The following is a 60,948-nucleotide window of genomic DNA, read 5'->3' as shown; positions in this document are numbered from 1 at the left end:
GGCTTTTGCCCAAGATGCTCTGCCTGGTCCCATACTACACGGCATGGAGATGACCCGTTGAACTGCTGGGGGATAGAGCTGCACCAGTGCAGCTGTAGATGCCTGATCTAGCTCATATCTCCCTGTGCATGCCTGGCAGATGCTCTGGGCTCAGCTTCTCTGGAGGGAGAAAAGCTGGAATTTGGGCCCCCATGGTTCAAACCAGCTGAAAAGGGTCAGACGTCTCAAGAGCCATTAGTGCTGGTGTGAGATTCTTCCCTTGCTGGGGATAAGGGAAGGGGGGAATGGTGGAGGGTGAGGGACAGCATATGAAAAGAGTCCATTTTGCTCATTTGCTTGTGTCTTTGCCCAGTTTTGGGATAGACTCACCCAGCTCCCATCTCTGCTGAGAGCAGTATGTTTTGTTTGAATACTGCACTGACAGAGTTTCTCTGGCAGAGACTGAAGTACAGTATGTGCTATCAGGAGGCAATCTTTTCTAACAACTCGAATGCCACAGGCATTTTGGGTGGGAAGCCCCAAACTGGTGTAAGGACATTCCCTGGGCTGGAATCTTTTAAAAAAAACATCTTCAAACAGAAGTTACAAACAAGGATTGGAGGAAAAATGCGTTTTTCACTGGTATGTGGAAGAGCTACCTTGGAATAATTACAGAGAGCAATGATATTCCTGCTTCCCTCAGGCTTCTCTTTGAGAACACGGGAATCTTCTTTAACGGGTTGCAGCATTTCTGGAAACAAATTGGTTTCGGTCTCAGAAAACAAAGGCAGCTTCCTGGTGACTTGCAGCACATGATGGAAACTGTTTCCCATCCTTAATTGTCATGGGCTCTGAAATGTCCACAGTGAGGCAGGTCCAATGGCAACTCGGTTTCTTCATCTTCTGTGTGTGCACATTTGTCTCTCAGACAGCAAAGCGGCCCTGCTGACAGGAATGAATTCAGCATCCTTGTCTCTCACAGGATAGTGAACAACGTCCTCTGTATGTTGGCATTCAGCTCTCACCAACAACTGCCAGAAGAAAAGTCCTGCTTATTCACCCTGGTGTAACTGAATTAAAAGTGCCCCTATATATCGTGAGCACAGGTGAGCTCTAGGCTGCTTTGGCCGAGGTCAGCCCTGTAAGGCTTTTCTCAATAAAGAGCCATGGGTTGAAATCAAGTCGGGGGGTAGTGCCACACTGAGTGTTGCCTGGAGTTCTCATGATCCACATAACACCCTTAACCCAAATGAAGGTTTCTTTCCAATACTGATTTACACTTACTGGCCTCACCCTTGAAATTTGGCTGCTCAGACATCACCCTTCTTTTCTGAAGCTTTTACTCAGATAACTCCTTTCCCTCTGCAATGCTCTTTGGTGGGCTAAGGATGAAAAGCAGGAAGGAGATGAAGATCTCACCCTTCAGGACTGGCTCAAATCCAGCCTGGATGTAACCAAACCTCATTGGCATTGTGCAGCTGGCTGTCACAGCCTGCAGCATACTGCACTGAGCACTCAGTATCAATGCAGGAGGATGAAGTGGAGCAAAAGCACCGCCAGCACAAACACCTGGACTGCAGGGGCAGTTTAACACCCTCTTGCAACCCAGCAGAGCTCAGCTGGGTGAAAGTGAGGGGCTTTCCTGCCTGCAAGGCTCAGCCTTATCTCTTATAAAGGCCAGCTTCATAGCAGACCATGCATCCCTTCAGAAAGTCATGCCTCTGGACTGTGCCTCATGCTGCGTGTTGAAAATTGCTCATTGACTCCTGCAGCGTTGCTCTGGGCTGTCAGTTCTGCACAGGTCTCACTTTGAGAAATCAAAGCACTAGGTAAAAATATGAAAGCACGGGCACCTCATTATCTGGTGAAACTGAGGCCAGGTGGAGAAGTGCTGAGTTTAAGAAGTCATACTCGCTCCAGTCCCATTCCCAGGCATTTTTTCAGACCAGCCTCTGTGCCACCTCTGTTGTCTCCAAAACACAGAACTGGTGATTGTCCTGGGAGCAAAAAGAAAACAGCAGATGCATGAAGTCCCTGTGGCACCCATAAGGGCCCCCTCACACCTACAGTGCACCTCCTGCAGGGCTGGACCTCCATGTTGCCCCTTGTCTGGCCCCAGTAGTATACTCTGTGGCTTGGGAGGTCGGATCCCCGTTGAGACCTGCTGGCACCTCCTGGGCTGCCATCCTACCCTTGGGATTGCTGGAGATACACCATCCTGTGGGAGTGTCCAGGGATCCCGCACAGCTGCTTTCACCAGCCCTGAGGAAGGGAGGACTCATGGCAGAGGGGGATCTCCAACTTTGCCACTGGACCTGCCTTCATCCCTAGCCTGGACACACTTTTTCCTGCCTTGACCATATTTAACATAGGCAATAATAGGGGGACTGTGGCCCTGGGCTGCAGCTAGGGCTAGAGGGCCAGGGGAATGGCCCTGTGTGTGCAGGCTTGGCTCAGCCATGCTGTGGGGTATGCAGAGAGTCCCTATGGGACTCCAAGGTGCATGAGGTGCGAAGAGACACTGCCCAGGGTGCATGGGGGAGCCGGGGGCAGGAGAGGAGACAGGCAGGAGTGCAGGAGTGGGGTGGGGGGTTCTGCCCAGTTGCATGGGTAGAGGAGGCAGGTGGGGGTACAGGATATGTGCTGGCCAGTGCAGGAGTCAGGTGGGGTTCAGGATATGTGAGGACTGATGGAAGGGTCCACCCCAGGGTGAAGGTGAGGTTCACTATACGTGCCAGCCAATGCAGGGGTTTCAGGGTGTAAGGGTGCGAGGTGCCAGATATGCACTGCCTGGCGCAGGTTGCCTGTTGTAAGGGGTGCAGTGTGCCATATGCAGGCTGTGCGAGTGCAAGGCACGTGGGGGTGCAGGGTACAGGTGCAGGAGGTGCAGGAGGGGCAGGACGCAGGGTGTACAGAGTGCAAGGTGCAGGGTATGCAGGGTTCAGAGTTTTCAGAGGGTGCCAGATGCTGGGGGTACAGGTATTGTACAGCGCAGGGAGTGCTGGGTGCAGGAAGGTGCAAGGGAATTCAGAGAGGTGCTGGGTGCAGGGGATACAGGACACAGAGGGCCCAGGGGTCACTGGATACAGAATGTGCAAGGTGCAGCTGGTGCAGGGTGCAGAGGGGGCCAGATGTAGGGTGCTGGGTGCAGAGGGTGCAGGGGTGCCAAGGATGCATGGTGCTGGGGGCCTAGGGGGTACCTGACGCAGGGTGTGCAGGCTGCTGGAGGTGCAGGGCGTAGCGGGGTGCTGGGTGCAGAGTGACTGGGATACAGAGTGCCAGATGCAGGGTGTACCGGGGTGCTGGCTGCAGGGTATCCAGGGGGTACAGAGTGTGCAGGATGCCGGGGGTGCAGAGAGCACCGGGCGTATCAGGTGCTGTGTGTATACTGTGCAGGGTGCCGGGGATGCAGGGCGTGCCAGGGGACGTGGGTGGAGATTGCCGGGAGTGCAAGGCGTAGCGGGGGTGCTGGGGGTGCAGGCTGCCGGGGTGCAGAGGGCTGGGGGTGCGGAGCGTGCAGGGTGCCAGGTGTGCAGGGTGCAAGGCGCGGCAGGTCGCCGGCGTGCCGAGGGTGCAGAGCGCCGGGGAGGCGCCTCCCCACCCGGCGCCGGCCGCGCGCCGCGTCCTCCCGGGCGGCAGGGGGCAGCGGCGGGCGGCGCGCGGGCCCCACCCGGCGGCGCGGGGCGGGCGGCGCGCGGTGCGGCAGGAGGGCGCGCGGCGGCGGCGGACAATACCGGGGCGGCGGCGCGGCGCGGCTCGGCTCGGCACCATGCTGGCGCTCTTCAACAAGCTGCTGGACTGGTTCCGGGCGCTCTTCTGGAAGGAGGAGATGGAGCTGACCCTGGTGGGGCTGCAGTACTCGGGCAAGACCACCTTCGTCAACGTGATCGCGGTGAGCGCCGGGCTAACGGCACCTCCCCCCGCCCCCTCCCACTCCGCGGTGCACCGGGGCCGTGAGCGGCCGGGCAGCGCCCCTGCACGGCCCGCAGCGCCGCGCCTGCCCCCGGGGCCCAGCAGTGCAGCGGCGTGCTCGTGGGGGGTGCGGGGGGTCTTGGTTTTGCACCCCCTTGGTCGCACCCTCCAGCACGGAGAGGCAGGGGCCCGGCAGGCTGCGGCGGCAGGGTGCCGCAGAGCTCCCCCGGCCTTGTTTGCAGCCCTGCCGACGCTGCCTCCGTGAATAAGGAGCCTAAAAACACTGTGCCCCCACCCCCTCCCCAGCAGCTAGGCCAGAGTCCTCGCCGAGTTTCCTGCGTGCGGTGCGGTTTGTTCTGGCAGTAGCCTTTTCCCTTCTGTGCAACGTGAAGAAATGGCTCCGGAGCATTCATTTTAGGGAAGAGAAGAAAGCGCTTGCTAACACATGTGGAGCTAGCTGGGCGGAGAGCGGGGCGGGCAGGAAGCAGAGGCTCTAGGCCCCAGCCCTTTCGGTAGCGCCCTCGGTCGCCTTTGCCATCTGATGAAACCCGTGGCCCAGGCCTGGCCGGCGCGCAGAGCTGGGCGCTGGTGTCCGCAGCCCCCCGGACGCAGGGTGGCCCGGCCTGGGCAGCGCGGCTGGGTGTCTCCGCAGCAGGCCCAGCAGCGGGCAGTGGAAGGCCTGAGCCACAAAGCCAGCCCTTTCCTTCCTCTCTGCTTCCCTGTCCTTCGCTCGGGGCAGCGGGCGGCAGGACCTGGTGCTGGGTGTGCCTGGCTGGCTGTGGCTGGGGGCTCCGGGATGCCCCGGGGAGCTCCGGGATGCACAGCTTGCATCCCTTCTTCTTGCAAGAAGCTGGGAGGGGAGGTTATCCCAGAGGCAGTTGCTTTATTTATTTATTGCATTTCTGGCAGCTGTGCGCAGCAGTACTTGCTGCAGCCTGGCCACATCTGGTGGAGAAAATACCCGGACAGGATTCAAGGATCCTGCGTTTCCTTTTGCAACAGAGCTGCAGGTGTTTTGGAGTGCGGCAGATCTCTCATCTGTTTTAGCTGCCTGGTTTTGCCTGTTTTTGTGTCATGGAGCTGTAACAACGTTCGTGGTGGTAGGACTTAGATGGAAACTTCTGTAATCTTCTTTGGAAGAGGTGCTTTGTCATTGCCACTGATCTGTGCTGGGCAGAGCAGCAAGCCTGCGGTCCAAGGAGGCTCGCGTCCTCTTCTTCTGCTGAGCAGCTCTTCCCACAGGGCAGCTTGCCTTTTTGCCGTTAGTGGACTGTGCTGGGTGTGGTCTTGCGATAGATAATCTTTTACAGGGAAGGGGTTTGCGGAGCATTGTGCTGCTGCAGAGCACAGGATGCGGGCCTGGAGCAGCCCAGTGTGCAGGGCTCAGGTACCATGAGGAGCAGGGTGGAGGTTTTCTGCTCAGTGTTTCTTGCGGGACCTGTTGGTCCACGCTGGTTGTTATATAATGTTATTTTTGCTGCGATGTCTGTGCCTTCCCTGATGAACGCTCGCTAAAAGTGACTTTTGTAACAGTGTTCAGTCCTAGGAACTGTACCCACTTCCTGCATGCCGGTATGGAAGCGGAAGGAGGGAAGAGCATGTTGCTCCTACAGCTGCGAGCTGTGCTCTGAAACTAGGTGGTGGTACCTTGTTTTTGTAGCCTAAGATGACCTGGACCCTGCTGGCTGCTTGCACCAGGATAGCACTGTGATTGCCACTTGTGAGTGCATCCTCACGAGGAAATTTCAAGCTATCTTTCCTGGCTGCTCAGGCCCAGCCTTTCCCAGCTGGCTGTTTTCCTGTGTAAAATAGTACCTTGCTGTGCTACCTCAACTGCAGGGCAAAAAATTCCCCTGGCATCAAGGAGCTCTTCATTGGTCCTTGCCAATAGTGAAGCAGTAACTGTGGGGACTCTAAGCCCTTGGGCTCGTTTCACCTGCAGGGATGCTGCTGGGATGCTCTGCGAAGTCTTGCTCACTCCTTGCTTTTTTGGGCTGGAGCTTGATTATTCTCGCCTTTTCCAGATGTGATGCTGCATGGTGGGAGCTGCTTGCTAGGAAGCGAGGTCCCAGATAGGAAGGTCCCCATCACAATGGAGATTTGGGTTGTTGCTCTCTTGGATTTCATTGAGAGAGGCCAATGCAGGTGAGGATCTCTGGCTCTTCCAGTTCTCCAGACTGCCTCAGCACCTCCCTCGTGGTCCCTGTCATGCATGTTTTCCTTGCATGTTGCTTTGCTCTGTGGCTCAGCTCCAAAGCAAAGCATGTTATTTCTGCTCGCTCTAGGCCCCGAAAGCTGCTGTGCTGTCAAAGGTGATTTTGCAGTTAATTTGGAGACCTTGGCATCGTGCAGCTGCCTTCACGAGGAGGGTTTCCTGTGATGCTGAGCTGTACAGAAATGGAAAATGAAGGAGCCCAGTCCTTTTTGCATCCTGTCCTTCCTGAAGAGCCTTGTGGCAGAGGAAGGCCTAAACTGTACCTGCTGGTTTTTAACTTTAGACTTTCCTGATCCTGAGCTATTTTGCTGCCAGCCCTCGCTGGCTTGGGAGCACTCTTGGCAATTGGATCTTTTGCTATTTCTTCTAGCAAACTAACCCACATCAAACATGGCTAACACAAAGCTTTGTGGGTCTGGGACACTGACAGTTCAAAGTCATCACATTCGATAAGTAACGGGGGGGCTACTTCATCCCTGCCGTTTGCATGTTTAATTCTCTCTTTCTGCAGGCGCGTGCCTGAGATGGGACAGGGCTGTCCCAAACGTGGTCTAGAAGATGCTCTGGGCTTGCTGTTCTCTGTTAATGGCAGCAACAGCTGCATTTTAAAAAAAACAATAGGAGATGATTTATCCCCTCTTTAAATAACCAGATAAGCTTTATTAAAAAGTTGCGGAGCTTTATCCAGAACCTGCTGGGCTGTTTCAGTTGTGGGAATGGAAATCGGGGCAGGAAGGGATGGTCCTTATCCCCACATCTCTCCTCTTGCAACAGCTCTTTCACCAGCCCAGGTTACCTTTCTCCATGGGCTGCATCTTTTCCTGATGCTGACTCTGAACACCTAGTTGTGTGTGTAGAAGACCCGGCTCAGCAAGAGTGTGGTCTTTGGTGGGAGTCTCATATCAGCAAATGAACAGTTTGTATGTGGGAATTTTGCCATGTGCAAGACTCCTGTGTGCAAGACTCTTCCTACTTAGTTTATATGGCTGAGGTAGGGAAAAGTGACATCCAGTGATTACAGTAGCTCTCAAAGGAAATTCTCCACGCATGGGTTTAAGCAGGCTTCATGTTCTGCTGGTGTTTTATGAGTTGGTGCCACCATCATGGGGTGTGTAGCATCCTTGCAGTGCAGTCAGCCAATTTCAGTGTATTAAACAAGATGCTCAGTGTCTGCTGTAGATTTAACTCTATCTATAACATTATTTGGAAAGTTCAAATTCCATGGCAGATACATGCTAAAAATAAGCACTGACCTTTGAGAAAATGTCCTGTAAATGAGGTCTTCTCAGGGAAAATTTAAAAAAAAAAAGAGCACCAAAAATCCCAACCAAATAATACTGCATTAGAAATGTTTGAAGTGTCTATATTTAAGGTGATATAGCAAAAATGTTAGGAGAGGAAATAGATAGCTGGGATTCAGGTTTCTTAAAAAATATATATATATCCAAACTCTTGAAAAGCATCAGATTTCAGAGTTATTTGAGAGATTTCCTGAGACATCTGCAGGGCCCCAAAGGTCCGGGTGACATTCTCCAGGATGAGAAACTTTGCTGTGGTTTGGAGGAAAGCACACAAATAGGCTTAAAGCAGAAAGCTGGTGACATTTTATTTACGTTATTTGATAATAGTGGCAGCTTGTAACTTAAGGGAAAGACAGGGCTATTACAAATATTCCTGAGGTTGCCTGAATGCTATCTGCTGGCCAGAGGGATGGAGTTGTTCTGGAAGTCTTTGCGTTGTCCTCGACTCAAACTTCTTGACTGCGAGGGTGACTGAGCCCTGGAACAGGTTGCCCAGAGAGGTTGTGGAGTCTCCTTCCCTGGAGATATTCAAAACCCGTCTGGACGCGATCCTAGGAAATATGCTGTAGAGGACCCTGCTTGAGGAGGGGGGTTGGACTAGATGATCTCCAGAGGTCCCTTCCGACCTCAACCATTCTGTGATTCTGTGACTTCTGGGATTTTTGGCTACTGTTCTTTATCCTGATGCAAAAAATTAATCCAGTTCACTGAGAAGTCTGATGGTTTTCTAGAGAACAGCCCAGACCTGTGCCGATGTCCATCGTCATCGCCAGGTGAAGCATTTGCTGAAGGCCGCTACCGTTAGTGGCTGGCAGAGGGGCTTGTCCTGGTTCACAGGGGCGATTTTTCTTTTGAAACCTCTTTTTTTTTTTCCCTTTCCCTGGCAGCAGAGAGCTGAAGCATGAAGCATTGTGGGATAAAAGGCTGTAAAATATGTTCTGGTCTTGGTTTTAATCAGAAACCAAGGGACTTTTTAGCTGCGTTTTCCATGGAATAGTCTGGGGATGAAAAGGGGTGCAAATGAGACTGGAGAGTATTGGAAATCACTCAGTGCACATTTAGAAACCCTTCAGTGCATGACATTTTTGGAAAAAGAATGTGTTTTGCTCGTTTTGATTCGATGTTGCAGATCTCCCACTTACACTAATGAGTCTTCCAAGGGTACAGAGCAGCAGAAACCTCCTAAAATATGCACTCATCTCTCAGGCCGTGCTCTTGCTGCTGGAAACCTTGTGCAGAGCCAGTGGCGTGGTCCTTGGATGCCTTTGGTGCATAGATGTCAAATCTGTTTGGTGTGGTAGACCAGATGCAGTGTCTTGACACTTGCATCTTGTTCAGAAAGTTACTAAAATAGATGCTGTAAAGGAAAACCGTGTTAGCGTTATAAGCAGCATCAGATAAGATGATGAATACCTTGGCTGTGCACATGCAGATAGTGCCAGCCCATCTGGGGCAGCTGGCCACCTATATGATGGTCTATGCAACAGATGGGTGAGCACATCCAGACTATGGCTCAGACCACAGAGTTCGTTGCCTGCTCTGAACCATCCCTTCTGTTGGCCAACTGACCATTCATGGCAGGATGTGTACTTGGGGGCCTGAACTTGGGAGGGACATTGACATATCCTGGTCCTACAGCGTCTCTGAAAATCCCTGAAGAAGTAAAGAGAGATGGTAGTGCCTCCGCTGAGGGAAAAGCAAGGAGATCTCTCTTTGCTCCATTTTTGCTGGTTGGCCTGGTACCTGTGTCTCAGAAACTCTGCAAACTCTACTAACTTTGGACCTGCCAGAGACATGGCCCCTTGCCTGGCAAGGCCAAGATACAGGTGGGAGAGGGAGGTGAATTATTGCAGTGACTGTTGTTCTGACTCCTGATGTGGAGCCTGGGGGATCTGACAACTCCTTTTGTGCCTTAGCTTCATGACCCAGAGGGTGGTAGATTTTGAGGGTTTCTTGTGTTTCTAGGAGAGAAGATGGAGCTGGCAGGGGAATGGTATTGCTTTGCTGTTGCAAGCTCTTCCAGTGTGACCCATGAGAACACGGGCAGTGTAATATCCTGGGATGCCTAAGCGTGAGCCTCATTACCATAGCAGAAACTTAAGCAGATTTGAAGTGATTTACCAGGGTCATCAAGACAGGCAGTGACAGAATACAAATAGGAGCCAGACTTCTTGCTCTTAGCTTCCTGTCGCGTACCATCTCCTTTTCATTTGGCAAGAAATCAGAAACAATCCTGTTTCTTGCTTGCCCTGAAGAGCAGCATGCTGTAGAGCTGTGAGCTGACCCCATGGCTTTGGTGCCCCAGGACCTGGCCTGAGGGACAGCTGCCCCTCACCTGGGATCCACAGTGCTGGGCGCATCTCTCTCCAGGGTTTACAACATGCGCCAGACCCTGAGTGAGTGTTGCCCATGGCTGCACCTACACTAGCTGCCTCGGCTCACTGTGGTGTGTAACTGGGCCTTTTGACCAAGTGCGACTCTGTTTAGCCTGTGCGGATAAAGCCACTTGAATTGCTTTACGCTTCTTCCCTTGATATTGAGGCTGGCAGGGTAATTCCTGCTGCACCTCACTCTGGTTTCAAAGTGTTACGCCAAGAGGTGTGAATGTCCCAACCCAGAGCTGAAGCCTACTGGTAACCCTGTGTGATGAGACTGGCCTGCACCATACTGAGCCCATGTGGTATTTTTTGGGGTTATGGTATGTATGGCCTCAGTTTCCCAAGGCAGAACCTCTGTAGATGCTGTGCAGAGAGCCAGACATGGAAACATCTGTCTCACTGTGTGTGTGAAGCAGCATTAATCCCATTCACCGTGCGAAAACAGGATTGCTGAGTTAGAGCACTGGGATGTCCAGAAAACCCAGGCAAATGAACGTTGTCCTTGAATTCCTCCCTTGGCAAAACCTTAGGCCCGGATGTACCAAAGTCTTGCTAATTAAAGAGCATTGTAACTTTTTTTAATTAAAGAGCAAAAACTTAAAAGGAAACACCAGCAAGAATGTAAACGTTAATAGCTTCAGAGTGATACAGAGTTAAAAGGCAGCATGAATGTAGACTAGTTTAGGTTGGAAAGGATCTCTGATCCAATCCCTCACAGTGCAGGGCCAACCTTAAAGATGAATCCAGCTTCAGTGAGCTGAGGACTCTGGGTATGGCTAGTTAACAGGGTGCCTTATCTCTCTGGGTGGTCCTTATGGTGACTCTTGGTCTTTACTCTGGTTTCCCTTGCCTCAGAGGTCACATATGGATATATCACCATGTCTCCTCTGTGTCTTTAAACTGTCACTCTTTTGTCCCATGGCGAAGCCATATACTACTTGAGAAGATGTTGGGGATAGTTGACTTCATTGCCTCCTGTACTTTGCAGAAAGTGTTGGAAGTGGGGTTTGGGGTGATGAGCAGTTGTCTGATGGCCTGTTGGCCTTTGGAGATGTGCAGTCAAGTGAGGTATGGACTTAAAATTTGGCCTCTGTGCTTAATTGATTTAATGTGTAGGTGCATGCTCTGTTAGAGGGACGAATGAGAAATATATCGCAAGTAAATTCCTATATAGGCAAGCTCAAATTTCAGCCATGTACATGGCATTGCTCCTGCAAGTGGGCATCAGGCGACCTGAGGAGCAGGAAGGTGGATGGCCAAGGAGCAACTTGCTATATTTTCTCTGACTCCAGTAGTGAAAGTCTGCTAGCTACAGCATTATGAGAGATTTTTCCTTTTCCCCATCTTTTTCCTTTGCTTCCACTGCCTCTCCTTGCTGAACTCTCCATATCTTCTCCGCTACGTATACACAAACATTTCCTTTCACAGCTGCCCAGTTCAGAAAGCCTTGAGCCTGTACATGTGATTCTCATTCATGTCTGCGCAGGACTCCTGCAAGACTGACACAGGCCCTGAGATGGAGACAGGGAAGTACAGAGAAAGAAGAAACTTGCTGTTGAAGCAGGCTCGGCTGTATTTCTGTGCGGCCTGTTTACCTCCTGCTTACTCAGCCCACTGCTTGGTTCTCCATTTTTCTTGTTCTTGGGTTTTTGTCATGAAAAAAATCAAATGCAGTCCTCACTTCCTCTAAAAATAGTGAATGTGTCAACATCAGTCTAGCTCCAGGCTTCGTTATGCCTGCTTTTTAATTATTGCCATTATGCAGATTTTCCCTCCTAATTAACTCTCTTTCTCAGGAGCAGCAGCTTCCAGCAGGTGGAAGAGTTGGTTTCTCAGTACTGCTTAAATATTTACTTTAGTCTCATCTTTACAGCCTTGGAGAAAGTAAAGGTTTTGTTTAAATTCAGTTTTACCTTTTTGAATCTTTTAGAGTGCATGATATACTCCAGAATATAACGGAAGTAGATGGTATGAAATAAATGGGCAGGCTTCCTGCAGCCCCAGACACAGTTGTTGCACTACTCTGTTGTAAATTTAAGCACTGCAGTGACTGTCTGCAGTTTTTCAGCTCTGTTTTTTCCACAGAGATCAGATGTAGACTTGTACTTGCTGGTCCATGTGCTGTCTGCTCCTGGTGTGATCCTTTGGGATAAACCAGATCCACATATAGGACTGGGCAATAAAATGCCAAGTGGAATATAGGGATAAACTAATTGGAGTCACTCTGTATTTTCCAAGTGGTCATGAACTGTGCCTGCTGCAGACATTTGTTTCCTCTTTCAGACACAGAAAAGCAAAGTGAAGCTAATACTTGCTGAAACACCTCTCCTAGACCTGCCCTCAAACAGGCTGCCATGAAGACAGGTTTGTGTCTTCCATCAACAGTGATGTTGCTTCAAAGTCATCATTATTACCTCTGTTTGGCTAATCTAGGAAATTCCTTGCGGCTTTACCTTGACTAAACCCAACTAAGGAGGGAAAGCACAAAGCCTTGTTTTCATGAGTGTGTTACTCAGAAGTAGCAGTCTTAATGCAGAAGTGATTGCCTAGCAGTAAGTGCAGGGCTAGATTGAATCTTTTGCAAAAAGAAGCGGCCCTGAAACTCCTGCAAGGAAGGCAACTGCAGTGTGTGCTTGCTGAACTATGGACCTGTGGCAAAACAGACAAGTAGTGCTTTCCTCTGCAGGGACTGCAAGTGCCTGTGAGATGTGGATAATCTCAGCTCTGCTGCTGGTTGCTCCAGCCTTGGCTGGAGAGTTATGACCGATTCTGGGAACTGTGCTTGGGGAGAAAATGGGAATCTAAGGGCGAAAGTCCAACTGAGAGCAGGGCAATGGCTGGAGGCCTCCAAGAAAGCAGACCAGTGAGGGTAGAGTGAAAAAACTGGAGGTTACAGTTTGGTGGAAGATCAAGGGAGACTGAATAATCTCCAAGATAAGAGGCCAAGCAGGTCCAGTGTGAGTTTGCATGAGGGCTGGTGCTGCCTTCAGCTAGCTGTAGAGGACCATGGAGAGGAGGATGGATGGATGCTGGCGGTGTTGGAGCAGAGATGTGGAGGTATTACAGGTCGCAGGGGAGGAGAGGTAGGGATAGATTAACAGCTACATCTTCTAAAGCCTTCAAGGTCCCATCATATGAGCCTGATCTAAGGCTACAGATCAGTAGTACTGGGTAGCTGGCTTGCTTGGTTCCGTTGTAATATCTAGAGAGATGCAGTGAATAGCAGAGAGGCTAGTTCTGTTTCCCTCAAGTAGGAGACAGAAAACAGGGAGTCCTGCTAAGTCGTGACCTTTGCCTTGTCCCAAAGGATCTGGAGACCTCAGAAGGCATTGCCTGCTGTCCCTGTGTTGCAGAGTTGGCTTGGGATGTGCTGTGTGGAGTGGCTCTGCTGTGGTCCCATCATGCATTGTTCCCTAAGCTTGTAGGAGAGGAGCTAGTGTTTCAGCTCTGCTTCACTTTTAACCCTTCTCTCAGTGCTGTACATGCATCTAGAGGCTTTTGCTTTCTTCCAGAGTTTCTATAACAGACTGTATGCTGAGGAATGCTGATATCTTGATGCTGGCAGGAATTGTATGTGTCCAGCACCCCTAAAGCCTGGGCCAGGAGTGAGTTGTCACTTTCTGAGCACAGCAGAGCTGTCTGTGATTCGTTTGGCTGCCAGCTCTGTCCACCTGGCTGGATGGTGCATCGTTACAGACTTATTCTGAATGAGGGCAAATGGGGCAAATGCTCATAAATTTGTAGCCAGTTAGTGGATTCTATCTGGAAGGAGACGGGAGCAAACATTGCTACAGCTCTTGTTCAGAGATGTTCTTTCCACATTGCTGTCCTGGAGCTGTTTGGTTGAATGACCGCTTTCAAATCAGGTTTTGGAATAAACATGGGCATAGAGTGGCAAGATTTTATCCCCTGCCCTGACCACACTGTGCAGCGAACTCCTTATTCCCTTTAGCCTGCTGCACTGAGGCTTAAGCAGATGCTGTGCATCTCCAGGGAAAGGGGTTTGGAAAGAGCTGGCTCACTTGATGCATCTCTTCTGCTGTAAGCAGTGCAGAAACCCTCAAGTTTTTGCCTTAGACAGGATAATGGATCAGAGGAGTCCAGTGCAGCTTCAGCACTGTGGTCCTTGGTGTTTTGGACTGTGATTACTGTGTTTTTAAATGAAGAAACAAAACCAGACCAAGGATTTCCTCTTTCATAGGAGAAGCCTCATTTTCCTGAAAGAAACAGAGCTGCAATGATACCATGTTCTTTATCTTCTGTAGCACAAAAAGCCATTAGATGCACTGCAGGGAACAGGATGAATTTGTCCTGAAGTGCACAGTGTTTTACTGGTGTCTGTGGACTTACCGGCAATATTGGTCACCTCGGCCTCTCACCTTGACTTCTGGATCAGAAGTAGCATTGCCTGGTTACAGTCCGCTAGTTTGTCCTCGAGACCCCCAGAGTACCTTAGCGATAAGGGCCTAGATGTTGAGCTTCACCCTCTAGGAAGCTGGTGAGTGTGTCACAGTGAAGTTTTGTTGTGTTGCAGCAGCTTGCATCGTGAGGCAGTGCGGTGAGATGGTTGCTACCCATGGGATTTCCAAAGTGCTTTAAGCCTGGGATATTGAATTTCCGTAGTCAAGCTGAGAGGTGATGCAAAGCCAGAGCCTGACCTCTTGGTCAGTAGGAGCAGTTAGCATCCGTTAATTATAGGTGTTGTCATGTGAGACCTCAGCATTGCTGAGACATATGCCTAAACTGGCTTGTTATGGCACCTAGGGAAGGTTTTCTTTTTGGCTGTGTGCTTTAGGATACTTAGCCAGACTTTTTTTGCACAGGCTAAACTTCTGCAAATTTCTCATTCATGACCTAATATTATCAAATATTGGGCCAGTACCAGGGATAAGAGGGGACTGGTTGCATACATAGCAGATAAATCTGGTGCATCTGACTTTGCAAGTACAAACCTGGCTTATTGTTAACCAAACTCTTCCCATTTCTTAGGTAAGCTTCAGTGGAGGTGAATGCTGTCTCTTGGCAGAAAATGAGCTGATCAGGACTTTCTGTAGTTCACACTACTTCTGAGTAAAATTTTGATGAACAGAAGATGCTGGGGTACTTGTCCCCAGTCCTGGAAATCTGTGAATACCCATTTCTGTGTTGACATGCTTGCAGCAGAGGTGTTAGGCTCTGGGGGGTATATGTTGAAACCAAAGTGCATTGAAGATTTTGAGCAGAAGCCCAGTTCATATTCTTCTCAGATTTGTGTAGCTTTTCTTCCCGGCTGCCTGAGTTCAGCCAGGGTCCCTCTGGGGGTGGATCCATCCTGCACAGATCCTCGGTAGAAGGGAAATAAAAGCCTCCGTTCCCCAGGTCGGTGTGTCTGCTCCTTCCCTGGGAGATCAGAGGGCTGTGCTGTATTTGGGGAGGGCCCTGTCCCTTCAGGTGCCTCCTGCAGGGTACTCATGCAGCTTGGAGACATGGGGTTCCACAGCCGTAAACCCTGTGATGCTCAGAGCCCTGAAGAGCTGTAAAACCTTCTGTTGAAAGGAAGCGTTTCAAAGGCCTGGAATGAACATTGCTTTTCCCCATCCAAATGGGCCAGTCCAGGCTCAAGTGCAGCTGTTTATTCTGCGGAGCACTCTCCTCTCCCCTGGGAGTATTTGGAGTAAAATGTCTGTCCGTGCAGTAGAGCAGGGCTGTCACAATGATCACTCTCCTTTCCTGTTATGAGGAATGGCTCATCTTGTCAGGGATGTGAAATGTGCTTGAGTAGCTGGAATGAGCACATCCAGCAGGGCTAGCCTGATCTCATTTGCCCATCAGAAATGACAGATGACATAATGGGCTTAAGTATAAAGGGAAATGAGTTCAGAAAGAGCCCAGTTTGCATGTGTTCCTAAATGAAGGAAATGCTTGATGATTTGCAGCTCGGATACTAAATAGGCTTGTGGGGGGAACAGGACAGTTCAGAGATGAGGCTGCTTTAATGTGGCCAGGGTGATGATGGCTGAATGGTAGCCAGTGCACCTCTAGTTCATTGTGTTCTGAACATGTCACCATTCCATTATCTCTTATAGAATACACATATTTTTAGAAATCACTTTTCCCACTGTTTCGGATATATATATATATTTTTTTTTTACTATTTCAGAAAAGAGCTCCTGGAAGAGTTGTTTATGCCTCTCTGTAAACATTCAGAGGGCTTTGCATGAAGAGAGTGTGTTCTTGGCTCTCAAAAGCTTCTGTGCTAAGCTGATCAGGGAGACTGGATGTGGAGATTATGGATGAGAAATTAAAACTTCTATGTTTCTCCTTGTGTTTAAAGCTTGAGTAGGTTTTCTTCAGAAAACTTAGTAATTTCTAATACAGTGGGGGGGACATAAAGAAGATTCAATAACGTAGGAGCATGAGGCTGGGTGGTTTTAGGGAAAGTGTTTTATCAGCCATCTTGGCAGTAATGGGAGCTATCCAACACGGAGTGAGTGGGAGACTTGTTGGAAGCTGAGCAGAGACTTGCAGCAGTTGGAGAGGGTAGTGCCAGCATCTTCCTCTGTCCTGAAGACCGTTTTTTGGTGGAGACCCCACTTGAGACAACCTGGCTAGACTGAGCTTTCCAATACTGCCATCTCCGTTCCGCAGGCAGCATTGGCCAGAATGGGGAGGATCGATTGGGAGAGGTTCCTGCTGATACAATCTTGTAGGGAGCAGGAGGGTTGATTGTGAAAGGGGGCTGGGCAAGCAGCCCTCCTGTCAGCGGTGAGTTACTCAATGCAATGCAAGTGGAAACCCCAGGAGCAAGATCCAGAACTGTTGCCTGATTTGGTGGCAAGGGAGAGCTCAATGACAGTGGTCTTTCATCCCAGGGCTGGCATGGGCTTGGAGCACCAGGCTTATGGGGATGGGTGCATTTGTGAGGATTAAATGATAACCGTAAGCCCTGATTCTGTATGTCCCATTACCACTCAGAAACGGGGAGGAAAAGAGAAGCTGGGGAGTTAGCAGACCAGTTGGTTTAATTTCAGTACCTGGAAAAATACTGGAATAGCTTGTTTGTGAGCACCTAGGGGTAAGTGGTTGAGAAACAGGCGGCATGGATTAGTCAAGAGCAGGTCACATGAAAGCAACCTTTCTGAAGATGGGGTAACAGCTGTCTGGACACGGGAAAAGAACAGGTCCTGGGGACCTTGGCTATTAGCAAGGTGGTTCGGACAGTTGTGCATGGTGCTGTCCAAAAGCATCTGGCAAATGTGGTGTGCAGGGTGAATTTGCTTATTTGTATGTGTCTTGTCCTGTATCGCTACTGAGCCTAGTGGCCCTGGGAGGCATTGGAGCGATTGTGGCTGCCCACTGTGTTTGTATCAAACCTGTGGGGTTTGTTTTGCCACTGAACTAAGCTCATGTGCCCTGCGTCCTCATGGTAGATGGAGTGACAGTGGCTGGTACTGCTGTGGCCCACCTAGGACCATGGTAGGCTGGATGCATGAATCCAGGCATCCTGCAGAGGCAGTTTGTGGTGCTTTGGGTCCACCAGAAATGATTTAACAGGGAGAGGGAGGTACCACTGGTTTCCATCATCGCTTGGTATTTTCTCTGATGTGGATGGTTGAGGGGATGTTCGTTGAACTGGCAGATAGTGATGTGTGTCTGTGTGTGTTATGGAGGGTGGAACCAAAACTGAGCTAGATGCTCCACTCACACACCACAGACGCGATGCAAGGGGGGGTCACAACCTGGCTCACTTGCCATTCTACAGAGAAAAATCTGGATATGTAGGCTGTCAGAGAGCAAAGAGCTGAGCATGGGGATGGAGATCTTGCCAGGCAGTGGCAGTGCAGAAGTGCTTCCTGGTTATCCTCACCCTGTGTCTCTTTGCAGATGTGCCCAGGTGTGTTTCCCCTTCCTGGCAGCAGCACAGTCATCAGCTAACGATGCTCAGAAATAGGGCGATAGGGGTGGCTCTGAACATAGCAGGAATGCCGCCCTGCCAGGGCGGGATATGGCTGAGGATGATTAATGGTATATGGCCGCTGCAAACACCGCTCCTTGGGGCTGCTGAGCTCCTCCTGTTGGATGTGGGAGATGCTCCCTTCACATGGGGAATGTTACATTCATGCGCAAACAGCCCCTGCACCTACAGAAGCTTCCGTCTTGGCAACCTCTGCTCCCACTAAACCAGTTGGAAAGCTGTGGGACTGTGCAGAGATGTCACCTGTCTTCCAGATGGGGCACAGAAGCAGGGTAGTTTGAGCGGGATGCTGTAAGGACCCTGGCAAAACCCATATTAAACTAGAGCCTGCAAAGGCATGGTCCCTGTGTCCTAGCCACAAAACTGATCTTTTTTTCTAAGACTTTTTTGTGCCTTCAGAGGAATTTCTCCCTGTCTTGTTCATGACCTCTGCACCAGCAGTGTGTGCTGTCGGTGCATCTGAGTGTGATTCCACCATCAGCACAAATGTTGTGTCCACTGTGTAATGAGAGTTGAGGGGAGAGATGTATCTAATGAAACCTTTCCCTGGGAGGCTTGTCTCTGCTCTCTTTGGGAGTGGAGCTGCTGAGACATGGTCCCTTGAGCTGCTGTTGAGAGGGCTGGGCAGTATGAACTGGGGTAGTTAAAAATGAGCTGGAGGTGTTTTCGTCTAGGGCAGTTGGAGAGGGGACAGATGGAATAATGTTTCCACCATTAAAAGTTAGTACAACTTTCAGAGAGAGGCCAATGCAGAAGGAAGCTCATGAACACATCTGAATTGTTAGTAGCATGTTGCAGTGCATTAAAGAAAACCGGCAGCTGAGACTGGTGAACGTGGACTTTGTGAAAAATCATCCTATACCAGTTCCAAAGTGTCACGTTTCTGACTTGGTCTTTTGGGACAGTGTGAGTGGGTTTTGAGCTGTCCACTTGGTCATGGGCACATTGGAGGCAGGAATGGGGCTGCTGCTAAGGGTGTGATTTGAAGCAAGGAGCAAGGCGATCCATTCCACTGATCTTTTCATGACTGTGGACGAGCGGTGCCCAGCTCTCCAGCTTCTGTGCGTCTCCACCCTGAGGCATGGCCAGCAGCTCTGTGGCAAGTGGAGCTTGTGAGTGGTTGTCTGGTTATGTCTAAAACTCTCAAAGGAGCATTAAAAAACAGTTCTTTTGCACAGCTAGCAGTTCTCACAATGTAGTTTGGGATCCCCTGATGGAGATATCTAATTCTTCCAAGAGCTGGGCCTGAACTCTGCTAGTGATTGCTGTCTGATTCTTCCAGATCGATGCTACTCAAAACCTGGATTGTAAAGCCAAATTCAGTGTTGGACAACAGTATGTGAGAGACATCCTCTAATCTCAGCCAGTGCTAAAAGAATTCCTGTCCACTTTCCCCTTCTCTCTGGCCTAGTCTTTCCCAGTTGCTCATCCTAGGAATGGTTTTTGACTTTTGACTTTGAGACCCCATTCAGCAGCCAGGCCTTGCTTTTTGAACACAAAAGGGAACTGAAAAAGGGAAGCAGCGTGTATTGCAGAACCTTTGGAAAAGGTTAGGAAAACCCTGCAGACTTGCTGACGGGATGTGTCTAGAAAAGCTGATGGCTAAAGGCACTAAATTCTTTCTTATCAGAAAAGGGCATAAATTGCTTTCCCTTTCTGCAGGCTCTGTTGCCAGTATTGCTTAACTGGAAGAAAACCTGGAAAAGCCCTAGCAAAAATAATGTTTTTAAGCCCGTAAATCCCAGTAAGAGTAGCTGGGATGAGTTCTGCTTTGTATGGTAGTTCCTGCACATTTCTGACATTCGATGACGAAAAGCTACACTCGCCTTTTCCCTCATGTGGGAACATGGAGGGGAAGTCACTCTGTTCACACAGCAGAGCAGCCATTTGCTGTTTCTCTTTAAAAGAAATATCTCAGGCTGTAGGGTTTCATCGTGCTTGTCTTTGTTTTAGATAAATTTCGTGAATAGATCCGGCTACTGAAAGTTGCTTCAGGGGATTTGTGAACTGGGATTGATTTGATTAGAATTTAAGTATTTCACCAGGATATAAAAACTTCCTCCTGGAGCCCCTGATTTCCACCTCTTTGACAGTAGCTTAGAAAGTTTGACCAAAAAAGCCTTTCCCCATTTGAGTGTGGGTTTTTTTCTGCTGCTTGGGTATTGCCATTTGCTGTTGTTGGAATTTAAAGGAAAACTGAGCTTGTGATCCTCCCCTTGTTTAGGAAATGTAGAGTTGACAGCGTCATTTTTGGCCAAGGAAGTCTCGTCTCGCAGAAGCACAGAATGGTTGAGGTTGGAAGGGACCTCTGGAGATCATCTAGTCCAACCCTCCTGCTCGAGCAGGGTCACCTAGAGCATGTTGTCCAGGACCCTCTGCTGTTCCACGGAAGCCTTTTCTACTTTGATTTCCCTAGCATCCTGCAGCAGTGAGTTCCACAAGGTTTTTATGCATTCGAAAGGCAAAGAAAACAAACTTGTTTTTAGTAACTGTTTGGAGGATCCTTATCCTTGTAGTAGGTGAAAAGGTGACTAACACCTGCAGTTCTTACCCATTTGGGTGCTTTGCTCTTGGGCTGTATAGTGCTCATGTGTTTAATGTCTCTCAGTCATGCTGCACTCCTGGTCCTTGTTGCCCTCCTCCAAACCTTTTCTGGCTCCCCAGTTTCAGACCCCTGCTGTTCCACTGAACAGGGCACAGATATGCAGGGCAGAAAGCCACCCTTGAATAAAATGCGTAAGCGCTGAGTTTCTAGTGCTGGGAGTATAAATGTTACCCTCATGACACGTCTGAAGTCTAGACTGATCACCTTGGGTAGCTGTATTTCTGAGGAGTGAACTAGCCGCTCCAGAGACAGATGTGTCACCTGAATTTAGCTGGTTCTCTCCTCCTTGGATGAAATGGGTGTTTAGGCATCCAGAGATACTGAAGAGGTTTGTTGCTGGCAGTCTCCTATTCTGAGACAAAAGCTGTTGGGACTGGCACCCTTGGAGGTATCTCACCACCTCTCCCTGGGGCTCTGTTCTAACTGCAGTGTGTCTCCAAGTTTAACAAAAAAACCTCTCAGCTTGGGTCCAGAGCCTGCAGCTGTGCTATCATATGGGCTTGAAAGGTCTCATGTCCAGCTATTGCTTTGCTGTAATTCCTGTGGACAAGGGGGAGTGTGAAGGGGTGGGAAGGCTCACTGCCTCCTGCCCTGGGGGGTGCCTTCATTAAGAGTAGCACCACGCTGCTCCTGGCTGCCCGAGCATCCCCCCGCTCTGCCCATACCCTGCCAGTTAACCCAGCTGCTGGTGCCTGGAGATCTTAAGAAACATCTCACAGCTTTTGTGCTTGACTAGAAAAACTCTAAAAGAGCAAATGGACTTTAACAGGAGAGCAACATCCTCTCCTTTTGGCTGTAGGACTGGACACGTGACCTGAAGAGCCAGGATCTCTCCTAAGGCAGCGGAGGGAGGACTCCTGCTCACTGGCTTTGACAAGACTAACCTAGTTTCACAGCAGCATTGACAATTGCAGCAATTTCATGCTTCTCCTGCCTGACACACTTCTGAGAGCATCGGAGCCAGCTATGAAAGTTGTCCTGCCCTCCCTGAGGGAAGGTTTCGGGAGGAGAAGAAATCTCAGCAGCAGGGAGAAAGCTCTGTGGCACCAGACGCTCTGTGGGGAGGGAGAGATGGAGCCTCGTGGCTCACTGGGCTACCAGTTCTCACTGCTGGTGGCCCAGTGTATGGGTGTGATCCACGCAGGTTGTCATCAGGCAGGATTTGAGGGCAGAAAGACGCTGGCTGATGAAGTGGGACAATGATGGTGGACTTGTCCCTATCCTACCCCAGTCAAGGACACTTAAAACTGTTTCGTATGGGTGGGAAACCTCTAAAAACCCTAGTTCTCAGGACCCAGTTGGGAAAGAGTCTGCGTTTTAGTGCAGGCAACTAATTTAATTCTCCTGCCTGCATCTCTCATATGGACAAGGCACGTGAGGTGTAAAAGACATGAACAGACATGCTACCAACTATGAATGAAAGCAAAAATCACTCTGTTGTAGGCTGGGCCATAAATTATCCAAAGCAGGAAACGTGCTGAGGCACCCAAGGCTTTTAGCTAAAGAGGAACTCCATCCATGCTGGTATCACTGGAAGATATTTCTGCTTGGCCAAGACTAAAGAAGCTATGCCTGGGTGGCTTCACCCCAAGCCATAGCCAGCAAAATCAGTGCTAATCATTGCTGGCCTGTTAACAGGTGATGTCTGGGAGAGAGTGGTTGCTGACTGAGTGGTTTTCAAAGCTGATAGTGGGGCAGCCTGCTTGGAGTTGCAGGGTCAGCTCTGCTCCAGCATGGCACAGCCTGGAAACCTCCCGTTCTGCTTGCGGAAGAGGAGCAGGGATTTCAGCAAAGAAGCTCTTACGTTTTTTAGCTGTGTTGCTTGGAGGCAGAGCAAAAGGCTGAACCAGGGGGCTCAGGGTATTTATGCAGGGAGGAGCCACAGTGGGATTTGGTAGGAGAGGTTCAGGCACAGCAGTGCTGTGATTTTGCTGGCTAACTGGGGCACTTACATTTTCTCTGCATTGAGCAAAGATTTTAGCCTCCTTCTGCAAAGGGCTTGGAAATCTAGCAGTGAAAAGGACCAGATTAGAAGAGCATGATTACATTTCCACCTCCACTGCCCTGTGGAATTGAGCTGCTAGTTGCAGCATGTGGGCTTATCCTGTGATAAGAACTGCACTTCAGCTTTCCTTTGAGGTACTTAGTAGGAGTTCAGAGCAAGCAATTCATTGCAGGGGAGAGCTGGCCTTACAGCTTCAACAAGTGCATCCAGCCAAGGACATTCCCCTTGGCCACTGAAGGGCATTTCCCTGGGCCAGCCACGTATGTCCCAGTCCCTGGCAGAGCAGCAGTATTTTTCTCCTGCAGGTATTTTGTCTCCTTTGCACTATTTTTGCTTCTAGTGTGGACAAGAAGGAGGGTCACTCAGTGCCTGTTGCAGGACAGAGCTGGCAGAGCGTTTGGGTTTATTTCGGACCAGGATATCAGCGCTTGATGATATCCTTACTGTGCTGCTCTGGGCAGGCTGGGGCCCTTGGGTTCATGGTGCACGGCTCCCAAGCCTCTGATTCCCTAACGCATCTGACTGTTTGATTTGTTCCTTGCAGTCAGGACAGTTCAATGAAGACATGATCCCAACGGTGGGCTTCAATATGAGGAAGATCACCAAGGGGAACGTTACCATAAAGGTAAGGTGCAGAAGGCATCTGCAGTGGGGACTCCTGGGATGAAAGAGGGGTTCAAGGGAAACTCACAGGTGCTTTTGTTGGATGATAAAGGGTACCAGCTGCTTGTCTCTGTAGGTCTGCAGCTGGGAAGGGCTGCCCATCTAGGTTGCTGCACATGTCCACCAGATGAGATGGCATGTAGGGATGTAAGCGACCTAGGCCTCTAGTAAGAGAGGCAGTCAAGCTGCAAAGCTGTAGATTTTATTATGCTTCTCGCTTGTTAGCAGGGAGGACTATCGGGAGTCATGGGCACAGGCACCTTGCTGAGGATGGATGGGAGGGTCTGGCAGGAGGAGGGGTTTAGATGGAGGAGCAGTTCACAGCTCGCAGTTTTGGTCTCTTGTCTTGGGAGCAAAGGGAGAAGATGTTTCATGCCTTCCTGGGGCACCAGATTGACCTAGGAAATAACTATTGGCTAGACATTTTCCTCCTGTTCCTTGATTTCAAAAGCTGGTTGGGGCATCTCTGCTTGCCACAGAAGCACTTCAAAGAGCGTGCTGTGGGTTTTGAAATGATAAATGCATCAGCGAAAGGCCAGTTCCTCCAGGCTCTGAGGGTAGTCAGTGCAGGAAAGAGCCTTGCCAGGCTTTAGGGGCTTTCTCAGGCTGGGCTCTTATGCTTGCAGAAGGTGGTGATGACTGAGCGGAGCAGTCTGTATAGCTACATTTGAGCTAGCGTGATGCACTCGTGGACTCTCTTGCTGGATTCTGGCTTGGTTCTTCCCGAAGTGTGTAGTTCACTAAGCCATCCCCTCCTGGGAGTCCTTCATGAGGACAGCAAAGGCCTGTGCAGTGTAATTAGCATGTCACTAACACAGCATGCACAGTCCATGCCAGCTGGCCTCTGAGATCCCCCTCTGCTTTCTATTCTTCTCTCCCTGGCAAATGGATGGGCTGAGATTCCCCCCTAGCTAGTGGGAGGCCTCATCTCATCCAGATGAGTTGCAGGAAGTGCTGGCATGGAGTTGAGGTGTCTGTTCCTCTGTTCCCTAGCTGCTTTTGTAGGGATTTCTTGTTAACTCTACTGAGTTTAAAGCCTCATCGTTAGGTTTAACGTCAAGGAGGAAAGGATGTTTCATATTTGTGTCTGCAGGATGCTCTGGTAGGGCAGTCAGCCACTTTGGGAAGGATTACAGGCTGGATGCAAATGGGGAGGTGGGTGGGCAGTGAGGAGGTTCCCTGTTATGAAGGGCAGAACAGTGTTTAAAACCTTATTCTCCTTGTTACAGCTCTGGGACATTGGTGGCCAGCCTCGTTTTCGCAGCATGTGGGAGCGATACTGCCGTGGAGTGAGTGCCATTGTGTAAGTATCCCCAAGGTGCAGAGAGCCCTGTCTCCATCACTGATGGGAAGCAGTGCTCAGCTGAGCCAGTGGCGGGGGGAGCATCCCTTCACCCCTCTTACCCCACCCAAAGGTGTCGGGTATCATTGAGTTGACTCCTTCGGGTCACTCAGTCAGCGTAGCAGGAGCCCAGAGGAAGGACAGCTTTCACAGCACTGCCTTTGCTGCCAGCACCAGAAGCTGGGCATTTCTGTCAGGAGAAGAGAAGCTTCATCCTGGGACTCTGGCATTTCATGAGGCATTGCAGGTCCTGTGCCACCATGGACATTGAGCATGGGATAGCAAAGTGACTTTGATTCTCTCCAGAATAACGAGTTCTCTGCTAGCCATCGCGAGCTCTTGCCTTTAACCTGATTTCACTTGGCCTTGATGTATTGCTTGGATTTTGCCTTTCCTTGCTCGTGCAGCTCCTGTGTACTATCCATTCATCTGAAGGGCTCATAAAGGCCATTTGTGTGGCTCACCCCCTTCCAGCAGGGTGATTTTCAGGGTGTTGCAGTGTTTAGGTACTGCTGGATAAATCTTGTGCTTAGAAAAGGAGTCTTTTTGTAATACCTATTGTTGACTGCTGGAAGTCTCTCTGACTGTGTCCCAGTATGTACCTTGCTTGTGAATATTTCAGTCAACTCAATCCTGGGGAGTCCATGCTGGAGACGAGTCTGTCAAGACATTCATGGGAAGCAAGCTGCATACTCCTAAGGACAAATATTTACCCTGGGAGCCCCGATCTGAGTTGTCTAAATACAGTTAGAAAATCAGATGTATGTGGCCTTCACCATTTGAACATGCCCCAGAATTTGGAGGGGTCAGGAGGGCTTGTATTTTGATATTGCTTCTCTGAACTGTAGGGCTGACAAGTGAAGGGGAATGAGAAGACACCCATGTCTACCTCTCTGATGGTGCAGCTCAGATGTTTACTCTTGCAAATCCCAAACTACTCTCAGATTGCAACTAATGAGTGGGAGAACCTCAGTCCATTTCTGAGTAGTCAGAGGTTGCAGGTCAGGGACATTTGTGCAGCTCTCTGTCTGTGCTCAGGCTGTTTTTTTCTTGGCTGTTTCTCCCTGATGACCTTGTTAGATGCCCTAAGTACCTGGGGAGCTGATGATGCCCTGCAGACTGCCCCATCAATGTGGTCTCTAGGCCTGCAGCACTTTGGGTGAGGATCCAACGCTTGAAGCTACTTGCATGCAGCCGCTCTCTTTTGTGACTGGTTCTAGTGTGTAGGAGCAGCGCAGATATCTGTGCGAAGCCCATGGATGTCCGGGACCTGGTACTCCCTCTGCAGATCCAGCTGGGCAGTTCCATAATTAATGCAGCCACGTAGCAGGAGCACATCTGTATCCTGGCCAGTGCTACCTGAGGTCTGTGGCATGAACCTCAGAAGCACAGGGATTCTAGACTCTTTGGTGGGATGTGTTGTGCATCCCCCAGGTGCCTAGGCTCAGGGATGTTCTTTTCCTTGCAGGTACATGGTGGATGCTGCTGACCAGGAGAAGATAGAGGCCTCAAAGAATGAACTTCACAACCTGCTTGACAAGCCCCAGCTCCAGGGCATCCCGGTGAGCGATTGCCCGTATAGATTCCTTCCCAGCAACTTTTAAGTCTCTGGGCAGGAGGTCGCCAGGGTTTGGAGCAAAAGGGTTACTGGGTAAAAAAGCTGCAAAGCAGGTTCTTGATATCAGGTCCCTTTGCCTACTTATACTCCTACATCCTTGCAGAAAATCATTGTGAAGTGGTGCTTTCTGGTTTGGGGCTGGAGTGGCAGTGGACAGGGCTGGGGAAGCCTGCCCTGTGCTGCTCTCCACTCATCCACCACAGGGCGGAGTTTAAATAGCATCTTCACAACTGGGAGAGGAGGTTTAGAAGAGACCAAAAAAATGCCATGTGTGAAATCTATCCTCTTGCATGAATTTGCACCTTATTTATGGTGGGACATTAAGGTCTGGTCTCCTAGGAGAGCAGCAGCTCTTTTGTGACATTTGAATGAGGTGAACTGTAAGCAGCATGACCAACAGCAAGCACTGGACACACTACGAATGCAGAGGAGGGCAGTTACAGAGCATCCAGAATTGGCATCCTTTGAAAGGAGCTAATTCAGGACCTTGCAACCGATCGAAATGTTCACTACCAACTAAATTAAGCACCTGATGTTACGCATTGCATTTGCAGTGCTTTTTTCGAGAACACGGGCTTTAAAAGACTACTGCAAATTTAAATTGAGGGATACTGTGTTACTGTGATGCTGCAGAGGCCCTAGTTCACCCTGGGAAGGCAGCCGCAGCCTCAACGCTGTTCTTGTCAGATGACAGTTATGTGGTGTGCTCAGAAGGGATGAGAAAGTATTGCCTGATAATTTTATTTGCATAGTCTGGAGGATGTCTTCATGGTTGTGAAAAGCCTTGAAAGGAAGAGGTTTCAGGGCATAGTGCAAGCAGCTGTTGTTTTTTTAGGCTGGTTATCTATAGAGAGCAGGTCTGGCATTGTGTGCTAGTCTTTCCCCCATCCTTCCTTATTATGTAGCTTTTAACCCATCACTCAGTTTCACTTGGATTTTTGCTTAAAGATGGTAAATGGCTCTTAAGAGAATGAATGTCCTGATGCCATGAGGAAAAATCGGTGCCATTAAGGGAGGTTGTACTGTTAGGCCAGTTTCTATTTGGGGCTGGAGAATACATATAAGAGGAGATGCTGTGTATGAGCTAATTAAGGCTGTTAACTGAAGTGCTCTTGACTGCCTGTCAAAGATTTTTTTTTTCTGTCCATGGCATGTCCTGATGAATTGGACAAGGGCTCTCTTGCATCTTAAGCAGAGTCCAGTCCCAGGTAATGCAAAGCATGTTTCCATCTGGTCTTGTGTGCAGGGGTGTCAGGTGTTTTCCCTTCCCCTCCGCAGGTCCTAGTCCTTGGGAACAAGCGAGACCTCCCTGGTGCTTTGGATGAGAAGGAGCTCATTGAGAAGATGTAAGTACACTGGCTGCCTGGGTGACTATTCCATCTGCTCGGCATGGCCTGTCCTCCCACGTGCCTGTTTTTCTGCTTTCCCTGGCACAGGGAGCACTGGGGCAGGTGCTGTGAGGCAAAGTGTCCTCCCTGCTTCCCCCCTATTCCTGCTGTGTCCCCAGCCCACAGTGCTCTGCTGGGTGCAGAGGTGCAGGACTCCTGCCTTTAGCCACAAGGCTGCTTTGTAGCACCCTGGGGTGGTGTCAGTGCAGCTGGGTGCATGACGCCAATAGGGGAAGCTGTGTCTAGCAGAGATTTCTGCTGACGGGAGACAGGGCTGGCAGACGAAGGGCATTCGCAGGGACGCCGAGGCAGCGACCAGCTGAGGCGACGTCTCTGCGCTTGCGCAAGTCCCAGCTGGGGACCTTGAGCTGGAAGCGGAAGCAGAGGCCTGGGCTGCGTTCCCAGCTCTGCTGCAGCGCGGGGCTGATCTGCTTCTGGGAGGAGCCACGCCGTGTCTGGGCACAGCACAGCTTCTCATGCCACACGGTGGCGTTGAGGCCCAGCATCGCCTGCCTCAGCAGCGCTTTGGCGCTATGCTCTATGCTGGGAGCTGAGCTCCTGGATCGGTGCTGCATGCTACTCCCAGCCCAGAGGCACCCTCCCTCCCCCTCTGCTGTGAGTGTGCTCACGCATCCTGCTCCACCTACAAGTCTTCAGGCTGCCCCACTGCTTGATACAGGTGCTTGTCTGTGAGCAGTGGACTGCCCTTCTAGCTTAGAGGTCTAATCCTGCTTGAGTATGTGAGGGCCATTCACATACCTCTTTCTTGTTTGGGCACCCTTTGCTGTGCTGACACATGGGTTCCTCGCAGCCCTGCCGATGCTGCTTCTTGTGTGTGTCTGAACTGCGAGAGGCGAATCCCTCTCTTGCTGCCAGAAGACTGGGACACTACCTTCATTTGCAGCATCTCTTTCTGCCCTGACCCTTTGTATGACATCAAAAGTCCATGTCCACAGGGATTTCCAGCTCTTGGGGCATGGTGATGACTTAGTTCTAGAGAGGCCTAGGATGCGTAGCTTGAGTCTGGGCATCTCTGAACGCCCTGTCCACCCTGTGGGGTTAGGCTGGAGCACCTCAGTGCCTCTGAGCAGAGATCTCCCTTAGTCTGTGGGCACCCTGTGCTTTTCCTGTGCTGCAAACCCTGCGCTGTACCCTCTCCATGATTCCCCTTGCTCAATGAGTTCTAGGGAGCTCTGAAGGAAGCTGCATAGTTTCTATTCCTGGGGTCTGGATCCCACTGTCCCTTTATTTGGCCCTGGCAGACAGTTCGGAATGAGCCTGGTTACCCCACGTGATGGTTAAACCCCTCTCCCCCCCGGCCCCGAGCACGCTGTGACTGTCACCAGACACTGAGTACTGGTGTCCTCATCTGACCCTCCTGAAGGTCCCAAGGAGCAGAGCATGGGGAGCTGTTACCCCTTGCAAAGGATCCCTCTTCTCAGACCCTGGGTTCAAAGGGACCCTTTAAGTGGCTGCTAAGAGATGTCTCCCATTGCTACCCTGTGCCCAGATGCTTACACAGCCCTTGGGGTCTGCAGCAGGCACTCAGAGCTCGCTCTCTCTTTCCCACAGGAACCTATCTGCCATCCAGGACCGAGAGATTTGTTGCTACTCTATTTCCTGCAAAGAAAAGGACAATATCGGTGAGTACTGGCATCTCCAAACTGATGGTTGCTAGCTTGCAGGAAAACTCCCTCCTGGGGTAATTGGGGCAGCCTTCAACTAACCTAACCCAGGATGTGTTTCCTCAAGTGAAAGAGGGGGTGACAGCCAGAGCGATAGGAGGTAACTGTCCCTTGCCTTTGCAGACATCACCTTACAGTGGCTTATTCAGCACTCGAAGTCTAGGAGAAGCTGAGATCCTGCGGACCGCAGCTCATATTGGGAAGATGCCATTGTACAAGCCCATGCCCCCTTCTTTCTCCTGCTCTGTCCCTTCAGCTCTCTCTCTAGATGGGTATTTTTAGGGGACCCCAGACTCCGCTCGTGTTGAGGTGGAGCCCTTGTTTTTATTGTAAAGAAAACGTCCAACTCTGCCCTCCTCTCCTCTCCTCTCCTCTCCTCTCTCTGTCTCTCCCTCCCGTTTTGGCACTGTTCTGTTCTTGTCTGTGTATACAGTATATATATATATATGTATATATATTTTAGTTTTTTAATTTAAGCGATAGCGCTGTTATTAAACTGGGCCCTGTGAGCTGTAGGAAGGCTATGGGCTCCCCAAGGCCGGCCGAGGGTCAGTGCTGTGAGGAAGATGAGCATGGTGGCAGAACGCAGCCCCTGGGGCAGTGGGCCATGGCGGGCTGCAGACAGCTTTCCTGGTGCTCCCTCGCCTCTTCCCAGGAGGCCTTACCTGTGTTTTCAGGGCTCGGGCCTCCCTGGGGGGGCGCGTCAGGAGTGCTCCTGCCCTGCCCTTGCCTTGTCTTCGCAGAAGAACAGCCCTTCCCTGTGCTTTGACCTCCTTTGGGCAGAGCTTGCCCTTGAGTGCAGTAGGCGCAGCTGGCAGGAGAGGTGATGCTGTCCCTCTCCCTGGGCTACTCTCCCTGCCCTTGAAGATAGGGATCTCTCATGACCTGGTAAGATCAACCTCCACGCAGTGTCTCAAGCGCCTGTACTGCTGCCCCTGACCCCCTCCTTGCTGCCATGGGCAACTTGTCTCCCTGCTCTGTGTTTCCTCCTGACCAGGGTTTGGGCAGAGTTGTGTCCAGGGCCCTCGGACTGCCCCACACTGAGGAAATCTGCTGCAGCATGGTGACTACAGCTGGGAGCCGAGCCTGCCTGGGCCCCCCATGCTTGGGCAGGATGCTGCCCTGGCTGCCCTTGCAAGCCTCAGTGCAGCTGTAGCAGTAATTTGAGTGGCCTGGAGCTAGTGCAGAGGGACCTGCTGATGCCAAGCAGTCACCCCTACTGGCAGAGAGCATGGGGCTGACCCCTGCCCTCTCCCTCACAGATACGTCAGCCTTACCTAGCCCAACTTCTCCAGGTGGCTAAGATTGCTTCTTGCAAGCCGAAAGGCATCCCCCTACTGCTGGCTAGGGTCTGCTGGTTTCTCATTTGGTTGAACGCATCACACAGAAGTGTTGGGGCATAAAGAAGGAGGCACTTTTCCCCTGTGGATGTGGGAGCCTGAGAGCTTTTTGGCACCAGCAGCAGTCCCTGCTGGGAGTGAGGACAGTGCTGCAAGGTGTGTCCTGCTCCCTTTTGCCATATGTTGCTGTCCTGGAGCTAGCCCCTGTGCCTTCCCTTGGGTACCTCCTCGTTCTGGAGGGAGCCACAGTGCCCTCGGGCCCCAAGGGCAGTGAGGTGGAGGGGAGAGCAGGGCTGGTGAGTGTCAGTGTTTGGTCCCTTCCAGGACATGGGGAAAGAGCGAGAGGGTGCCTAGTCTCCAGGATGGGTCAGAAAGGCTTTGCCCATGTTTACTGAGTTGCTGGATCTCTGCACAGGACAGCCTTGGGGCCTTGCCAGGTTGCCTATGGGCCAGTCCGGGGGGTGGAGGGACACATGCACACATAGCTGGGCCTTCTGGCGGGGCAGGGGGTGGAGGAAGACAAACTGAACCTAGAGATGAGGGTGCTTAAGTGGGGTCAGAGCTGTGGCACAGTGGGGGTGGTACCTGCCTCTTTCCAGCTCAGGGCTGGAGGGAGAGGATGGAGGTAACCCAGAGGCCATTGCACTCCCCTCCCTGCCTGTATTTTGCTGAGAGGCAGCTTGCAGCCAGCATGGGAGGCTGCAGGGTCCCTCTCGGAGCCCTTTTCCCTTATGCGGATTGGCTCCTGGGGGCAGCAAGGCTGTGGTGTTCTCTTCTGTTCTCATTTTTGCAGAATTGCACAAAGAGAGGTTTCCTTTTTCTTTCTTCTTCCTTTTTTTTTTTTTTTAATTTAATCAATTGTAAAGTGTTGTCATCCCCCCTCTTTCTTTTTTTTTTTTTTTTTTAAAGAGATTTTGGCTCAGATTTGACCTCTGTTGGGAAATGATTCTTGTAACTGTACACTTTTTTTGCCTCCTAATAATAATAAATTAACAATTTTGCGTTGGTGGGTGTAGTTGCAGTCGTGTTGCTTTCTCCCTGTCCTCTCTCCATCCTTCCCCCCTCTGTGGGGCCATGTGCATACCCTGGAGCACAAGGCACAGGCCTTGCCAGTCACCCTCAACATTAATGCTGGTGCTGGGAAATGCCAGCGCTCACCCTGCAAGATTTGGCAGCTCTGGATGCCTGCATGACCGTGCTCACCGAAGAGGTGCTGGAGCCAAATCTGATGGCTCCAGATGCCTTGTTTTCTTGACCTGGATATGAAGATGCGCTTGGAGACCTCCAGCCACAGTTGTCCCATAGACCAGACATTTGTCTCCCGCCACACACTGTATCCTGAGGGAGTTCCAGGGTGCAGCACTTTGATGTTTGAGTTGGAGCCGGGATTATGAGGCTGCTTCAAGGCTCCCTGCCCCCTTGACTGCACCAGCCACTTGCTCTCGGCAGTGGCCGTTGTTGATGGGGGGCACTTCTCTGTACCATGTGTTTCTGGGGTCTGCTCCAGCTATCTCATTTGCACTGAACAGTGGGAGTTGTGGTTTGTGCTTTGTAGCACCCTACCTGGGTACCTGAGCCCCCAGTGCCTGGCAGCACCCCAATGCACGTCAAGGGAGCTGCCCTCCAAGCAGCTTGTCATTGCATCCCTTTTTCCTGCTCGATCTTTGTGCTGTTGGCTGTTCTGCACCCATGGGAGAGCCTCTTTGAGGGCGGTAGAGAGACCCTGGCTGATGCTGCCCAGGGAGGGCTGTCAGCCATCCTACCCCTGCTGGTACCTGCACAGTGCTCTGGCACCTGGACTGGAGCTCAGGTCCAGCTTGGCCCTGTGGGCCCCAAGGGGCTCTGCCTGCCCTTAGGGCCCTTGCTGCTGGGGCTGGTGCAGGGCGTATTGCCTGCAGCCCTAGCTGCTGCTGCTGCCTGCAGCTTCCCTGCACCCAGCCCCGGCTTTTCTCCCTGGCTCTTCCTCCCCACGTGCATCCCGCTGAGCAGGGCTGGAGCAACAAGCCCAGCATTGTTCCCTCTTGGTCCGGGCTCAGAACAAACCGGCACAGAATGAACCGCATGAAAGCATCCACTTCTCCCTTCCTCCCACTGCCCAGGCCTGGATGTGGGGGGGGCTCGCTGCCTCAGGCACCCTTTCCTCCTGCCAGGAACTCAGCTCTCGCCTTGCCTGCTGGACAGGAATGAGGAAGGGAGTGAGGGCATGGTGGGCAGTGTGGGCTCTGGACCTCTTTCATCCTTGCACCCAGGCATGGAAACTCCTCTTTTCACTGCCTTCCTCCATCCTCAGAGCTGTGAGATGCTCCTAAACCCCATTGCGGCCCCCAGCAGCTCAGGGGGAGGGTGCAGGCCAGGGACTCCCCTGGGGCTGGTGGGGGAGGAAGAGAAAAAAATCCAGTTTTGCACGCTCTCCGCTCCGAAGAAAACTGGGGCTTTTGTTTCCCTGGCAACTGGGCCGAGAAAGCAAAGCCCAGTGGGTGTCGTTGCCTGTACAAAGCCCTCAGTGAGCCCCTTGCATTCAGCTCCCTTAGCAACCGTCTCCCTCTCCCTGGCATTTCATCGGCCTGGGGGTGGACGCCAAAGGGAGAGAACAAGGAGCTTAAACAAGCTCCACCGAACAGGGCCGGGAGGCCCAAGCGCATGGAGGGAGGCCCAGCCGCCTGGCCGCTCTGTGCCCAGCCTGCCCTCAGCTGTCCCTGACCTGCGCTGACTGCCTGAAATGCTCCTGAAAGCATTTGCACAGGTGCAAGAGCTGTGGGCAAGGGAGTGGATGTGGTGCTTAGAAAACCCGATACCCTGCAAGCATAATCTCAGGACTGTTTTTCACTTTTGATGGGCAAGGTGACAAAGACCAGGAACCCTGCTCAGGCCTTCCTGGATGAGAACTGTTTGGCTGCCCCAAATGGTGCTGGGGTCCTGGGGGCTGGCAGTCCTGCACAGCTCCCTCCTTGTTGCTGCCCAAGGTGCTGTGCAGCACCAGAGCTGCACTGAGGCTCTGGGCATGAAAGCCAGGGCTTGCACCTTGCCGCAGATGAGCTGGGTGCCTCGCAGGGCACCTCTCCCCAGTGCTGGGCTTTCCTAGGGCCAGACTGAGCCCTACGAACAGCCCTGAGCCTGGCACTTTGGAGGGCACTGCACCAGGGGCTGGCTTGCCATCGGCATGCTCAGAAGCAACCTAGAGGGAGGAGAGCAGAGTTGCTGGAGACCTTTCCCCCTTTCTATCAGGTGCTGCCCTGGGCCCAGCATGGCTGCTTTCCTGCCCAGCACTGCATGAGCCTCACCAACCCCTCGCACTGGCCCCTTGCTGGGCTCAGGGTGACTGTCCCCTGCCTGTTCATACCCACCCCAAAGCCCCCACATCTTAGGGGAGCATCATGGTCATATCCAAGCCCAAAGCGCTGGCACCCCCCAGGGCTTTGGTCTGCAATGCTGGATAACAGCATGCACGATGTGCTCTGAGTTACTGATTTATTGAGCTCTTACAGGGCACGGCTTGGATCTGATGGGACATAGTCACTGGGGCCTTCTTCTACTGTGGAGGGGGCTGGCAGGAGGGGATGGGACAGGACGAGGGCAGGTTATATTTGCTATGTCCTCTGCAAGTCACCATGGAAACCCTCCTTGCTGTCAGATGGGACCTTTCCGGCACATCTCTGTTTCCAGGGCAGCAACCTCTCTGAGCCAGGCCAGGGTGCATGGACAGGAGAGTGCGGGTGTCCTTGATGGCCTTTTGGCAGAGGCGAGAAGGCCACCAGTGTAGCCATGTGGACTGGAAACCCCTTGTCCGGTGTGGGGTCGGAAGCCTGTGGCGCAGCCCCTGAGCTGTCTCTTCTGCATGCTCCACATCCAGACACAGGCACTAATGGCAAAATGTTGGTCTTGGGAGAAGGTGGTAAGATGATCTCTACAGCTCCTTGGCAGCACTTAGCAAGGTGTGCCAAGGGCCAGGAGGGGTGGGGGGGACTCCCGGGGCTTATCAAAGAAGATGGAGGAGGACATCTCTGTTTTGAGCTTGCTGTCAGCACTACCCTCACTGGAGGTGGTGTCAGGGCTGCATCCCTCACAGCAGCAGCAGCAGCAGTCCATGAAAGCCTGGCCCAGGGGTCTGCAGAGGCACAGGAGCAGGACAGGTGTCACGGAGCACTTGAAGAACAGGAAGAACTGGTTGATGAGACTGAGCAGGTCCAAGGTCTGCCTGGACATGTCAGGGGACATGTAGGCCACCACAATGTTGCAAACATTCTCAGGGGTGGTGCAAAGACCATAGATGATGGTCAACCCAATAATGGTGCAGTTCAAATGACTCTCGCACTGGCTATGTTTAGCCCCCCGGCACTCGGTCTTCTTCTCGGTGCCACTGATCCTCCGGGTCACCAGCTGGCAGCTGACAGTGAAGAGAATGGGCAAGCAGAAGTAGCAGCCGAAGTACCACCACATCCGAGCGTTTTGGTAGGTGAGTACCAAGGAGTAGACAGACTCAGGCAGATGGGATGAAGGCTTCATGGTGCAATACTCTGTCACTATGCCAGATACAGGTGATGTGTCCTGTGCCAGCTGCCACAGCAGGACCTCTGGCACTGACAGCGTCATGGAGCCCACCCAAATGACAGCCAGCTTGGCAATGATGGAATGGCACTGCTCAATGGGCCGGGCACTGGCCTGGGGGCTTGTGGCCGCATGGAACCTGTCGATGCCCAGCGCGCAGAGGCTGAATGTGGTGACCCCCAGTGATGACACCTAGCAAGAGAGGAGGGAAAACAGGTTCACCTCACTGCTGGGACACTGAAATGAGCTTGGTTTTACCAGATTGGTGGCAACTGCTAGGTACCGAAGAGTACAACCCAAGACATTTCCTCCAAAATTTTATAGAAGTCATCCCAAGTTGGAGCCATTTTCCTGTGGCTCCTAAAAAGGCAGTGGATAAACATGCCTCTTGAACAATTCATCCCTGCCCAGCTTCCTTTTCTATGGAAGGCAGAGGCCTTTCTGGATGTCCACTTGTCCAGCCAGGATGGGAATGATGGGATTTTCCCTCAAGATCTTTCTCTATTCTGCATGGCTTTAGGTGAGGAGAAACAGGGACCCATCGCCCGCACCAATGCCTTCCCAGGGCCCCCATTGCCCCCAGCTGCCCCAGGGTAGCTCCTCTCTGTCCTGCTCTGCAGAGCTGCTGTCTGCTTCCAGATAGGCCAAAAAAGTTGAAGCTGCCATTGTCACAAATCAGCTCTGGGCAATTTCTGCTGCATTGAGACTGGCAGGAAAACATCCCCATTTGCCAAAGGGAAGAGGCCACAGGAGGTCGAGGAATCGCCATGGCTCTGAGAGGGTTGGCAAGACACCGACGATCAAAATCAGCATTAACAGTTGAAGCTGCAGAGCTGCATCATTTCTCCAAGCCAAGTCCCACAGCCTTCAGGCTGGAATATGGCAGAGTCACACACTGGTGCACAGAAGTGCCTCACCTCCCACGCCCCATGGCCATTCTTGATCTCATGAATGCACATAACATCACCCTATGCCAAGGAATATTCCCAGTGCTCAGAAAACCTTCCAGGGCTCCGCATGATACCCATATTATAGGCGACCACCTGCCAATGGGTTTTGAAAGAAACAGGCCTGGTACCCGCCAATGAACCTCCTTCAGTAGTCCTGGGCTGGCACCTTTGTAAGTAGCATTGCAGAACACAGTGCTTGGTGCCCAGCATCACTGTCCAGTTACACTCAGCAACATCACCCCATACTCAGCATCATTAACTACTACTGGACATTAACTACTAGTCTGCAGTCCAATTTATCTCATGGCTGGTTCTTTGGTGCAGATTTAGCTCTGGACTGGCAATGCCCTCTCACTCAGGCTGAGGGATCCCTGGGTGCGAGGAGACAGGCAGATGAGCAGAGAAGCCTTGCAACTGCTTTCTCACCTTGCTTTGTGGCCCAGGCCAACCCTGTACAGGCAGCAGGGCAAAACTGGATTGGCAACTGGACAGCAGAATGGACATAGCTTCATGGGGGGGGGGGGGGGGAGGACCATGCCAGGAGCATGCTTCACTGAGGCTTTGTCACATCCGTCCTTTGTCAAGGAGGCTGATATAGGAGCAGGGCAGGACCCTGCAGACATGAGCCCTCAAGCAGCTCAAGGGAGACTGCAGGGCCTCCAGGCCACTGATCTGTGCTGTCTGGGCTGGCTGGAGGGGTCTCTGGGGTGTGATTCCACGCTCCATGTCAAAGGCTGTGGCCAGTGGTGAGGTGGTGAAGATGCACAGGCTTCACGCTAGCTAGCCCCTGCCAATCATCCCCAACAACTGGTGCAACTAGCAGCTCCAAGGTCCCATTGTCTGTCCTGCCTCCTCCAGGGACAGAGCTGTCCCATGGCCTGAAAGGCACTCTGGTGCTGCTTAATCACTGCAGATGGAGGTGCCCCTACCCCCCCCCCCCCCCCCCGGCCAGGGAACCTCAGCATAGACATGGCCACTGAACTCATGCGTGGCTCGGAAACAGGCCATGGCATAGCCACTTCAAGAAGGGGTTTGTTTGGGGGACAGCCCCTTTCCCTTCCATCCGCTTTCCTTCCATCCTCACCCAGGGCACTGAGTCTGTCTGCTCAGGCAAATGCCACCCTGGGTGCCTGTCCACTTTCCTGGCCCTCTCTGAATCTTGTCTCTGCCTGGCTGTGAGATGAGAGGCTTGGAGTGGGGGGCAGGGGCAGGACAAACATTTCATTTAGAAACAGGCTGGGGTAGGAGACCTCTAGAAATGAGCAGCTCCTGCTTGCTGAGCGATGAAGGCGTTGCTAAGAGACACTGGGACTGCACGGCTCCACCAGCAAAGGCCACTTCATCTTGCTGGGCTGTAGCTTGCAGCTTTTAAGGCAGATTCTAGGCTCTGTCTAGCAGGTTACCCAGGATGTGGGACCCACTAGCCCAAGCTTGTACCTGGAGGGCCCAGTGGCATCACCAGGGTCTCCTGCTGAGGTGATGTGCATCTCAAGCCCAGATGGACCCCTATGCCTTTGCAGGCCCAGCACAAAGGCACTTATGCCTATGAGCTGAGGCTTTCATGGGGCCAGCAGGTGACAGAGCTGCAGGACAGAGCTGGACCACTGGTGACAGCTGTGTCACTCACCTTGCAACCCTAGCAGTGAGGGCTAAGCCGGCACAGCTCCTCACTACAGCTTATACCCCTGCCCTACCAGCATGGGGATGTCTTTCTGCAGGGTTCTTCCATCCCTGCTAGGCCTGTGCTGCCCCAGGTAGTGGGTGTCTTTTTGCCACCAGCATCCAGGACACAACAGCATCCTGTGGAGAGCAGTGGAGCTCTCTTGCTGCTCACCTAGGCTGGCGCCAGAGCCCAAGCAGTAGCTGTGCTACACTGCCCATCATGCCCATAACAGGCTCTCTGACACAGTCCTGCACCTAGCCCCCTGCACTGGAGTCACCCCAACCTGCATCTGCTGTTAGACAAAGCAGGAGAGGGCAATCCAGCCAGCCATGGAGCAGGAGCCAGCCAGCCCCTGCTCCCAAAGGGCGCTGCAGGTCCCACTCTGAATTCATGGATTTTAGGTTCCCAGGGCCATCAAGCTGGATTTGTGGGAGGGGATGCGATAGGACATGTGCCTCCAATGTCTAGGGAGCATTTCTGGGTTCTATGTGGCAACAGGCTTTCCCAATCTGAGCCCAAAGGTCCACTCTCTGTCCCACTCCAGCACATTGGGGCGGGCTGCTATTCCTCTGATTAGCTGCAGGCATAAGTCCTGATAATGGGCACAGGCAGATCTGGAAATGACAGAAAGTCAAATCCCAGCTCAGCATAATGCCAACTCCAGGACAGGCAGGGCTGGCCTTGGCCATGGGTACTGGGAATGTCAGTGGTTGTAGGAAGCCAAAGCAGGGGCAGGCTGCCCCTTGGGGTCAGGGGTCTTCTCCAGCCTGATCAGGGTTAAAGCATGAGCCATGATCTTCAGCTCGTGACTGTCTTTTGTGTGTTATATTGTAGGACACTGACCATGGGAGCAGACACCTGGTGAGATGGGAGTGTTTTAAACCCAGGCTGGCCTGACCAATCCTGAGAGGGGCCCTGGGGACCTGATATTGCCTCCTTCCAGCCCTGTGTTTGCCCCTCTCTTCAGTAAACCATGCTTTGGAGTCCCAGGTGACAAGTGCAACCATGCTGGGTCTGTCTGACATGTATGGGCACATAAGGAAACAGCCTGATTCCAGACCTCCCCACAAAGTGGGAAAGGCCCATAGTCTGTTTCCGCCCTCCCCCCCCCCCCCCCCAAATTCAAGAGAAGGACCTGGGCAAAAACATGCCATTTGGGGAGCTTTTGTTTATTCTCCTTGCCTCCATCACCACGGTCCCTGCAGCCATCTCTTAGGGTGCTGGGCACACACCCTGGATGGAGGACACTCCATTATATTTGTGACAGGCTTGTAGACAGGCATAGATTTTAGATTCCCAAACCTAACCACAGGATCTCCTGCCTCTCTGCTCCACACAGCTGCCCTGTCCACCTGCATCCCCCTGTTCTTGTGCCTTTTTTTCACCAGCCCACCACAGCCAGCTCTGAGGTTGAGCCTGCAGGATGGAGACAGGTGTCAGTCTGGGATAGGGACAGATGGATAGATGGATTCCATGGACAGATGGCCCCATGCTGGCTAGACAAGGGAGGGTTTCACAGGCTCTTTCCAGCGCCTGGACCCATTGTGTTGGTTGCAGACCCTGAGGAAGAGCCCATGGCTGCTGTATTTTCTCAGGCTAATGGTTATCACACTTTTCCAGGGCCCAGGAAGTTGGAGAGTTTAGTACTGGGAACATGGCTGAGCTCCTTACAGTACCCCATGACAGGGGCCACCAGGGCACACAGCCCTTGAGCCAGGCCCTGGACAGCATTTACAGCCCCAAAAGCAGAGAAGACCCAAATCTCTAGGCACGATGGAGCCCTGTGCAGCCCCTTACCTCCATGAAGGGCACGATGCGACAGGACACATCCCCCAGCAGTCTCTTCTTGGTGATCTCATTGAAGATAACCACAGGCAAGCAGAAGAACAGGATGAGGAAGTCCCAGAAAGCTAGGCTGGCCAGGATAGAGTTCCAGGCACTCTTCATGTAGTAATTGTGCCACACAATGCACATGACAGACAGGTTTCCAATGATGCCCACCACGAAGACAATGAGGGACAGGAACATCACAGCATAGGCACTGTAGGAATGCTCTGTCACTGGGTACAAGGGATTTTGAATTTGCATCCGCTTGTCAGACACTGTGGTGAGGTTTGCTTGGGGCTGCGCTCCCTCCCCATCCGTGGGGATCCCTCCTTGCTGCTCAGATGAGTCTGTGCTGGAGGGCACCAGGGTCTTGGTTGGGTGCAGGCTGGCAGGGTTGACAGGCCGAGGGAACTCCACCTGTACCCCTGGCACATACTGCTGGACTGACCTGGAGTCCTTCTCCGTCCCCCGGCGCAACCTTTCTTTTGTCAGACGGACCTCTGTTCTGTCCTGGGCAATTGTCGGCAGAGTCCTTCCTCCATCCACGCCCTGTACATGAAGGGTGCTGTCTTCCTCAGGCTGCCCAGCCTTGCCTTGCATCACCATAGCCCCCAGAGCTGGTAGCACCAGCAGCAGGAGGAGAAGTGACCATGGTGAAGGCATGGTCCCGTTTTCACTCTCTGGAGAAAGCGTGTCCTTGAACACAGAGCAGCCCTGAGTGCAGGTACCCTGGGGTTGTAGGGAGCAAGGGAGCCGTCTCAAGGAGCAGCCTGTCTGTCCAGCTCCGACTGCTTCTCTGGGCTCTCCGGAAAGCTCTGGACAGAATAAAAACCGTGCTCCGGTGCGGCAGTGCCAGGCCCTCTGCTGGTCACAGCTCCACTCCCCGAGGAGGCTGCCAAGCGCTGCAGAGACATGGCAGCATCCAGGGCTCGGCAGCTCAGCAGTAGGTGCACTGGAGACCCGGCATCAGAGAGAGATAAACTACTGAGCTGAGCCCTTCTCATCTGCAACCCCCCCCAGCAAATGGCATTAAGGATGCAAGAAGCCTGGCATTCAGAACTGTGTGGTCTGTCCCCTGCTGTACTCCACCCTGCCAACCCAACTTCCCACAAAATAATCTGGACTGACCATGTCTTTGAACAGCCAAGCCACCTTGCCTCGAGGCTGGGGAGCTGTGGGGGTCTGGATGGACGTCCCTTGGTGGAGAGAGTGAGGGGAAGGACTGCCTGGCCCCAAGGGAAGACCCTTGCCTGTCTTTGCCTTGGTAGCCACATCAGAGGTGTCAGATCTGTTGGTCTTGCTCTTCCAAGGTTTGCTGCTGCTTTTTCGACTAATTTTCCCCTTGGGACAAGTGTTCAAACAGAATCAAAGGTGACCGATCCCCTGTACCCATCACCTCTTCCCTGTACCCATCATCTCTCCTCCATACCCATCACCTCTCTCCAAACTCATCTTCTCACCTCTGTGCCACTCTCCTGTTCCCCTATGCGTTCTCTCTCCCTGTGCTGGTCAGCTGTCACCCACCCATCACCTCTCTGCTGTGCTGTCACCTCTTCTCCGTGCCTGTTGGACTAGGGCTCCACTGGAAATGGCTCACTGTGTGGGAACAAGCCCTGAGGCACAGAGGCAGCGCATTGGGATGCACATCGGGCTTGAAGCAGTGAGGTTGCTCAGGAGCTTGGAGGCTTAGTGAGTCTGTCACTGCATGGTGAAGTGTCAGGGGGCCAGGATGCTTCGTCCCACTGCAGCCGAGGAATCTCATTGCCCCCCACAGCTGAGACTGTGCTGCCTTCTCTGTGTGGCACCATGCCCACTTTTCCCTGAGCCAGAAGGGCCTCTTGGCTGAAGTCCCAGGGCATGGGCCCATGGGCCTCTTACTGTATCACTGGGAGCTGGGACAACTGATCCCATCGGAGTGGCAGAGAGGCAGAACAGGGAAAAGGAGTCCCAGGTGAGCCTCGACCCCCTTCCCTCACCCAGAGCCCAGACACTGCCCCTATCCAGAAGCTGCCAGGGAACAAGACATTTGCTGACATGGACTTGCAGCAGAGTGAGATTCATGCTCTGCTCATAATTGCATTGTACTCAACTGATTCTTGGTGGCTGGCTACCTCAGTGGGGCTGGCAGAGACCCCCATTGCCCCATAACCCTCCAGGGTGAGGCAGGAGGAAGCTCTGCTCCTGAAGCAACAGGTCCAGCCATGTGCAAGTCCTTCATCCCTTCCGGGCTGGACCTTGTTCCCTATTGCATGCAATTGCCAATCAACAATTGCCATAGAAAGCCAAGGCACACCAAGAGACTGGCACTTTTGCTTGAAGTCCTCAACCTCTTCAGGAAAGCACTTAGCCCAAAGGCTCTCTGATGTTGGATCTGCAGGCCAGAGCTGGTCCAGCTGTGCCTAGCTGCTCTCCTTTCACACTCCTCCCATACCTGCATGCTGCTTTTTGCCTCTCTAATGCTATGATTTCTGAGCATCATCTGGATATGCTGAAGGGAAAGGGGAAAGAAGGATTTCCTGTCTTTCCTCAGTTCTACAGATGGTTGACAATGGAAATGCATGAGGTCTGTTCTGTGAGCAATGGGTGCACAAGGGGCAGACACTTGTGAAGAAATTTCAGACCAAAAGTTAACAGAGTCCACATAGAGAAGGGGAAACATGGCTCCACCTGAGCCCAGTGACAGCCTCAGCCTGAGGAGCTGTGCAAGATTGCTGTGGGTTGAGAATTGTTTCAGGTACTCTGTCTGGATTCAAGGCTACAAGCAGCCAGGTGGGAAATCAGTAAAAACCAGGGGACCAACCCCAGTGCTCATGAGTATTCTGGCATTGACCCAACATCCCATAGCTAAAGTGAGTCCAGTGTTCTCATTAGTGGAGAACAAAACCCAAATAGCTGGTGTACAAAAAAAGCTGAACTGTGGGAGAAGAAAACTAGTCCCAGTTTGCATGGGGGCACAGTGCTATGCTTGGATGTGGGGATGGTAGCAAAGCCAGGGTAAAGTAAACCTGTCCAGTCTAGCACTGTTGGCATTTTAATTATGTCTAGTTATTAAAGGATGGGTAACACTAATTTGCACCTCATTGAATGGCTGGTGCTAAGCCCAGCTCCTGTTGCAAAGGGAAAGCAGGAGAAATGGGCACAGGTGGGCAAGGGGCATTGATCCCTGCTTCCCTTGCTCCCTTTCTTCAGGGAGCAACACAGGGTACCATAGCATGGCTCTGAGGAAGAACACACTGTCTGATCACAGCCCCGTGCTCCCAAGGCAGGGCCTGGGGCAGGAGCACTGAGGAGGAGAGAGAACCTTCCTCTCCATGCCCGCATCAGTTCAGAGGAGGGAGCCATTGGTGCACTCCACACCTCTGCAAAGGGACCCAGCTGTTGGCAGTGTGCTAGTGGCTGGCACTGTCTCAGCCATGGCGCAACACGGCCAGGTGTTTTTCTGCAAGGAGAGGGAGCTATTTTTAGTTTCATTTCGTTGCAGTTACACAACAGCTGGGTGTGTCATGGAATTGCTTGAAGACAACAGCAGGGTTCACCAGGGCAAGGTGACATTTCAGCAGCACAGGAATGACCTGGGACAGGTTCTGTCACCAAGGGAATTGCTGCCCAAACAGCCTGTCTGAGAAGCTCCTCTTCCTTCCCTTTCTTGGTCTAGGATTTACCAGTCAGAAGGCGGTCAGTGGGGTCCTTGCTTATCCCCAAACTGAGTACCAGACAACAGGCCCACAGGTCATTTGGGAACTGCACATTTATCTTCTGCAGCATCTTATTCAGTGCAGATTCACAGACGGGTTTAGACTGTTTCTCCGGAGATGATTGCGCATCTGGGTTTTGCAGACGTCTCCTTGGAGGTACTTTATCAGGGTCAGAGACTTCAAAAGTAACCCATGAGAGGTTGTTTTTCCTAAATATCCTCTTCTAGGAATTTCATTTGACCCACAGAGTTTTAGATAAGACTGCATAAAAAAATCACATGCCGTCTAAGATCTGCATTTCTTTACCTGGGGCCTGTGGGGATGGCACACTTCAGTAGCAAGTTCAGAAATGTATGATAGAAAAGGCACAGAAATCAGAAGTATTCTGAGCCTGTATTCCATCATACTAAATATATTCCCCTTTTGGGGGCTTCTGGGGCTTTTTTGAACTGTTCCTTTTTAGCAAGAGAGCTTTGATGCAAGAAAGTGCAGTGATGAAGCTGGGGGTCAAAAGGCAAATGACCTGTCTGACTCTATTGCTAGACTGTCTCTCCCTGGCTGGAGGGGATCCAGAGGATTCCAGCACCAAGATATTGAAGTGTGTGAATGTCAGGTGGGACCTCTAGTGTTAGATAATGAGTTTCTTCAATTACCTTGTTCTCTCTGTGTTAAGACCCACTGTAATCCCACACATGTGCTCCAGTGCTACCCCCACAAAGGATCCCAGTGGGGTGAGTTATATCCTCTCCCAGTTTACATGACATTGTTTACTGGTCTTGTGATTTGTGAGGTGACCAGCTGTGACCGATCCAAGCACTGGAGCACAGCTGAAATGGAGAAAGCTCAAAGCCTGGACAATAATATAAGAACTGTCCCCTCAAGTATAGTGCCATGTGCTGAGATGGGTAGATGAATGTCTAGTCATATGAAGGGAAATGGGACTGTCCATGTGGAGGGCGGAGAGCATTTTTCCTAGGATGTGATAGTGCTAGTGATGTCGAGCTGAGTTTGCAGGCAGCCTGACAGAGCAGGTCTGTTTTGGGGGCATGCTGCTCTGCTTCTCATCATGTGTGCTGCCCCTGCAACTTAACCCTGAGGAGCTCATTCATGTCCTCAAGGAGAAATGGGTCTGGGAGAAACAGTGCTTTCCAGGTGGCCACACTCCTGCTACTCTGTGCAGTGAGAGGTGATGTGTCTGTCCACTGCTGTGTTGATCCAAATTGCTGCAGAGCAACCTCAGCCAAGAGCTATGGGAAATTCAAAATTCATCCATCTCATGTCCTTCTCTTGGCAGGAATGTGCCCCTAGTGAAACGTGAACAGTGAATTTAAACATAACATAGCTCAGCTCTTCCAGAGCCTTGTGTTTCTGTGAATGAAGGAGAGGGACAGCTTGAAAAGAATCAAGAGTGGACACTTTCAGAGTGGATTTCACACCTGATATTTCACTATTGGTAAAAATATTCTTTTTATTAATTCACTACACATGAAAGAAAAAAAAAAAAACCTGAGGCTTCAGCCTGTCTGTGGTCAAGCTTAGATGAGCTCCTCAGGGCTGCCACAAGCTATATTTGACACCATATAACAAAGGTGAGTCTGTCCTGGCTGCTTTGCAGGCTTGGTTGGGTGAGTGCTCTGGTGAGCCTTTCTGCTCCTCCACCACCAACCTCTGCCAAGATTGCCTCTCATGGTGTCAGCATTTCATGTTGCCTGTTGCTAGAGACTTGCAGGGTCTTTTGGGTAGACAAAACCCAAATAACCAATGAGAGGAGGAAAACAGCTCCCTTTTATTTTCACCATACACTCTAGCCTCTGGGCTGCATAGGAGCAAAGTAATAATAGGCTCATAAAGGCTTGTTTGCCCTGTGCTGTTAATCTGTATGGTTCTTAGGAAAGTGAGGAGAGGGCAAGGAAGGGACATGGTAAATATAGACAGAACCAGTGCATGTTACAGTCACCTAGCAAAGCCTGGAACAAATGCTAAGCCAGATCCTGCTCTAAAGGCAGGTGTATGGGAGGTGGGCATGGGCAAGAGAGCTCTACAACATGGTTCTCCAGCCCTTGGCACTATTGGACCCAGCACAGCTGTGACCATGCATGCTGAATGAAGATGCTTCCGTGTGATTTTCCACGTGATTCTGAGCACAGCTAACAGAGGCAACAAACAGACACAGCAGTTTGTGTGCAGAAGGGTGCCAGAAGGCAAGAAGGCACCTTCATTTCTTGTAGTAGTGAGTGCTTCCTCAGGTATGGTCATGACACACCACAGAGCACATTCCCCAGTGGCCATCGGAGTTGCAGCATTACCTGTCTCTGAAGCTTCAACCCAGACAGACCCTCTGAGCAGATGCAGCTCGTCAGGTGTCAGGCTACAGGGAGTGCCTAGGGCCTCTCTGTGAGGCCTGGGCTGACAGTCAGCTCTCCTGCAGAAGGTGTGCTATGGTTGGTTTGGGAGCCCAGGTCATTTTCTCCTCAATCCTGCCTGTGAGGGGGAAGGATGGGAGGAGGAGTAAATAGCGTTTCCAAGTTAACATCTGGCTGTCCTGCTGGTGTTGGCAGCAGGGCTTTGGTTTCTATGACCGTGGGATCCTATTTGAAGATCGACAGCTGATGGAGAGAGATGGGATCCACCTCATTAAGCGGGGCACGCGTGTCTTGCCAATAGGTTGGCCAGCCTGGTAAGGAGGGCTTTAAACTAGGCAAGATGGGGGAAGGGGAGTGGTATAGTGGCAGGGGAGTCAGTAAAACACCGCTCGAGTCAGGATGCCTCCAGTGGGTGCATACAGCCAGGGGAGACAGCATGGGACATAGCTATGGAGGATCCTTTTGCACCTCTCCTGAGAAGCCTGCATGCTCGATTGCCTCTCTGAAATGCCTGTACACCAATGCACGCAGCATGGGGAATAAGCAGGAAGAGTTAGAGATCTGTGTGCGGTCACAGGGCCATGATCTCATTGCAGTGACAGAGACATGGTGGGATAGTTCACATGACTGGAATGCCATCATGGATGGCTATGTGCTTTTAAGGAAAGACAGGCCAGGCAGGTGAGGTGGTGGAGTTGCTCTTTATGTGAAGGAGCAACTAGAATGTGTGAAGCTCTGCCTCGGGGTGGATGAAGAGCAAGTTGAGAGCCTATGGGTAAGGCTTAAAGGGCAGGGTAACATGGGTGACACTGTTGTGGGGGTTTACTACAGGCCACCTGACCAGGAGGAAGTCATCAATGAGGCCTTCTACAGACAGCTGGAAGTAGCCTCACGATCACAGGCCCTGGTTCTCATGGGAGACTTCAACCACCCTGACATCTGTTGGGAAGACAGCACAGCTAGGCACAAACAGTCCAGGAGGTTCCTGCAGAGGATTGATGATAATTTCTTGACCCAGGTGGTGAAGACACCAACGAGGAGAGGTGCATTGCTAGACCTTGTACTAACAAACGAGGAAGAACTGGTTGGAGATGTGAAGGTTGGGGGCAGCCTTGGCTGCAGTGACCACAAGATGGTGGAGTTCAGGATTCTGTGAGGAGGAAGCAGGGCAATAAGTAGGATTGCAACCCTGGACTTGAGGAGAGCTAACTTTGGCCTCTTCAGGGACCTTCTTGGAAGAATCCCATGGGATCAAGCTGTAGAAGAAAGGGTGGTCCAAGAGAGCTGGATAATATTCAAACATCACTTCCTCCAGGCTTCAAGAATGGTGCACCCCTATGAGCAAGAAGTCGAGCAAAGGGGCAGGAGACCTGCATGGATGAGCAAGGAGCTCCTGACAAAACTCCAACAGAAGAAGGAAGTGAACAGAATGTGGAAAAGGGGACAGGCCACTTGGGAGGAATATAGGGACGTTGTCAGAGTATGCAGGGATGCGACAAGGAAAGCTAAGGCCCATTTGGAATGAAATCTGGCAAGGGATGTCAAGGACAACAAGAAGGGCTTCTTCAAATACATCAGTAGCAAAAGGAAGACTAGGGAAAACGTGGGCCCACTGCTGAATGGGGTGGGTGCCCTAGTGACAAAGGACACAGAGAAGGCAGAGATGCTGAATGCCTTCTTTGCTTCAGTCTTTACTGCTAAGGCCAGCCCTCAGGAATCCCAGACCCTGGAGATAAGGCAGAAAGACTGGAGAAAGGAAGACTCTCCCTTGGTTGAGGAGGATCGGGTTAGGGATCATTTGTCCAAACCTGACATCCACAAATCCATGGTCCCTGATGGGATGCACCCACGAGTGCTGAGGGAGCTGGCGGATGTCATTGCTAGGCCACTCTCCATCACCTTGGAAAGGGCCTGCAGAACAGGAGAGGTGCCTGAGGCCTGGAAGAAAGCCAATGTCACGCCAGTCTTCAAAAAGGGCAAGAAGGAGGAGCCAGGAAATGACAGGCCTGTCAGCCTCCCCTCCATCCCTGGAAAGGTGATGGAACAGCTCCTCCTGGAGGTCCTCACTAAGCATCTGGAGGACAAGAAGGTGATCAGGAGTAGTCAGCATGGATTCACCAAGGGGAAATCATGCTTGACCAACCTGATAGCCTTCTGTGATGGAATGACGGGCTGGGTAGAGGAGGGGAGAGCAGTGGATGTTGTCTCCCTGGACTTCAGCAAGGCTTTGGACACTGTCTCCCATCACATCCTCATAGGTAAACTCAGGAAGTGTGGGTTGGATGAGTGGCCAGTGAAGTGGATTGAGAACTGGCTGGATGGCAGAGCTCAGAGGGTTGTGGTGAATGGCGCAGAGTCTAGTTGGAGGCCTGTAGCTAGCGGTGTCCCCCAGGGGTCAGTCCTGGGCCCAGTCTTGTTCAACATATTCATTGATGACTTGGATGAAGGGACAGAGTGCACTCTCAGCAAGTTTGCTGATGATACAAAACTGAGGGGGAGTGGCTGACACCCCAGAAGGCTGTGCTGCCATTCCGAGGGACATGGAGAGGCTGGAGAGCTGAGCGGAGAGGAACCTGAAGTTCAACAAAGGCAAGTGCAGGGTCCTGCACCTGGGGAGGAAGAACCCCATGCACCAGGACAGGCCGGGGGTTGACCTGCTGGAAAGCAGCTCCGCAGAGAAGGACCTGGGAGTCCTGGGGGACAACAAGTTAAACATGAGGCAGCAGTGTGCCCTTGTGGCCAAGAAGGCCAATGGGATCCTGGGGTGCATAAGGAAGAGTGTTGCCAGCAGGTGGAGGGAGGTGATCCTGCCCCCTCTCCTCAGCCCTGGTGAGGCCGCATCTGGAGTACTGTGTCCAGTGCTGGGCTCCCCAGTACAAGAGAGACATGGCACTACCTCCAGCAGAGGGCTACCAAGATGATGAGGGGACTGGGGCATGTCTCCTCTGAAGAAAGGCTGAGAGAGCTGGGCCTGTCGAGCCCAGAGAAGAGAAGGCTGAGAGGCAATTTGATCAATGTGTACAAGTATCTTGGGGGATGCTGTCGAGAGACTGGGGCCAGAATCTTCTTTGTGGTGCCCAGTGACAGGACAAGAGGCAACGGGCACAAACTGAAACCCAGGAAGTTCCGTCTGAACATGAGGAAAAAACTTTTTTACTGTAAGGGTGACAGAGCACTGGAACAAGTTGCCCAGAGAGGTTGCAGAGTCTCCTTCCCTGGAGATATTCAAAACCCCCCTGGACACGTTCCTGGGCAATATGCTTTAGATTACCCTGCTTGAGGAGGGGGGGTTGAACTAACTGATCTCCAAAGGTCCCTTCCAACCTCAACCATTCTGTGATTCTGTGATTTTTGTGCCCTAGAACAGGATGCTAAAACTCCCTGTGGATGATCATCTTTCCAGTACATCTTTTCTCACCTTTCTGATTCCAGCTCATCATCTGTGGCCACCCCAATCCCCATGTCTCAAAACTAACTCTAAGTTAGTTAGTAAGGACCCAGCCTGCCTGACTCAGTCCTTAAGGATAGCAGCGGTGCTTGGAGTTCCCATCACTCTCCCAGTGGCATTGAACCTGCAAGCTAGTGTCTCCCATAATGATGATGTTTAATGGTTCAGCCCAAAGGTTGGGTTTTTTTCTGGTGAAGCAGCCTCTGTTGTTTGATCAGCTGTTCCCAATATACTCAAATCAGTAGCTGGCTCTTTGCTAGAAATGACCGTGCCAGCCAGCTGCACAGTAGGAACCATAAAAAGGCTTCTGAAAGCTGCCTGCTGTGGATTAGCTGATTCCCTCTCGCTACACCCATGTCTCCTCTCTGGGAGCTTGTAAAAAGCCTCTCCCCTCTAAACATAGCTATTTAATTGCAGAACTCACTGCAGCCAGCTGCAGTGCTGAAACAAACCCACACCGCTGTGGCCTTCCCGTTCACCTGCGGACCTCTGGGCTCTTCTCCCTGTGGCCACATTTCCCAGTAATGATTAATTTAAAGCATACCAAGAACACAACCCCATTTTGCAGTGGGGAAACCAAAAATGCTGAGGGATTTTTCTTGAGCCACAAGATATAGTTGCACAGCAAGAATCTAGTTCCTCACGGAGACCAACTCAGGGGACCTCACAGCTTTCTCCAGGGCTGAGGCCTTGCCATTAGACAGAGGCTTATCTGCACAGGGAAGCGTTATCAGTTAATGTGAGCAGGGACTGTTTTTTCTGTTCTGGAGCAGGGGGATCACTTTGTGTTCAGGGAGGAACTGAAACCCAAGAAAAGTTCAGCTCTGGGCAAGACATTTGTTGGTGAGATAAAATGAGCAACTGCCTAGAAGAAGTAAAAGGTCATTTAGAGAGGCCCTGAACTCATCCTCTCTGCTGGAGCCCACTTGGCACTTAGTCGGCAACTTCCCTTTTAATTCACATGGACTCACAAATGCAAAAATGTGAGTTGGAACAAAAGCAGTCCTAAGTTTTATGTAGAATGTCAATCATTTTCAAATCCTCCCTCTTTATGGGGAGGGGGAGGGAATGGTGTGCCTAGTTTCTCCATTTGCCTCGGATGAGTCCCTCTGACTCTACTAGTAATGTTTTGATGATTCCCCATTTTTATCTGTTTTGAGGTTAAATCTCAGGTTCTGTACCTACTGTGTGCTCCCACTCTGGTTGTGGCATGCTGAGGCTGGGAGGCGTCAGAGCTGTACAGAACTTGGGTGATAGTTGCATTGGGACTATTGCAGCATCCTCTGCTAAGTCCCGGGGGAGGTCAGGTGGAGCTCAGAGCATAACTGGTTAAGCCACCATGCTTCAGGACTTTGTGCTTATCAGCCTCTGTTTCATAATATAAGGTGCTTTTTGGAAGATGCTTCACATCCCTGACTGTTCTCATTGACCCTCAATTCCTCCTTCAGCCATGGAGGTTGAAAACTACCTGGGAATACAGAACAACCATGGCCTTGGTGCTGGAGAGCAGTGGGAGCAAGATCTACCCACAAAATGAGATCTTGGGAAGATCTGAACTATCGTTTTTTAAAGTCAAAGGGTCCAATAAAGGTCTAGCTCCACCTGGGGAACTTTGAGTGCAAAGAACCTGCAAGAATCATTATACCTGTCTAGACTGCGATCCCTGCTCGTGTCAGCAGAGGGAGAGGCAGGTTGGGTATCCTGCAATTGTAATGCACTTGCCTGCCAAAATCAGGGCACTGGGGAAACACCAGGGGAAAACAACCTGTCTGCAGGAAAACAGATGCCAAATGGTCCTGTTTGAAGCTCAGCGTTGGCCTCTCTATGTTCTGCCCAAATCATTCAAGGTCTCTAAAACAAAATTCAGGGTGACTTGCACTTACTGGAGGTATTACAGCTTCTCAGTCCTAGAAAGGAGAGATGAGGAAGCTGAAGACAGCACACTTGGGTAGTCTGTGCTCCTGGTTGAGCTGCTTAGGGCAATGAACCTGCCACTTCCCCAAGGCAGGGAGAGCTATTTGCCCAAGGACCGCTTGTGGGAGGACTGTGTGCCTCCCATGGCGGGGAGGGATGGTAGAAAAAGGGTCACAGGTTCCCACACTGCAGGGGTGCCATTCAGAAACTCCTCCCACCCCCCCACCTCAATTCAGCCCTTGGCTCCCAAAAAGCCTCTCCCAGTCTCACCAATTTTTCTGCAGACTGCCATGCCCCTCTCAAAGTGCTTGTACTCACCAGACTAACCATGTGCCACCCTTTCTTCAACAGTGGGCAGCCCATGGCCAGGATGGCTGGGACCTGATACTGTAATGTGCTGGGTGTCCCCAGTCTGTCCTTTCTGAAGGCCACCAAGCTCCACAGAGTAAGCGTAACAGCTCATCCCTTCCTCCAGCATGAGGCATCAGTGACTGGGTCTGGAGGCACCAGGGCTGGGAACAAGGTGGGCTGTGTCTCTCAGACACTCCTCTGCACCAGCCTTGTTGATGCCTGGGGCAGCCTCACTTGGGCGAGGGGGGGGGGGGGGGGGGCTAAGGTGGCTTGCTCTTCCTGGTGGGGGAAATGCCAGACTGAGGGTGTGATTTGCCTCCTCATCATGCACCAAGCCAGGTCCTGTTTGTGGGTACTCCCCAGAGTTGGGGGCATGGGCCCAGGCCACCTACCTGTCCCCTCTGCTTTCCAACAGCGCAGGCTGTATTGCTATCCCCCAGCACGATGGGACTTGCCATCTGCCTGGTGGTGAGGAGTAGGGCCCTGCAGTGACATTTGGCAGCTGCTGTGAGTGCCCCACCCCAGATGGGGACAAAGGTCACTGTCCAGAAAGTTCTGCTGCTTGCTGACAGGAAAAGTTGGGAAATTCCCTGCCCTATATGCATGCAAATGCAAGCTGGGATTGGACACCCTGTGCCCAAGGAACCCAGGGTGACTACCCTCCTTTCTCCAAGCCCCAGCAGGGCGGTTGGAGGGGGGGGGGCTCTTCATGCCTCTCCCTCCTAGGGCACCTTCATGGCAGATTTGCCTCTCTGAAATCTCTTCAGCCTGCCCCCACAGCACTCAGGTTCTGGTCACAGGGACATGACTGTCCCCAGTTCAGCTCCCACTGCCCTGTGTGGGGATAGTCCTTGTATACATTATACAGGTTGTGCCAGCCTCCAGCACCCCTCTCTCTTTCCCCCAGCAGCTCAGAGCATCAGATGGGCAGTTTAGCTAGTTCTGCTGCTGCCCTCGTCAAAGCCTGTCTCCTTCTCTCCTTCGTAAACCAGGTCTGCTGCCAGATACACAGCATAGTACCTCTCCTCTGCCAGCCTGGGCACAGCAGCCCTCCCTATGCCCCTTCCCCTGGACTCTGTGCCCTGCCAGACTCACCTTCCTAATAAACATGCTCTCTGGAGCCAGGGTGTCCCTCGGAGAAGACTTGCTGAAGCCCCATGCCGGCAGGGCCACACAAGGACCCCAAATATCAAGATGTCCCTGGAGCTGGTCACATCCTCATTGCCATGGCTGAGGAAGCAAAGGTGAAGAGAGCACCCAAACTCCTGCAAGGTTGGCACTTGTGAGGGGAGATCCCAGTCCATCCATGCTTTACCATGTAGGATCAGTACCTATGCCCACTGCATAGTGCTGGGCACTGTGGTGCTGGGATTGCACTGATGCCATGTGGCCTGGCCTGGCCTGACAGTGGGGTGGCAGGACTGCTCTGAGGTCCCAGAGACATACAGAATCAGCACTCCATGCGCTGAAGGCATCTACAGGCCAGACTCAGGGGAGGGTAGGGCACGGGAAGGGAAACTCCTAAGCCCTTGCCTTGGAAATCTTCCTTCCTTGTGGTACTGCCTGGGAAGCTTGGAGGATGCTAGATGATGCAGGGTATCGGAAGGGGAAACCTTCCTCTCAAGATTGTTAACCTACAGTTATGTCAGAGAAGGGACTGGATTCCCTGTGTCTTGGGAAGCTGTACCCCATGTTACAGCCACAGGGGACACAGCCCCAGCTGACTGAGGCAGGGACTCCATCAATGGCTGATTAATTTACTCTGACACCCTCACCATCAGCATGAGGCCAGGCACAAAAGCTGAGCTCTGGTGCAAGTGGGATTCCTGAGGCCACTGGCACCGTCTATGTGAGAGGCTCCATCTCCTGCAGCCTCCTGGCTTCATGATGTGGCAGCAGAGTGTGTGGCAGCTGGCTGGGGAGGATGGAGAGGCTGAGCTCTTCCATCGATGGAGGAAATCTCAGACTCCCTGGGCAGTTTCCCCTGCTCTCCTTGTGACTCAGTCCCACACAGTGAGTTGCTCAGCACTGAAACACCAACCCACACGGCTGCCAGCCAGCAGCTCAGGAAGGTCTGGAGTTTCTAAATGCTGCAATAAAGCAGGAGGCAGGCAGCAGTTTGCAAGATATTCTCCTCTAAATTGAGGTCAGTGTCTCTAGGTTCACACCATAGCCAGTGGCCATGAGTCACCAGTTAACACAGCTGCATCCTACTGATATCTCCCAGGTGTGGCAGTAATGGATGATGTAAGCCCAGCTGGCCCAGTGGCACCAAGGCTGTACTGATGCAGCAGTAATTACGGTATGGTGTTGATGGACTCATCCATGCTCCTTCCCAGCACTCATGACCATGTAGGTGGGGCAAATCTTCCTGCTAAGCATGGCTTTGGGCAATTGTTGAGGAGCTGGTAAGACAGAGTGCTTGATTGGTGGATGTCAAAAATCTGCCAGGATTGGGGCTGTTGCCTCCTGGGAGAACTGATGCAGCTCCATGGAAACCCTTTGGGCCTATCTGGGGCTGCTGCCTCACCCTTCCGTCCCTATCCCATGTCAGCAAGGCACATGACCATGGACGTGCTCTACTGCCTGCCATGTCCTCATCATCATGCTGGGAGCTTCCCAGCCTGCTCCATTAACTAAGATGCACAGCCCAAGAACGGAGAGACCTGGACAGCATCCTTGTGATCAGTGGAGATCTAGGCGCCCTGAGTCTACAGTATCAGGCCCTGGGTGTCAAGAGCCTCAGACTGGGGACACACCAAATTCAGCAATGGGTGGCTACAAACATATCCAAGACAGGGGGAGAGCTGTGGGGAATAGGACCTCTGGAGAAGGGGAGAGCAAGGATTCCTGGGACACACTTCTGCTTCTACTAAGTGTTGAGGAGCACTTACAGACTGGTGGTGCCCATTAGGTGCTGTACAGGCAGAGATGACGGATTCAGGCTGAAGGGCAATATGTCACAGGCATGTTTACCATGGGGACCCAGGCACGGTTGTTGGGCACTAGCCAGTTTTAGTCCCGTTTCTGGCTTTGCTTTCTGCCTGAGAAGTGGAGACAGTGTTGCCCTTCTGTTAAGCACCTGACATCTCCATCTGCAAACTGCTGGCGAAGAATTACACATTAGGGTCCACAGGAGACAGAGGGCAGTTGCTGTGTGTCACAAGCCACTTGGGCTGGAATTAACCCAGCACAGGAAAGCTGAAAGCCTGGACTACACGATGGAGAGCAGAGGTCCTGAGACTGGCTATAATCCCAGCACACTCCTGAACTCCTGGTGCCTCCTGGGGTCTCTTAATTCTTGGACAAGATTGTTCGTAATCCTGTTGTCTTAATCATGGCCATGCAGGTGAGCACAACTAGGTAGGGTCCTGCCCAGCCTGGAGGGTGTCTCCCACCTTGCTGCAACACTCAGAAATTAAAACATCTTGTCCAAGCTCACTGTGTGGGAGCAAACCTGGGGCTGCTAGCTGAGAGTGAAGGCAGAGGGAGGTGAATGTTAATACCCCACAGCCATCGTGGCAAAGCACTCAAGGATTTCCTGCACTGTGACCTCAGGGCATAATATCCCTTTACCTGCAGGATGCTAGGCGAACCTCCAAAGACAGGAGGGGAAGCATCAATTTAGCCACATGGACAGGGGCCGCATGGGCTGTGAGTGAGCTCTCTGGGCAAGCAGAGAGCCAGCACTGGGCAGAGCAGGCTGGGGCAGATGGGGCATAGCCATGGTGTTCTTGCCCTGAATGCCTGGACGCCTTATTGTGGCACAGAAAGCTCATGAAATGTGTATATATGCAGGGCTGTCTGCCCACTTCTAGTACTTACTGCAAACTGTCAGGCAAGCTGCCATGGGTGGGTATTTGGGCTAGCTCCATGCAAAGCTCTCAGGCCAGCGGAGGGGCAGGCTGCCAGGCAGGTGGTAACACTGCCAGGCGGTGCAAGGACACTCCTGCCAGTGGAAAGTGGTGTAAATTGGTCAGGCACCTGCTGGAAAAGCTGTACTTGAGGATATCCTGCCCCTTAACCCAGTGTGTATAGGGCTCTGCCCTCCCTGGGGTAGGGCAGCAGCAAATTGCACCAAATGTGTTGGGTCAGAAATAACACACTGAGGGAATTAGTTAGAACATTTTAATGGGAGATTTTCCAAATGAAGCAAGGAGGGAGGTAGTTCAAAATATCTTTTAGTCTAGAATTGCCTTTAAAAAGCCCTTAAAACCCCATCTGGTCAACCCACTTCCCATCTCCCTCAACTCGAACTACCAACTCTCACTTGAAATTAAGCTTTCTTTTATTTGCTAGCCACTCTGAAGATACTTGATCTAGCCCCTTTAAACATGCCTTGATTATGCAGAGTCATCTTCTTCAGCCTTGCAGAAGCACAAATGCTCCTTTATCAAAAGTCAAGGCTACTCAGATGGGTTTCAGTGGCCACTTTTGCAATCCCAGGCTCACAGGCTGAACCCAGAATTGATGATCTCCAAGCAAGGACTCTGGCAGGATCATGGTACAGAGATTGTAACTAAAATGCTAACATCAGTCTGGATGAAGCATGGATGGAAGCATCTGGGTGTGAAAGCACTGGAAGAAACACTAGTGTAGTGATTATGGGACTGGCCTGTATGATTAACCGGAGGTACAGGTGACCACAGTCAAACTGGTACATCCTGAGAAATGGGGTGTACACACTGAGTACAGGAGGCTGCATTCTTATAACAGGAGGATGGCAACAAGTGGCCAGCACATGCCTTGTGTCTTCCTCCTATCCCACCACTAGGATAGACAGCAGCCATACAGACTCTCAAAATGAGGGACCATGGACACCCTGCCTGAGTCTCAGGGAAGGTGAAGTGATCATGATTCAGAGATTAAAAGATCCCACCATAATAACTGTTCATGCCTAGCCAAAATCTGGCAAAAAACTAGATTTTTTTTTTTTTGCCAGTTAAGGGGAGCCCATGAAATGCAGTGAGCATTAAAGTGCTGGCATTCCTCGCCCTCTGTGTCACAGACTAGAGGCTTGGCCAGACCCCTTGTGCATACTCATCTGGATGTATGTGAGTGTGGGAGTGAGAAACAGAGTAGAAAGATCAGGAGAGCAGTGTGAGAGACCGAGTCAGTCCGATTTAAAGTACAAATCTTCTTTCCCAAGGTCTGACATTGAGTTTTGTAGCAGTAAGTCATAGATACTCAAGGCTAAGTCAAACATTAATTCTCCTCCATTACTGCATTTTATACTCCTAGAGCCTCTCTGATCTCCCTCAGCCCAATTCTATCAGTGCCATGACCTTGGCCAGAAGGTTAGTAATTTGTTGGCTCTTGGCATCTGGGGAGAGTTCTGCTGTTTCCACTACCCAACATGGTTTTGTAGTCTATGATGCCTTCCTCTGCCTGTATCATATCATCTGCCACTGTCATGTAAAGATATCTCTGGTCTCTAACGCTAAGATGTCTCTGGACATTTCTTTTTATGTGCTTTCTGTACTTTATTTAAACATTCTTTACTTGCTGAGATGACTTTTCTCTGTTCCCTATCACAATTTCTTCACCTTTCTTCCTATTCTTTATTTAAGGATGCTGAGGATTTCCGATGTTGGCCTGCAGAATGCCTCCTTTTGAACCATGGACTCTTCCAAACCCAATGGTCTTCTCCCACTCTGCTGTTTAAAAGTGCCAAGGAGCATTTAACTGCTGGGTGCCAGCCACCTGGTACTGCTGTGGTTTCCCTAGAGCCCCTTTTTTCTGCCCTGTTTTGGAGGTATGCAGAGACTGGAACAGCTAGATGGTATCCTGTTGACCCATCACTGCAGAAGAACCAGGTCTCAATAGGCATGTGCCTGGTCAGCCCATTGGCAGCACAGTGGCACAGTATCCAGAGGATCCAGATAGCAGCAGCCTGGTGGGAGAGAAGCCCTGGTCCTCCTAGGCCTGAGCCTGTGGTGGTACCCAGTCTCCTCCATCCCCCATTTCTCACTCCCACTCACCTGTCTGACCTTGGATGGCAGAATCCTGCCAGCCTGATGCTTCAGGATTGCCAGGCAGATATAGGTGGTCTTTTCAGTCCTGTGAGTCAGTGGGCAGGAATGCGGTTGGGATAGGATGGCAGGAGAAGGACACCAACCTGCCCCCCACATGCCAGGGGATCCCTGAACCTGTGAGCAGCCTCTTTCCCAGGGGGGTGATGTGCTCACAGCTCTCATGTCCACACCTGCACCTTGCTGTGGACACACAGGCCACCTCCACTGGGACAGTAATGTCCTTTGTATAGCCCTTTTCTTACCCTCTTTACCCTCAAATTCCCTGCATTAGGGATGACATAGCAGGGATATTTTCCTGGGCAAGCCTGGTCTGCCAAAATGTCTTGGGTGTCAGTAGAGCCAGTTAGGGTGTTTGGAAGCAGGTATGCACTCTCCAGCATTATCATCATCTTGCAGTGGTGGAGATGGGTAATGAGAGCACTTGCTAAGCAGCAGATTAATGCCTCCTTGTAAGCTTCACCGGGGCTCAAGGATGCAGAAGCAATGCTGCCTGCCAGGGAGGAACCACAACAGAGGGCTACCCTTGGGAGACCCCCTCTCCATGGACCTCTTTGTGTTTGAGCTGGTGTGAGCACTGCAGAGCACAGCCATTTCATTTTCAGCTGGCAGCCACTGTGGCAGCTCTTTGCACCTCTTCAGGACTTCACAAGGTCTCTGCCTTTATGGGATCTGACTTGACTGTCCGAGAGAATGTCCCTAGCAGCAGGTGGAAGCAGGACCATCATCTCGGCCAGCACATCCCAGACAGCTCCTTGGCCCCCTGTTTAACTGAGCTGGGCTAAAGCATCTTGCTTCCAAGAATATTCTAGCTGTGAGTGGAACAGGCATGGAGCAGAGGCCTAAGCTAGCCAAGTCACCATATGGAGTTGCAGAGATGGAAGAAGCACAGATACCACCAGCCCCCCCCCCCACCACAAGCCCAGGTATGGACCACTTCAGGAACAGCCAGCAGCAGAGTCAGCTGGGGGCAGGCCGGGGCTGGTGCTTCCACTCCTATGCAGTATGTGATCCCAGAGTCAGTCATTAAAGTAACAGAACTCAGTGCCAAATGTTGGGAAAGGGGAATTCTATTTTAAACAGAACTGACTCAGTCTCTCACACCGCTTGTCTCCTAATTTCACTCACCCCACGCTCCCCCATACCCAGATGTCTGTGCACAAGGCTTGGAGGTCACTAGTTCTTGACACAGAGGACAAGAGGTGCAAGCAGTCGAGTCCTCACTGCATCTCCTGGGCTCCTCTTAATTGGCAACAAACTGGTGACACCAGGTGTGTTATACCCTTCAGGAATTAACAGTTTTTATGGAGACATCTTATGCCTCCAAATCTTGCTCACTCCACCCGCAAAGAGTCTTGGGCAGGGTTGCTGCCCTTTGTTTGGGCTTCCTCATTTTCGATGTCTTTATGGATGCCATCTGTCTAAATGCTGGGATAAGAGGAAGACACAAGGGATGTTCTGGGACCTTGTTGCCATCTTCCTGCTATGAAAGCATAAGTCTCCTGCTGGGAAGTCATCAACACTGGGACTTTATCAGAGGCCAGCCATTTGGGCTCGATACGAACATTACATTCCTCAGTGTTTGACTGATGCTGGTTGTTACCAATGCATGCCATTCTCATAATTTCCTCTCCAGAGTTTCTTCTGGTGCTTTCACACCCCAACATTCCCATCCACACTTCATCCATCCCAGGCTAAGTATTTCTGTTACATATCTCTCCAAGCAGGACATTGGACCTAGTCCAAAATATCATTATAATGACCAAAATGATCAACATCTTCTTAGGGCAGGAAAATCAGCAGTATAAAACCTGCAGTGATAGTTAAATGCAAGAAGAGAGATTCTATTCACATGAGGAAATTAAGAAAAAGAAGAAATTAAGAAAAGTAGCATCAAAAAGGGTAAAATGTTTTCAGATAGCACGAACATTATTTAAAGATGACAACAGAGGCAGAGAGTAAATGTACACTGTCTATCCAAAGAGATTCTAGAAATGTTATAATAAATATGATTTAAAAGAAAAGTATAGGAGCCCGCTGGAAGTAAAGTGATATATTTGAATAAGTCATGGTCATGTCCAAATAAAGCAAACAGCAAAGAGTGTAAGCTTTGGCAAGTGAAATGTAAAACCACAATAAGGCAGTCCAAAAATTTTTTGAGGAGCAACTTACTAAAGGCACAAAAGTTAACATTCAAAAGTTTATCAAATACACAAAAGATGGATGCCTGCCAAAGAGGCTGGAGTCCACATATGATGGAGTACAGCAAAACTGTTCATGGAAGATAAGCTGTAAAAGAGAAGTTAGATGAATCCATTGCATTGTTGTTTCCTGCTGAGGGACTCAGGGGTTTCCCATGCTGGACTCTTTCTTCCTAGTGGAGAAGTTAGATGAGCTGCCTCAAATGGAAATGTCAGTAGAACAAAATTTCAGAACACATTGATTGCATGAATAATGAGGAAAAAAATGGCCAGGACCAGATACGCTTCACTTGGAGGCTGGGAGAACTCATAGGTGAAACTGCTGACTAACAGGATCCATGGACGTGTAAATTAGCAGTGTTATGGGGAAGAGTCAGAGTAATTTTGTCAGTACGAGTCCCTCCAAAGATGGGAGGGACACTGGTTGAGAATCCCAGGGGTCCCTACTGGAGCTGGTGTTGCTGATGGCATTAAAGGCTAAGGAAAGAGCTTATGATGACAAATGACTGGGAATTAAGTTGATGTCTGATGTCTGATAATAGCAATGACCAGTAAAACCCCCCATGTGTGTAGGATGGGGTAGGAAAGGACCTTTCTGTTTTTATGTGCTGTGTTCATTGACCCAGGGCCACAAAGGGAGATTCAACATACTCTAGATAAGGAGGGAAGGAATGCAAGTGATCTCGCACCCATTTCCCCTGATTTTGCCCAGTGCGTCTCCCTACCCATATGCTTTATGACCTACTCCATGCTCTCCTGCATGGAGCCACTCCCTTCCATTATTCTCCTAAGAAATCAGAGATATTGTTCAATGCTCTCAGGACTACAGCCAGGAATAATTTTCCACTCTTATTGCTTTGTTTTCTCAGACTCTGGCATTTGCTCTGAGACCACTGGTTGGAGCAAGAGACAGGTAACAGATGCTTAAAAACTGGCCCAGGGCTTTGACTGACATTCCCAAGAGAACATGATCCCCAGGCTGGAAGTTGGGATAGCCTCAGTATCCTCAGGATGTGACATGAGCTCCTTCGACTAGACACATGCACCTGGGCTCACCTCTGACAAGGGAAGGCTCTGCCTTGAGATCTATTGCCCCATGGGAGGCCTGCTGACCTGCAGAGAGCCTGCCTCATGCACCATCAGCTGAGAAAAGACTACCATCCCAGGACACAACTTGCACCATGGGCACCCACGTCCCCTACCTTCACTGTGATATGGGCAAGCAAAAGGGACCTGAGTGACCAGCCCTAGCGGTGCTGCCTCCATCCCATGGGGCAGGGGTTCAGGCTGTGCAGGGCCTCACCAGTCCTCAAAAGCCTTCCCACTGCCTCATGGAGAGTGGGCTCCCTGTGGGCCAGTGCTGGGAAAGGATGAGGTGGAGCTGGAGGACACAGTGCAGTGGTGACATAAGGTGTTGTCCCAAGCTCAGATGCAGAGGGGCAGACCCCAGCAAGCAACTAGAGCCAGACTTTCACCAATAAACCTTTGGGAGAGACCCAAGCAGCCAATCAGAGCCAAGATATTGGCATGGTACCTGTGGGAATGGCATCTGGTCAGAGAAATCTATGTTCTGG

The 60,948-nt window shown here is 51.5% G+C and overlaps 2 protein-coding genes across 2 annotated transcripts; one reads left to right on the top strand and one right to left on the bottom strand.

Annotated features, from left to right (window-relative positions):
- The first annotated feature begins 3,669 nt into the window (after window positions 1-3,669).
- ARL8A (ARF like GTPase 8A) lies at window positions 3,670-31,392 on the top strand. Its single transcript, XM_068917951.1, has 7 exons — window positions 3,670-3,871; window positions 22,894-22,974; window positions 24,242-24,315; window positions 25,823-25,916; window positions 27,251-27,318; window positions 28,933-29,003; window positions 29,169-31,392. The coding sequence occupies exons 1-7, from the start codon at window positions 3,749-3,751 to the stop codon at window positions 29,216-29,218; spliced, it is 561 nt and encodes a 186-aa protein (XP_068774052.1). The 5' UTR covers window positions 3,670-3,748; the 3' UTR covers window positions 29,219-31,392.
- Window positions 31,269-40,191, bottom strand: GPR37L1 (G protein-coupled receptor 37 like 1). The gene is made up of 2 exons (XM_009667357.2): window positions 39,341-40,191; window positions 31,269-35,122 (listed from the first exon to the last, which is right to left on the bottom strand). Exons 1-2 carry the CDS (start codon window positions 40,031-40,033, stop codon window positions 34,310-34,312), a joined length of 1,506 nt encoding a protein of 501 aa, XP_009665652.1. The 5' UTR covers window positions 40,034-40,191; the 3' UTR covers window positions 31,269-34,309.
- Between the last annotated feature and the right edge of the window lie 20,757 nt (window positions 40,192-60,948).

The sequence above is a fragment of the Struthio camelus genome, chromosome 24 (genome assembly GCF_040807025.1).
Source record: "Struthio camelus isolate bStrCam1 chromosome 24, bStrCam1.hap1, whole genome shotgun sequence".
Lineage (NCBI taxonomy): Eukaryota > Metazoa > Chordata > Aves > Struthioniformes > Struthionidae > Struthio > Struthio camelus.
Note: the sequence above shows the minus strand (reverse complement) of the source record. Positions and strands in the feature narration are given on the sequence as shown.

Coding starts and splice junctions, on each gene's coding strand:
- ARL8A (XM_068917951.1), top strand. CDS start 3,749: ATGCTGGCGCTCTTCAACAAGCTGCTGGACTGGTTCCGGGCGCTCTTC. Junction 27,319..28,932: donor AAGGAGCTCATTGAGAAGAT/GTAAGTACACTG, acceptor TCTTTCCCACAG/GAACCTATCTGCCATCCAGG. Junction 29,004..29,168: donor CAAAGAAAAGGACAATATCG/GTGAGTACTGGC, acceptor TTGCCTTTGCAG/ACATCACCTTACAGTGGCTT.
- GPR37L1 (XM_009667357.2), bottom strand. CDS start 40,033: ATGCCTTCACCATGGTCACTTCTCCTCCTGCTGCTGGTGCTACCAGCT. Junction 35,123..39,340: donor GCATCGTGCCCTTCATGGAG/GTAAGGGGCTGC, acceptor CTCTCTTGCTAG/GTGTCATCACTGGGGGTCAC.